Here is a 54,395-nt window from a genome sequence, read left to right as displayed (position 1 = left end):
GTATCAGGAATGTGGTTGATGGGGCAGTGAGAGGGCAAAGAAGATTCCTTAAATTTTCTTTTAGTAAAATTGGTGTTAATAGAATTGGTGCATGTATAAGGATTTTATTATGTTAATAAGTAAGTACAAGATAATGTACTTATGTAATGAAATAAGAATGTAATGAGTTTTAGTAAGCATGAATGAGGAATGAATGCAGTTTGAGTTCTGAGATAAAACAGTGAGAAAAACAATTACTGCTTCAAGGACCAGAGGGAGAGAAGAAGCATTTGTTTAAAGAACTTTACAACCCAGATGGCCAGATCAAGAGAACCCCTGGAAAACAGGGGAATTAACACTCAAAGACAGGAACAGCCGAAGTGTGAGACAGTAATGAAGAAATGATGAGAAAGCTGTCACACTTACAACTTCAAACGTAATTGATGATTACATCAAACAAGGAGACTATCTGACATGACAGGATCCATAGATTTGAATGGGGATGGATTAATATAAAAATGGGAAGAAGAAACCTGGACTTTGGGCTCGTTCTGCATACCCCAAGGAGCATCATGTCACGACCGACAAGGGCCTGGCTCCAATCTCGTGCCTGAATTACCTGGCCAGTGATTCAGCATGAGCAACAAGGGACTGGTAATTATATCTCTCCTGCAGAACTCTGTGTATGTCTGTGTGTGTGTGAATGAGAGAGTGTTTTATGTTAGGCAACTGGTTTTTTTTTAAATGTTTCTCTTTTCTGTATTCATAATAAACACGGCATACTGCTTTATCCCCTGAATAAGATCCTGCTGTTTATTTTATAAGTATAACACTAGGATGCTCTCATTTTACTGCTTTTAATGGTTATTCTGTATGTCAAGGCCAGGCTTGTACATAAAGTTTCTTTAGTCTCTCTTGTTTTGTTTTCATATTGCCTGACTCTGAATCCAAGCAGGAAGATTCCCCATTCTCTGCAGAAAATGTGGTTGTCTCATCTGTTATTTTCAAGATATAGTAAGATATAGTCTTAATACACTCCCCTTTCTTCAAGACAGTAGCTGAGAGTTTTCAAAGCTAACTCCTATTAGTTTTAATACATTGTGCATCTAAATCCTTTAGCCGGCTTTGAAAAACCTCAATCTGTACTCCCAAATTAACAATCTTTAGGGAAGCAGTTTGAACCTTCCATCTCAATTAGACTGGGTTGAAATTTGTCCCTGCCCTCTTGTGAATTGTCTTTTCTCTAAGCATGGTTTTTAACAAGTTTTCATGCCGGTCATAAATCACTGGGTGATCCAGTTTCTTGGCGCTAATAGCTCAAAACTGCACTTCACCTTGTTTAGTCTTCTTCAAATGATCTTGAGTGTTTACCTTCTACAGCCAAGAAAAATGGCTTTTCGTTGACCTGACTGAAGGGAAAACATTTGGTGCATTTCTCCTATTTTTCAAAGCAAAGCCGACCTTTTCTTCCACCTCTCCGTCTCATGTTTATCTTGGAAAAAATCAACCTCCTCCTCTCTGTGATGGGATGTTTTTCTTACTTTGCTCATGTTTGAAAAGCTTTTGCCTCTAGCCCGCAGCCAACCAGTCAGAACAAGGTTTCTATAAAAGATTAATACATCTCTTTCACAGTCTCCTATATCCTACTTCGTCCATTTCCTTTAATGTTATCCCACTCTTCAGGCTGTGTCTCCCTGAAAACACAATATCCTGCTTGTGGCTTTTAGCCTTCTGAACATATGCTTTTCAAACAGCTCTCTGGACGTTCTCTAGGAATCTATGCCCTACTGCTCAAAGCTGGATAAATATGCATAGCCTCTTGATACCCACTTTTTGGAAGCAATGATAAATCACAACATGAACGTATCCTCAGCCTCGCTCATTTGGGCCTGACCCACTGCCCTGTCAAATCAATGGAAAAACGCCCATTGACTTTAGTGGATTTTGGTTTAAGCCCATAGTAAGTGGGTTCAGGTGCATAACCTACAGTGAATGTTGAAAATCCCAACTTTTCCATAGTCTGCCCTCTCTTTCAGGGATTACTCATTGGCCTAATGTATTAGCACAAACTATCAAACCTTTTTGATACTTCTGTAGATGCCGTAGGAACCTCATTTCACCATGATGCAATTCAGCTGTGGATTAAGTTATGTGATCCCCAGATGTAACTTGCATTTTGGTTTACAAAGCATTTTTGAGTGGAAGGTGCTGTATAAATGCAATAGGCCTGATCCTCCACTGCACTGCACCTTGTGTTATTACACCAGGGCAGTACAGGTATACAACTACCATCATCATGTGGTAGCATTTTACACTCATGTTGCACTGGTGTCAATGACTGTACAAGGTGTAGAGCAGTGGAGAATAAGATCTAGAATAGCACAAGCCATGTAGTTTCTACCTTCCTTAGATCCTGATCAAGATCCCTTTGAAGCCAATGGGAATTTTGCAATTGACTTCAATAAAACCATTTGGCAAACTGATAAGTAAGTTTCAATATCTCACATAGATAGGTTAGCGATCTCAACCTTCTAATGGCTACAGGTAAAGCTCTTGAGTGATCTGTGCTCTAGAGAATAATAAAACCTCCAAGCTGTGTCCAGCAGTGTAGTGTAGCAATGAAGTTAGGATGTTCAAGAGTGCTTGAGTGATTTAGCACAAGTCCCATTGATTTTCAATAGGACTTGGGTGCCTAAGTCACTTGGACACTTTTAAAACTCCCATAGAAAGTGTCTTACAGGGAACTGGAGAAAGGATCTGATCCCTTCACTAGTAGAATGGATTAAAGACATTAATGCTTGTCAATGGGGAAAATAAACATGTGTCCAATAAAGACTTCTTAGAAAGTTTGAAGTCCTTGTTAGTGAACTTGGTCTGGTTTTGGGACTTAGTAGTGGAACCATCCTTTTACCCTTGCTTTTCTTTCAACTATATTGTAAATACGGTGATGGATCTTCTGCTTTCTTGTTTGTAATTCAATTCCCACTGTCCTCATCTCAAGATTCTGGTTTAGCTGAAGTCATCTGTTTCTTTCTCCAAGAGGTATCCCATAATGTTCCCCTATCAACCTTAAGTTTGTGACCCTGGGCATTGCAATTTCCCCCCTTTATTATATTGGTGTGTGTAATCTACTGGATACATCAATAATTGTCTCCATAGAAAGACCCAGACCAAACATGGGTGGGTTTATAATCAACTCCTATCCCATAGTTTTGCTAAAGTATTTTCTCGTTCTGGGGCACCAGTACCCATTGCTAGGCTATTGCCACATTCATAGGTGCCAGAATTGCTGCAGTATGAGCGTACTCGCTTTACTCTTCTCTCTCAAAAACAACTATCCCCTGCCCTGATCTCTCACTGCTGGGAATGAGCAGACAGCAAATCATGCTCAAGGGATGCTAAGAGTTCTCTTCCTTGCACCTCTTGTTTTCCATATGTTTGGCCAGCAGATTCTCCCAGCCTCTCCTGTACCCACTTGTGTCACAGAGTCCATCTCCTCACCCCCCAGGGGGTTTATACTGCTGGATTCTTATTCTTTTCCTAACCCCAGGCTGTTTCTTTAGCTGGTTTATTAGAGGATGTTGGTTTTTGCTTCTCCTTCCTCCCACCCAGATACACTAACACTAGTCCTGCCCTGAATAGCTTTCATTTTCCAGTGTGCGGGAAGGGCTGGGAAAAACAGAATAAGAACAACAGGGAAATTTACAAGCAGTTGCTAGTACTTTTATTTTCTTGGTTTTCTTCATTTTCTTTTGTGTCCGATTCCTAAATCTCCTTTTTTAACGCCAACAGAAAATATGAAGCTGAGCTTAGTTTCCCTTCAGCTTTCAGAGGTTTCATGGTCAGCTAATGTAGCCTTGATTTTTTTAGCTATTTAATTCATTAAGGGGACGGATTCTCAACAGGTGTAAATTGGCCTCGTTTCATTGACGTCAGTGGAGCTGTCCACTGATACCAGTGAAGGATCTGACCCTGACACCATACAGAGCCTCAGATTATTAGAGGGCAATTAAACTACTCCTGTGATGGGGGACTGTATATTTTAGGGGATTGGTAAGGGTATAGGGAATCTTTTATTCTCGGTTGTTAGTTTAAAAACAACTCCCAGATTGCAGCAACAGCTGTTCAGTGGCTTATACATCTGACAATTAGCCTGTGACTCCAGTCTTAATAGACAACAGATGTTCACAGCACAAAACCATCACTCTTATACAATGTGTCAGGGTCACACAATTGTATGATCCAAAAATGAGCAAGTTACTTTATACCACAAGGCAGAGAGCATGTACTTCTAGGGTCTACGTCACTGCAACAGTAAATTTTCCCTAGAGCATGAACATTCATGAAGGTGAACCCCCCAAGTCACTGGCACCTCTGACAGGCTTAGGGGACAAGTCAGGGATTGAATGGGCCATAGAGACTGAACAGCCCTCTTACCCTTATAAGTGGTTCCTCTGGGTCAGAGTGTGTGTTGGCGGAGCTATGTGATGGATGCTTGCATTTCTGCTGCACACCTCTCTGGTGACAGGTGCTGTCAGTCCGTCATCTTTATCTGACACAAAACCTGCTTTAAAAAAAAAAAAAGAATACAAAGAATGCTGTGAGCCCACAACAATAATATACATATGTTATTCCTAACCAGCACACGTTCATTTATACATACCCATAACAACAAACAGAGGCAAACACAGTAGCAGGTTAGACGTTCAGGTACTGCTACCTAATCCTATCTTCTGACCACTGGACCAGCTTTCCCCAAATGCCACTGTTTTGAAAGGTACAACTCGAAGTATGCAGCTTGACACCGTGGTGTCTTTTGTATTCAGTGTCCTTGACTAAGTTTCTCAGAACTCTTCCTCTCTCCAGTGACAGCAGCCATTTTGTTCTTAACATGAGGATTTGCTGAAGCCTTTTACAGAGGAGACATACACATTATGCTCTCCAATGGATGTTACTTTTGTTCTTTCTTGCTGCTGTTGCCTTTCTTAATCTAACTTGTTTAACGTATAGGATTGTTCTTTCTGTATGGAAACAGCCATTCTGCCATCAAAACACACAGGGAGAGACTGCCATCTCAGGAATCAGCCATGCAGCATACTTAAAATTTCACTTGTAGTTACAATTGAGCATTCTGGAGGTGATTGCCACTGGCAACCATCCTGCTTATGAGAGACCTACTTTGTGATGCTAACATTATGGGAGTTAGTACTAGAGATTAAGTAAAATGTCTCCATCCTGCTTTTATTAAAAACAAAAAACAAAAAACAAAACAAAACAAACAAACAAACAAAAAATCCAAAAACCAAAATAAAAAACCCTTAGGGCCAGCTCATGTACATCAGCAGAGCGCCACTGAAGTGAGTAGAGCGCTGTCAATTTATACCAGCTGAGGATCTGACCCTATATGTTTAATTTGATGAAGTTCTGAATAATTGTATGACAGTCCAGCATATTTGAAGCAAGCGTACAGTTGCTGTCATTAATCTCCCAGACTGTTGGTGGTGGTATCATGTGATGTCTTCCTTCGCAAGCTGGCATCAGCAAGAGGCTCTGAAAAGCCCAAGTATAATCAACTTTATTTCCCAATATATTCACAGCTTATTAGCATTCCCCCTTACCCTCATGCTTGTGACCTTTCAAACTCCTGGGCTGAGCAAAAAGAAGCCAGTTCTCCCTTAGTAACGCTTGAAGCTAGTGATATATAAGCATACAGCAGCACATATGCAATTGTTAGATAGAGCCACTTTAAATAGCTTGGAACTGCTGGTTCATAAAAAACTACACCGCATATGCTATCGAGATTGATCCCTGTTGGGTTTTAAAAGCTCATTTGAGATTTATGGGTACTTGATGATCATTTCCGAGTTGAAAGCTGCCCTTTTGCTGTCTCCAAACATTTGCAAGGTTAGTGTTCTCAGCATCAATGCCTCAGCTGAAGATGCAGCACCAAGACGGAGATGGGAGGAGAAAGGAAATGGGGGTTCACAGGTGCCCTGGAATGAAGCCTAGGCCTAGTAATGATGAATCTGAAGGATGGTAGGAATAACTTAATTTATACTAATGTCCCTCTCCTTTCAGAGAGAGGGAGCTTGCTGATGTGTTGCATTTCAGCTATTTTAAATACCTCCTGTATGGTGACTCACTTGGAATAAAGCAAAAGAACAAGACGTCCCTGCGCTTCATCAATTTCTACCAGAAATAAATAAATGGAAATCAAGCACCAGAGTCTTAGTGGTTCTCAAAGTTAAATTCAATCCAAGGATTAAATGCTTACAGTACAGAGAAATAAAAGTAGAACCTTCAGCTGCACTCAACAGGATAAAGTTATTCCTCCTACTGCAGGGCATCTCCTGACCGTGAGTTGAGATCAGGAAGCAATGTCCTCTCCTCCGTAGTACAGTACTGCACTACTGGCTTCCAGCAGTGTCTGGGAGAGGGTTCCTCTTTTGTCTGAAGCAACCAGAATGAAGTTACCCTGCTCTTGAAAAATCCCCTGGGTATTTTAAGATCAAGGGACGGGGACCCTTCTGAAGGCTGAACTGTGTGGTCTCTGCACAGGGGCTAGGAAAGTCTGCCCCATCTCCATCTTTTAGTAAAGGTGAGGGGGAAAAGGGACAAAATTCTTCTCTGGGCAAATCACTGCAGAATAAACTGTAGGGAGCAATCCTGCTTTGGTCCTGAGCAGGATGAAACAGATGATGAAACAGTTTGTCTCTAACTTCTATGAGTTTCTATCCTGCAAAATAAATTAGTTATGTGGAATTAAAGGTGCAAGGAAGCCAGTCATACTCAGAAATGTTGTGGCTAGCTTGCTATCACATCTCAAAGTTGGACCACATATACCACTGGGCACCCAATTTCATAGGTGGAAAGTGGCCCTGGACTTCAGAAGACACCAGGGTAGCTCAGCAATTATTTATAACAACTATGAAACAAACAGCAGAATTCACAGTAAAAAATCGAATGATAATATAAATAGTAATGGCATTTTAAATCACTGCCCGCTGCTGTGGAATAGTCTATATCATTTTATCATCATATGCTACTGGTTCAGATACTCAACATTTTACTGGAGAGCAATTCATAGATTCTAAGGCCAGAAGGAACCATCAAGACCATCTAGTCTGAATTTCTCTATAACACAGGCCATAGAACTTCCCCAAAATGATTCCTAGAGCTGATCTTTTAGAAAAACAATCTTGATTTAAAAGTGGTCACTGACAGAAAACGCACCATGATCCTTGGTAAATTGTTCCAATGATTAATTACTCTCACCATTAAAAATTTACACCTTATTTCCAGTCTGAAATTGTCTAGCTTCATCTTCCAGCCATTGGATTGTGTCATAGCATTATTAAATATTTGTCCACCATGTAGATACTTTTATAATCAAGTCAACCTTTAACCTTCTCTTTGTTAGGCTCAAGGAGCTCAATCTATTTAGTTTATCACTAAGATTTTTAATCCTTTATACATTCTTGTAGCTCTTCTCTGAACCCCTCCAATTTATCAATATCCTCCTTGAATTGCGGACACCAGAAATAGACACAGTATTCCAGCAGTGGTCACACCACTGCCAAATTCAGAAGTAAAATAACCTCTCTACTCCTATTTGAGATTCCCTTTATGCATCCCAGATCATATTAGCTGTTTTGGCCACAGCATTACACTGGGAGTTGATCAGCTGAATATGAACCATCACAACCCCGTATTCTTTTGCAGAGTCACTGCCTCCCAAAATAGAATTCCCCATTCTGTAAGTATGTCCTACATTCTTTGTTCCTAGATATATACATTTAGCTGTATTAAAATGCATATTGTTGACTTGTACCCAGTTTGGTAAGTGATCATTCTGAATTAGCATTCTGTCCTCTTTACCACTCTTCCAATTTGTGTGTCATCTGCAACTTTTATCAGGGATGATTTTATGTTTTCTTCCAGGTCATTGATAAAAATATTAAATAGAGTAGGGCCAAAAATTGATCCTTATGGGACCCCACTGGAAACAGACCTGCTCAGTGAGGCTTTCCCATTTACAGTTACATTTTTAATCCTACCAGTTAGCCAGTTTTAATCCATTGAACACATGCTATGTTAATTTTATATTGTTCTAGCTTTTTCATCAAAATATTGTGCAGTACTAAGTCAAATGCCTACAAAAGTCTACGTATATTACATCAGCACTATTATTTTTATCAGCCAAACTTGTAATCTCATCAACAAAAAGATATTAAGTTAGTTTGACATGATTGATGTTCCATTAACCCATGTTGATTTGCATTAATTACATTACTCTCCTTCAGTTCTTTATCTTGCTCAGGATCGATATCAGGCTGAGTGGCCTATAGTTACCTGAGTCATTCCATTTACCCTTTTCAAAAATTGGCACAACATTAACTTTCTCCCAGTCTTCCGGAATGTGCCCACTGCTCCAAGACTTATTGAAAAATCAACATTGTTTGCTTTATTCAAAAAACATCTTTGCCACCAAAAGACATGAGATTGCAGCAAATTGAAACAACTCCAGGCTAAGAAAGACATGAGAGAATTGTTCCCCCAGAGCTATCCATGGAGTGCTAGAATATATGCTCCAAAGCTACTGATGTGCAAGACATAAGTTCTGACGCTACCCAGGTGAGCAGGTCATTAACAGCCTTTCAAATGGGGACGGAGAGAAGGAAACCGGAAAGAATTGCAGAAGACTGCTTTTTTATGGCTTTATATAACAGATTGGGGTCGAGCCTTGGTGTCAGCCTAGGAGGGAGGCCGTGCCTCTTCACCACACACAATAAGGAGAGTCCCAGAGACAAAGGCAGGATTTGGCTCATGTCAGTCTAGGTGTCCGGCCCTTCCAGCAGGGTGGGACAACCAACAATTAGGGGGCTGGTCGGTAAGCAGACATCCCTTCTGGAATCTATGAGCCTAGGCCCTTGGGTAGAGCTGGACAGTAAACTGAGAGGGGCTGGCCTATAGCCAAGCAATCCATCCAGGAGGTTGAGCCCAGGCCCCCAGCCCTCAGATGTGGTGGGGCAGGCAAACCGTCTCTAGCCCCCAGCACTCAGGTGCGGTGGGGCAGGCCAAGGGATCAAGCACCAGCACAGCTAGGATTTGTAGGCAAAAGGGTCGAGTACCAGCAAGGCTTCACAGGCTGAAGTGAGGCTACCAATCCAGGGTTGGGGTGACAAGGAGACGGGGACATGGGCCCTCCCAACTCCACCACGTCCCAGCCCATGGCCCTAAGAATGGTGGAGCGTTCCACCACTGGGTCGGCAGGGCTCCAGTCACAACGCGCCGACTGGTGCTCCGGCAGGAGCACAGCCCGACTGTGAGCGACTATCCCTGGGCTCCTTCCTCCACCCACTTCACAATGTAGCTGCCTTCAAGGGTTGTCATCAGCCTGGTCAGGGTACATCACCCATGACAATCCCAGTAGCTCCTCAGCACCGGGGTATCGAGAGATCCGGTGGGGCAGACAAGTCCTTGCTGCAGCCAGAGTTTTCACTGGGTTCCCACTCCAGCAGGGGGCCGGAGACATCTTTCTCCCCCAGCTGCTCTCCCTTGACTGAGCTTAGCTATGAGGCTTTGCTTTTATCCTTCCTCTTCCTGTCCCTCCCCTGTGCTTCTGGCAGGCAGGTTGTGCTGTATGTGGGCCTGCCCACAAGGTGGCGTGGATTGGCCCCTTGGCATCAACCTCAGAGGGAGGCCATGCCACTTCATGACACCTTACTTTGTCAGCTTTCTCTCCTCCACTGGGAATAGTAATCTTGGAGATAACCAAACCAACTAGTGTTCAGTACTAGAGTTTTGCATCTTTTGCAAAATTTACTTTTTCTATATGTTCTATATTTTCTTAAAACTGTTCTCCCCAGGAATATTCCTTCCAATAAACTTTTTTGCTACAATACCTGCAAGAAAGCAAATATCAAAGGGGTACATCAGAGTTGAAAGTAATTCATTTACACATTTAGAATAATCATCCACAGAACATTTTATGCAGTACCTGTCTAGCTCTAGTAGATAGCATCTGAGCCTAGGACAAATTCAGAAATCTGAAGGATACAAGGGAAAGGTACAGTGACTGAACTTTGATACACAGTTGATCTTTTCTTTACCTTCTTAGGAAATGCAAGGGACAGAAAGGGTCAAGGAGAGATTAGAGTAGTTAATAAATATTCCCTTGACAACTGTGTCACTCTGTCTAGAGCGGCTCACAACCAAGTGCCAACCTCAGGGCAGACTGTCAAAAACAGGGCAGACACCCCAAACTGGTGGTGTAACCTATAATGAGATTTCACCAAATCAGTAACGAATGTGAACTCCTGGATAACTATTGCAGTCTTATTATGGAGTCACAGACAGTCCCCTTGAGCTCTCTAGTCTATCCACCCAGGCAAGCTGGACTTAGTGATATATGGTCACTTACACCAAAAATCACAAAATATTCAGGTTGCTCCAAATCCCAAAAGACCAGTCACTTACCCCAGATCAATTTTCATCTTAACTCTCACACCAAAGACAACACCTGTAGCCAATTCTGTAATAAGCTTAACTAAAGGTTTATTTCTTTTTCCTTGTTAATAAGAGTTATTTACAGGTTAAAGCAAGCAAACATATGCACACAAATGAGTTATCATCTATGACTCCTAAAGATGACAGATGTGAATCCGTCAGTTCAGGATATCTTTCAGGGTAGATCCAGGTGTAACCCCCTGCAGCTTCAGGAAATCTGAATCATCCAGCAAAGAGCGGAGAAAGAAATGGGGGAAAGAGTCACAGCAACTGTACTGTGTTCCCTGAACTTTCTGATCAAGACTGCAAGACAGTCGCCTCCCTACTACAAAGGGATACCGCATTGTGTTTGGGAGAAAGGTGGGGTTCTGCTCCAGTGGCTGCACAATTTGTGAGACACCAGGGACGCCTGAAAACATTTGTACTGTGACAGAAGACCGCTGTCACATTCCTCAGAGAAGCAAAGGTTCTCTTTCCCCTTCCTGTACATAATTAGCCCTGATACTAAAGCCACCCACCTCTTCTGCATGGTTCCTGTCTGCAAAGGGCAGGGGAAGGAGGTTAGGTTACTGTGGAGTGAAAGTTTGTGATCTTGAAAGGATCAGAAAACAGCTGTAACTTTGGAGAACCAAAAGTTTCCCCCTTCCCCCTCAACCTGGCTTTTCACCCCCTCCCTCGGTGTCAGCCTGCTGGCTGACAAACTCCACAGGTGTGACTCATCTGAGCATAGGGTAGCCCAACTGAAAATACCCAAGGTCAGGGCAGGCTGCAAAATGAGAGGAAATGCTGGTTCCTGCTGAGTCTCAGGGTTCTCCTCTGGCTCGTCAGAAGGGGCTTGTGGAGCTGGCTCCTCCAGGTAACAGGGGAAAGATAATGGTGCGCCTCTTCCTCTGGGTCTTCCGGGGCCTCCTCCTCCATAGTCTCTGCTGCCTCCTCAGCACTCTGTTGGGTCATGAGGCCAGGGGTCATGGGTTAGGATCAGTACGGAAAGCCTGGGGAGAATCTGGTCCAGCTCCCTGAAGAGGAGAAGGCATGTTGCAGGACCCCTTCTGGAGCAACTGCTGGAATGTTTTACCTTCTGGTACCAGAGCCTGCGAGGTTTTACCTGTCCACAGCACTGGGCTGGAGTCCAGTGAATGCCTGCTTGTGCCAGCCTCCCCAAAACATCTTGGTACAGATGGATGTTTCAGGTGCTGTGGGAGAAGTAAGAGGATGGAGTGCTCTGGCCACACATGGATGAGCATCCAGCTGTGCTTGGCTGATCAGGAACCCTGTCTCAGAGCAGGTTCCATGTTTGCATGTACTGCTGAAAAGAGTGCAGTGAGAAACTGTTCCTAAGTCATCAGTGCAGCTCCCTACTACTGGTGAGACTGGGGGGACGGGGACCTTTGTAGATTGGGTAACAGTCAGTCAGGAAAGGGTCAGTGCATTGTGGGGACAGGGCTGGAGGACTACTGAACCCAGGACCTGTCCATGCTCCTTAGCGCCATCCACACTACAAACTGGCTTATGTACGAGGCCTTGCCACAGCCCAAGGCATGTTCAAACCCACACCCCTCAGGCTTGCTAACAGCCTTGCCCCATACATGCCTTGAAACCCGTACTTCTGGGGTTTAGATGTGGATTGTAGGGGGGGCTCTGATACAACGATGTCTAGTTGCCAGTGTAGACATAACCAGAGAGATGCTTTCTACTCCAGTGTCTCAAGTATGAGGAAATGCAAAAAAGATAGAGAGAGAGAGATTGCCTCAAACTATCAGGAATAAAAGACATCTCCTCAGAAAGCAATAAGGAGAAACTGTGCCTGGACCTGGGGAGAAAGCGGAGAGAGCAGGGGGCATCGGTCTACATAGCAGGTGCCATTGGTGATCAGGAATGGACCATAATGACAAATGGATAAAGTGGAGCAAACCCCAACCCTGTCCAGTGTGGGCTGTATCTTTTTCCTACACTTTGGCACCACTGGTCTAGCTTGTCACATCAAGAGAGCCTCTGGCTAGGTCTACACTGCAATAAAACACCTGTGACTGGTCTGGGTCAGCTGACTGGGTTCACGGGGCTCGGGATGCAGGGCTAAAAATTTCTAGGTAGATGTTCTGACTTGGGCTGGAGCCCAGGCTATGAGACTCTTCCCACTCAGAGTCTCAAAGTCAGGGCTCCAGTCCAAGCTAGGGCTGCCGTTCTCAGACCTGTGTCCAGGGAAGATGGCTATCCATAGCTCCAAGTCCATGGCCATGAGACTATCTGGAGTGGCGGGGAGAGGATTACAGACATCTTTATGGTTAGAACCCCCCATGACCCCATTAGCCCCCCCATGGAAATCCTGCTCATAGTAGCCCCATCCACAGAGAGACCGCCTACCCAAGAGTGTCTCCTCTTAGCTTTTCTCCTCTTCCTTCCCCCCAAATCAGGCTGTTAGTTCAGGGGTTTTGGTCCACTGTACCATTTCAGAACTGAGGCCCCTGGCCTGGTGCCTGCCCCAGTCTCAAGCCGCTGTGCCAGCAGGAGCAGGGAAGCAGATGTGGCAGAGCTGGGAGCACAGTTTGGAGTGAGACACCAGCTGACAGCCAGGCCAGGGGAGAGCAATGGAGACAGGCTGTTTAACCCCACTGGGAGAGAGATGGCCACTTAGTGTGATGGGGAGAGGGGTTAAAACATGTTGCTGCAATGCAGCAAATGCCCCCCCTAAAGAGAGAATTGGCATATCAGATTCAAACCAGCTCAGCAACAGACCAGCACATCCTACCATCACTTTCTGGGGCATAGAGGTTTATGAATCTGTTCCTGATCTTTTAGCTGAAGCAGCAGAAGTTCATGCTTTGAGATCCTAGGTTCAGTCCCCCCCAGTCAACCTAACCAGGGCCATTGTTATACGAACATCCCACAGTGTCAGCACATCCTGATGCCACTCCAGAGGCTGGCTCATACTCCAGAGGTCCATTACTGAAGAATGGGGAACAGGGAAGAGCCTGACAGCTTGCTACGTGGGGAACTGTCTGTCCTCCAAAAGCAATGCAAGCTTCTACACGTTTTGCCCTATAGCCCAAGCACAGGTACATCTAGGAAGATTCAGTGAGGGTATTTCAGTTGATAGGCTAATTTAAGTATTGGTCTCTCTGCTGAGGCTTCCAGTACAGACACATACACACACAGGAAGGAGAGTGCTCTGAACATCACCAGGAAGTTCATTGCATACAGAACCAGTGTGTGTCCCTTTTGGGTAGTAGACCTAGTCTAGCCCTTTCCTTTACAATGTTTGCCAAGTACCATCTTGACCCTTCACTAACAACCCATTATGTAAGAATTACCCAGCTGAAAATCTTTTGTTTGTGCCAACATACTCCTTGGCAAGCTGGCCAGAGGAGCAAGAGAGGCCCAGCTCTCCAGCTCCACAACAACACGCACACACGTCTAGACACTTTTTAACGTGAGTTTTACCACCAGGCAGATGCGGACAGGAACTGGACCCAGTTTATTTTTAAAAGGATAGTGCCTGACTTTGTGCGATTCAAATGGGTTACCTAACCTATTACATTTCACTATGGAGACAATTCCAGCCAGGGCACAAGCACAGGAGCCTTCCGGCTTTCCTTCCTATGCTATTTATAAACTCCTGTTACAAGACACTAAAAGTTTTATTGTTATCAGCCGTTTTAATACCCTGCCTGCAGCAATGTAATATTAGCTGCATAACCAAAAAGGAATTTTGTGTTTGTCAGTCATGTCCACCCTTCCCGCTAGCCACAAACATAACCCCACATTTATCATTAGCTGTGCTATTTGTGAAAGCTGAGCACGGGGCAGTCCACTTAAGGTGGACAAATCAAGCACAGTTCAAGTGGCCCCAATTTACCCAACAGTAAAATAAACAGAGGTTGTGGTTTAGCTCGTTATGAATCTCACCAGAGGCAGGAACTTGGGCTTGTTTCTCAGCGGGTATAAATCAGTGTAGCTCCACTGAAGGCAGTGCTATGCCTATTTACACTAGCTGAGGAACTGGTCCCTTATTGTGCTAAAACAAGATTTGTTTATTCCATGTGGTTACAGTGGAACAGCAAATCTCTTCTGTTCAGTGTCCTGTGATCCTCCGCAGAGCTTTCTGGTCAACATATCTATCTTGAATGTGTGTTACTATGTGAATGAGAGGCACTCTCATGGAAGGCCCTTCTGCCATCACAAATCTAGGACTGGACCTATAAATTAGTGGTCTTTAATTAGCCTCTTTGTCAGTGCTTAAATCTAGGTATCTATTCTGAGTTGTTCCTGCTAAAAATAGCACGAGCTTACCCTCTCTCTCTCTCAAAGAACTTGGTGTAGGCTTTAGCTAGTTTAGTAAATCCATATTTCTCCAGAAAAAAAGCAGCATTGTATGGACAACTTTGTTTTAATATATTGGAAGGTGGATTTTTTTTTTTTGGTCTTCCCAAACTATGGTCATCCAACTTCTGTCTCCCTACACACTATCCCTTCCCTCAAAGGTAGGATCAATATATCCATCTAGCCTCCCTTTGCTCCCCCAACAGTGTTGTCTTCTACAACATTCTAGACCATGTGCCAAAGCTTATGTAAAAATTTCACACGCATGAACTTCCTTTGATTAGGAACATTATCTGGAGGTTTCCAAATGGACAGCTGGAGACATTAAATCACTGAAGTCTATCATTCAAACTCGCCTGTATCTATATCTTTTACAATCAAATGAGCTATAAAAATGAAGTGGGAATCACTTGAATGGGAATTAGAGAACCCACTAAACGGCCGGAACTCTGCAGGAACAGCTGCGTAGCAGATACTACTAATCCAGGTCCATCAGGTGACAGCAGCCGGAGGGGCCCTTTGGTGTAATGTAATCTCCAGGCAGCTGTTTAGAGGAGTTGCTCTATGGGATCAGCTGCAGGGGCAGCAGTACTGTGGATCCAGAGCTTGGCACTTAATGTTCATCTTTTAAAAGTCCCCGCATCCCTAAGAGGAGAGATTGCATCCCACGCAAGAGATGGATGAATCGGATGGTCCATGAGACCGGTTCCATCACTAGCTTCTATGATTTCTCATGGAAGGGAGCAAGCATAAAAATGGCCATATTGGGTCAGACCAATGGTCCATCTAGCCCATTATCTGGTCTTCTGACAGTGGCCAATGCTAGGTGCTCAGAGGGAATGAATAAAACAGTTAATTGAGTGATCCATCCTGTCGGCCATTCCCAGTCCCTGGCAAACAGCAATCCCTGCCTATCCTGGCTGATAGCTATTGATAGGCCTAGCCTCCATTACCTTATCTAGTTTTTTTTTAACCCTGTTATAGTCTTGGTCTTCACAACATCCTCTGGCAAGGAGTTTCACAGGTTGACTATGCATTATGTGAAGAAATACTTCCTTTTGTTTGTTTTAAACCTGCTGCTTATTAATTTCATTTGGTGAGTCCTAGTTTGTGTGTTATGAGAAGGAGTAAATAACACTTCCTAATTTACTTTCTCCACATCAGTCATGATTTTATAGACCTCTATCAGATCCCCCCTTACTCATCTCTTTCCCAAGCTGAAAAGTCCCAGTCTGATTCATCTCTTTTCATTAGGCATTTTGGTTATGTTCAAGGGCGGTGACATACACTGGCCACAGCTGTCAGACTATACCCTACACATGCAGCATCAAGAATGGATCCCACAACTTTCTTCTGTTGATTGGATGGGAGGGTAGTGTTTTAGATGTGTCAATAGCAAACTGATTGAACCAGGCTGATCTGAGTTCCACCCAACAGAGGGCAGTGGTGCCTGCGTGCAGACACCACACACCATCCTCCCACTCTTCTGATGCATCACATTCTGAACTTATTCATGCAGCTCATAGCAAAACCTGTCTCAATTATCCCTCATTACAAGGTACATCACTCACATCAGACTTCAAATTTAGCTGCCTCCCACAATGCCACACTATTCGTAACTTATTATTGGCAAATGCTAACTTCCCAAAACTGAGGCCTAATGATTAGTACCTTGTCCCTCATTGTGAGGGTGTCAGGGTCCATGTTGCACACTTGAGGCTGGCTGGGTTGAGTCACCAAAGGATGATCCAATCAGCACCCTGGCTGCATTAGTAACCTTATTGCCATTTAGCCAAATTAGCTCTTCTGCTGCCATTTCAGTCCTGCTGCTACTAGTGGGGATTTACATCTACCAGGAGGAACAAGGTGCTCTGGATCACTTGCACTGGGTTAGATAGGCCACATTCACTGCTAGCATAAATGGGTAAAACTCCACTGGAGGCAATAGAGCTACATCCCTTTATACCAGCAGTGAACCTGAGCCAGTGACTCTGATCCTGAGGCCTGGCCAGGAGTGGAATGAAAAGCAGCACAATCCCTACAGGTCTTCTTGAATGAGGATGCACAGGCATCTACAGCTAGACAAAGGAATCTGCAGCTACTCAATGACTGATTGACATGATGCTGACCTTTATTTTGGAGACTCCACAGGATTCAGAAGGTTGGAACACGCATTTTTCTCGCTTTTCAGACTATGGCTCTTCCCATCTCACTGAACATTCTGCAGCCGCTTTGCACAAACAGAAATAACGCCTCCACTGGCCTGCAGTGCACAGCGACTAGCTTGTGGCCAACAGCCTTAAACCCATGGTGAAAAAGCTTCCAGGACTGACTTTAAAATGAGGATTAATTTGACAAAATGCTTTGCAAAAGCAAGACAAAGGGAAAGTGGTACCAGACTAGACCTTTCAGTGCCCTGTATTATCAAGCAATAACACAGGCAGACTGTGCTATTGGACCTTGTACAACAACATTATAAACATACACTGTTCCTTCTATGTATGGATGCTTCACTGGCACAAATAAGTGACAGCTTTGAAATGTACAGTAAAATTGCCTCCAATTTCATTGGTTTTTCTTCCTGTGTGTTTCAGCAAATATGTTTACAGTGAACATTCAGGTAGACATTATCTGCCATATTCACTTGCTGATAAACCTCAGGGGTGAAATCCTGGTGCCACAGATTTCAGTAAGGGCAGGATTTCACCCCATGTCTAATCAGTACTAAGCAGTGGTGGAAATGGCCAGGAAAGGAAGTCAGACCCAATGTCATTATCAAAACTCTGGGTCCCTGTGGTCTGGTATTTTTTCTCATTAATATCTGCATATTGATAGGGGAGATTTTCACTCTACCTGTGACTGCTGCACTGGGAAACATTATTATCCCACTCTTTCTTACTCCCCAAAAATGTATCAACACATGCCAATGACAGAAGACCATTAGAGTGGAATGACTTGTATGACTTTCACTGGGAGTTGACCCTAGATGCTAGCAAACTGGTAGAAAATACAGCTGACCACATGGCAAAAAATTCCAGGCTCTCAAGGATCCATTGCTTGTATAAAGGATCAGACACTTCATTGCCTTTCTTAAAGATCCAGCTAGTTTGCACAGCACTCATTTGCATCATATTTGTCTCCCTCATTGGAGAACCCTCGATCCACTGTTGGGGAACCTCTTTGGGATTTTCTTCTCTTCCCAGAAGAAGGGGAGAAGGCAACCAAAGGTTTCCACTTTCTTATCTTCCTGAATCTTCTGCACACATTTATGCTCAAGTAGTAGACAAGAGGGCTGTGAGGCTACAATAGAGGCCATAGCCTTGTTATTGACACTTACCTTCTTTCAAAAAAGTGCTTTGAGGTCTTCAGATGGAAAGTGCTATAGAAGTGCTAGGTATTATCAGCATGACTCCTTCCTCCTGTTTTAGAGATAAGGCAAGCTCCTATCATAAGACCCCAGAGTAACCCTTGCCCTGTGCAGTAGCAGAATAATTCAAGGGGGTGGGAATTAGAGAAACTGGAAATGAATAGGGGAGGGAGACCTTTTGAAATAGCATCTCATTCTCCATTAGTTCTCACTTTTATAACTATTTGTATGCAGCAGCTCGCCTCCCAGGCAGAAAAGCTAGAGGTTACTTGCAATGTAAGGCTTTGCCTGAATCTGCCAGTCTCTTAACCTCCTGGGTTAACATCACCACCTACTGGATCACAGTAATTAGACATTTCTCCAAACTCTTTTCTAAATGAGACTTCCCACGAGGATTATAGTCACATTGAGACAGTGGCAGGGCAGGACCACCACTTTGCCCTTCCCCATTATTGGAACCATGGGGTCTGATTTTGTAAATTGTTGCCCTTTTTTAAAAAGGGTTCATACTACAAAAAAAACAAAAAAAACCCCAACCTTTTCATTTTAAAGCTTACAGACATTATGTAAAGTTCTAAAGCCTTAGATCATGGCTTACAGCCCCAATTTTGCCTGCTGCCCAATTCTGAGGATTTCTGTAAGATATTTTCTAGAGGAGAGAGAAGGCCTGCAGAATGGAAACTCAAGTTCATTGCTGGTGTAACTTCAAGTAAATTAATGGAATTACGTCCTAGATTAAGTAGGGCCTGCATGGCTATTAGGTTTCTCTCTTACACCACTGGAGATGGGGACACACAATAGCAATCTCTCATGGACAACATTCTGCAACAGTCCCCTTACACAGACACAGTGCAGTAGCAGCCCAGGCAGAGTTCTTTGCTTTTCCTCTCTCTATTTTTGGAATACCTCTTGGAAGGGCTACTAGCCTGCCTCTCCAGCCCAGGAAGGACTAACACTACCCGCAATTCTTTTCAAGCCTTTCCCTCAGGCAACAATATATTAATGCAAAACAAAGCTATTCCCTAGACTGACAAGCTACAGGAGCCTTTTGCTTTGCACAGGTCTCATCTCCACAACCAGTCACAAAAACTAACTTCCCTCCTGGAACTCCCCTCCAGCTGTAGTGTCTCTCACACCTTTACAGGCATCACTGAACCCATCCCAGCTGGGTCCGATAATAGAACAGGACTGGCTGGCCCCTAGCCCAGCCCCTCACTCCTTAAAGAAGCAGGCCACCATGTTATACCATGGTTAGATATGAGTGGTTGCTGAACCCTGAGCAGTGGGAGATTGAACCTTTCTGTAATCTTAGCCTGCTTCATCTAAGGGCAAGTAGTAAAAATGTGCTTTCCTCACCTCACTGTTTTGTAGACTGCATAAGGTACTGATGCTGAATTTTTCAACGGGGAAAACTTCTGGAATACACAAGGTATGGGTTGAGTTGTCAAGTGATCAGAGACCATTCAGCAATCCAGAGCAAAAACCTGACAGAGTCAAAAGAGAGAGCAATTAGCCCCTTGTTTACTGTGGCCCTACAATTTATGGAAGGGGGTGGTCCAAAGCCATATTCTAATTGGTTGGTTGGCCCTTTCATGATGTAGCTATGTGTTAGCTCTCACTGATTCTGAGAAATGGCCAAGGGTGCAAAAGATCGCCACTTGATTAATAAGTGAATGCACTCTACAGATCTCACAATGTAACTTTACAGTAAGATGATTCTCCACTTATTACATAAAGGCAACCCTTCCTCTGATTTTAATCACTGCCTGATTCAGTCACATTTTAAAATCACACTCTTTGAAAAGAACTTTTTAAAATGTGTTTGTTGGTATCTGTTTTATTCCCACTCTTAAATGTTAAGAGCACTGGTACTGCCTCTCTCCACCTTGCTACATTCAGCATAATAGGTGTAGGGATTTTCTGTGAGTTTCCTGTGGAGGTACCAGATGCAGACAGCTGGGAGTTAGCACACAGCTGCGTCATCAAAGGCCCGATCAGAATGTGGCATTGGAGAGTCGGTGCCCCAGCCAGCCTTTAATGATGCACAGTACTTAACATTTCCTACTATGTGTATGTGCTCAGCTGCCCTCTATTGGATGGACTATGTCAGACAAATTCTTAAGCAATTATCTGACACTGGCCACAGGATCTAACCCCTAGCATCTTATGGAAATGTATGTTTAGCTCGAGTTATACAGGTGTCATTTGTGCAGCAGGGAGTCCTATGTCCTGCTTTATCCAATGGCCATTAAGTTTGCATATATGCAGCCTGTTTCGCTCATTCCTTGCCCATTATTTCCACTTGCATATGACTCCCTGCAGCCTGTGGATCCCTCCCTGCTCTCTGTCCCTGCATATTCAGTCCCATCTTAGTCTTGTTTAAAGCAAGGACATTTTGATTGTGTCTCTACAGCTAATCCAGCACTGCAGCAGTAAGCATTTAGCATAAAGAACAGAGGGTGCCATGTTATGTGACTGTGTGTAACCCTTTGAGGTTAGGGACTTCTCTAAAGTCTTTCCTCTCTACAGAGAATAAAACAATAGTCTCCTTACTGGAAAACTTCTGCCTTTATTACACAGCCAGGAGGAGATTGTGCCTAGTGCCACCTGCTGCCAGATGGCAGATATTAAAGAAAAAAAGAATGTGCAAAATATCACTAAGTCTCAGTGGGATAAAAGAGAAAACAAGCTTTTGGGTTGGTTTAAACCAGTTCTGTGAGCTTAAAGCCAAACTGCTCTGAGCATTTAAGCAGAAGAGCCAGACCCATAAAGGCTCAGAATGCTAATAATGGAAGAGATTCTGCCAAGTCTCACTCATTAGGGATTAATTGGAAGGCAGTTTTAAAAGCCTCTGGCTCTTTTGATTAAAGGGTTTGCAAAGTGTTTCAATGAGACCTTTAAAACTGCATGCCTAATTTTTTCATAGCTCCCTCATTTTCATTGATTCAGAGCCTCAAAGCAATAAATCCTTCTTTTGGGGATGGGTGTATCTCAGGGAACATTGCTGTGGGAAAGTAAAGCTGTTCATACGCACCTGAATTTGTGTGTGCCTGAGTCCAGGGCTGGCCTTCGAAATTCGGGGTGGGACTTTGCAATGTTTTTCATCACCCACTTTTCACCTCAATTCTACCCAAATTCCTGTCCACCATTATCAAATCATTATGCACTGGGGGAGAGGGTGGGAGAAGAAATAAGGTTAATGATACACTGCTCATACTTAACTGGCTCACTTTATAGGAGTGAGAGATCAATAGCACCCCACTACTCTCTTGCTGCAGAATTGAAACCCAACTGCATGGCTTTTTCAACCCTAGAGGCTAGTTTACATCTCTAAAAGTTTTAGAGTTTTAAAGACACTTTATGTGGAAAAGTGCTAGGAATTTACACCTTTAAAAAGAAAAAAGTTGGAGGTTCTCCCTCACTTTTCTAGTCCCCCCCCCAAAATAAGCAGGATGGGGCCTTGGGACCTCAGAGACTTTAAGGCTGGTATCATCATCTAGTCTGACCTTCTGTCTAATACAAGCCATAGAGTCTCACCCCATTTGAGCCCAATCATATGTTTCACTAAAGCAGAGAGGCCAGATGGGTGAGGCAATACCTTTTATTGGACCATGGTGAAAGAGCTTTCAAGCTACTTCAGGTCTGGAAAAGGTACTCAAAGCTAAATACAAGGAAGAATAAATTGTTTAGCATAAATAGTTAACACAATTTGGGTCCAGTAAAGATATTACCTCACCCACCTTGTCCCTCTAATATCGTGTGACTGATATGGCTACAACTGCATGGCAAACCTTTAACATCCCTGCAGGCATAGGACAAAAAGGGGGGGGGGGGGGCGGGTTTAGTGGATTACAGATTGTTGTAATAAGCCATAAATCCAGTGTCTTTATTAAGACCACGATTTTTAGTGTCTAGCAAAGTTATGAATTTAAGCTCCCAGGTGCATCTTTTGAAAGCATTGCACAGGTTTCCTTAGAGGATGAGGACTGATAGGTCAGATATAGAGAGTGATTGCTTTTGGGGGAAAAATAAAAAGAAAGAAAACTTGCACAACACTTTCATAAAGAAGGCCTGGGAGCTTAAATTCATAACTTTGCTAGACACCAAATATCATAGTCTGAATAGAGATCCTGGATTTACAGTTTATTACAACAATTTATAACCCACTTCCAACCTACTTCCAGCGGTTTCTTCCCCTCCCCCTTATTACTGGAGGGGTGTTAACAAGCCACTTCACCTTGAATGGTCCCTTGAAATATGTGAAATGCTAAACAACCTGTTCCATCCTCTGAGTACCTTTCCCAGAGCTGAAGAAGAGCTCTGTGTAAACTCAAAAGCTTGTCTCTCACCAACAGAAGTTGGTTCAATAAAAGATATTACCTACCCCACCTTGTCTCTCTAAAGACTCAGATAAATAGATTATACAGCTATGTAGACAGGAGGAACATCCTATGACTGTTCAAATGCTTCATCACACCACAACTCTGAATGCCTGATCATGCTCTTTGACACATGAAACTCAAAGGAGCCATTTGAATGAATAGGAGCTTTTATTTTAATTGGCTGGTATTTTTTTATCTCTGAAATCTTGATGAAAAATCTCTAGAGCAGACATTACGATAATTGTCAGTTAGCCTTCGAGCTACAGAAAGGTTTTATTATAAACACTGTGAAAACCAAATCTCAATGAATTCCCCTCCTGCAAAGCCCATCCCTGACAGAGCCACATTTGGCTCGTGTTTAACCATTCTGCTTCTACGTTATGGTAGGTTTTCTTCTGTTATTTTGTTTGTAGGAACGTGTTGTCTCTGGGTGACCAGATGTCCTGATTTTATAGGGATAGTCCCGATATTTGGGGCATTGTCTTATGTATGTGCCTATTACCCTCCAACCCTTGGCCAGATTTTTCACACTTGTTATCCGGTCACCTTAGTCCCTTAACAGTTCCCCAGCTTCTGCTGACTCTTCCCATCTGAAAGCAGATTCAGCCATTTCTGCACATCTTGCATTTGCAGGCTGCCTGGGAGCTTCCCAGCCCTCAGTGTGAATTACAGCAGAGAGCTATCCTTAATTATTTTCTGACAGTAGTAGCCTCTAAGCCACCCTCCATCCTTCCATCTCCTGAGATGCCCCATATCAGCAAGCAAAGAGGAGGTCTATGTAGCACTGTTAGGGTAACTCCACACCAGCCCCAGAACCTATGCTGGAGGTATTCCCCAGGGCCATTTCTGCCTGGTTTTATGCCACAGCAGCATAAACAACATGCAGGACAACCCAGAACTGGTGTTTGGCATGGTCAGTCTCCAGACCGTTGTTCTGTTCTGATCTGACAGTCATCCCCTAACAGCCAGCTGCAACATCAAGGAGACTATAATGCTAAATGGGGATGATGCAGCCACAACAGAGCGACCCGTAAGGAACTCAGATGCCATTCTCATGGAAGCATCCCCAGGACTAAGAACAGGCAGAAGGAACTCAGAATATGTACTGCATAAACAAAGGTGCCTCCAAAGAAAATACATTGCAAAGATTTCCAGCTGTACCCTGACCCTCTTCCCTGGACAGGAAGGGGACTTTGAACCCAAGACTCAAATTATTAAGCTCTAGTTTTGGATTGAGGGTTGTTTGAATTTTTTTTTAAATATCCGATGTTCGGTAACAGTATGAAGAAAATGTATTTACTCTTTAATCAGCAATCTGCATCCAATTACTTAAGCCAACAACATAAACCGCAAAGCCACAGCTGGGTGCCAGGGATTTGCCAACTGTAAAGTTATCAGTACCTGCAGCATCCTGAGGTTTTACTTTCAAAAACATGCCAAGATGTACAGGATTTCTAACAAGTATTGGCGTATTCTTGCAAGGAAGAGACAGAGTTTGCTGACAAGATGATCTGTCTACTCAGCAGGTTACTCTGGGAGGAACACAGAGTTCTCTTGGCTCAAACGAACTTCACATAAAACTAAGAAGCACTTGTCCCCAGGAGTCCTGTGTTTCCAGCAAGCAGCAGAAGAGATTCTGAGCTATTTCTCGATGACAAGCTTCAGCTGATCTACCACACGTGGAGGTAGAAACCCACAAACAACCTCATTATAAAGGAAAGCTGAGGCTCAATCAACTTTTGTGGAATGAACAGTCAGGTAGCTGGTGTGACATGCATGCCATAAGGGGCAGAATGAAACTAATGGTTACTTACCTTTAGAAAATACCCTTCTTTCAAAATGGGAAATGATTGCCTAGGAAGGAGTACTGCGGAAAGGGATCTGGGGGGTCATAGTGGATCACAAGATAAATATGAGCCAAAATGTAACACTGTTGCTAAAAAAGCAAACATTATTCTGGGGTGTTTTAGCAGGGGTATTGTAAGCAAGACACAAGAAGTGATTCTTCTGCTCTACTTCATGATGATTAGGCCTCAGCTGGAGTATTGTGTCCGGTTCTGGGTGCTACATTTCAGGAAAGGTGGACAAATTGGAGGAAGTCCAGAGAAGAGCAATAAAAATGATTAACGGTCTAGAAAACATGAATTATGAAGAAAGATTGAAAAAATTTGGTTTAGTCTGGAAAAAAGAAGATTGAGAAGAAACATGATAACAGTTTTCAAGTACATAAAAGGTTACCAGGAGGAGAGAGAAAAATTGTTCTCCTTAACCTCTGATGATAGGACAAGAAGCAATGGGCTTAAATTGCAGCAAGGGTGGTTTAGATTGGACATTAGGAAAAACTTCCTAACTGTCAGGGTAATTAAGCACTGGAATAAATTACCTAGGGAGGTTGTGGAATTTCCATCATTGGAGATTTTTAAGAGCAGATTAGACAAACACCTGTCAAGGATAGTCTAGATAATGCTTGACCCTGCCTTGAGTGCAAGGGACTGGACTAGAAAACCCCTCGAGGTCTCTTCCAATCCTACGATTCTATAATGCTATGATTCAGGAGGATCCTGATTGGCTTGCACATTTATTCATCCTAATTGACAAACTTTATAGGGATCCCTTCCCTCACTAGTGGGGAAATGCAGCTACCTCTGGGGTGACAGGAGGCAAATACTGAACAGTGCACAACAGAACAACATAATAGTTTAGGGCAGGAGTTGAAAAATACCCACATTTTACAAACGCAGCATGACCACTAGGCAAAGCAGTGGAGGAAGAGGGTGGGAGAGCTGGAAATGAGCAATGTTATACAAATTCTTCTGCACAATTTGGTGTTTGTGGAGATTGGAATAACAGGGGCACCACAGATAAGGATGGAGGTGCACAGGCAGAGCTGAAGAAGCGGTTGCAGCTGTACAATAGTAGGGGTGCTGCAGGTCAGGAATGAAGTGCCCTGGCAGAGCTGTGGAAGAAGCGTATGTTTATCTCCTGCTGGCATGATGCCTGCCTTAAGCCAATGTTGCTGGTGCATGTTCTGTGTCCTTTCATGTGCACTGAGGGCATGATCCATTGGTGTCATTATAAAGACTCCCACTGACTTTAATGGGCTTTGACTCAGCCCCTACGTGCGGGCTTCTCTTTTAAATGCCAAAACAGAGTGGGCTGATTATTTAATGTCACCATGTTCAGACCCTTCCATGTGCCTGCACAGAGCCAGTACAAAGCAGATGGAAGCAGAGAGCTTGTGACCAAAGAGTGCCATCCCTTCCTCTTCGGGGTTAGAACTCTACATTGTAGCAGATGTTGGGCCTACTATGTTCTAAAATGTCGGCGTGAAATCCAGGACACGTCACTAATGAAAATATCAGCTGGAAGGATCCCGATCACAGCAGTCACATCACTGTAAAATGCAGGACTTGGGACCATTACTGCAGACTACTTGGCTTTTTTTTCTTTCAAGGGATGACATACAGGACACTCAACCCCCACCCCAAGCTTTTGATCAAGCCCCTGCTGTCCAGCCCTTAGCAGGCCAAACGAACTCCCCCTAGCAAAGTGCCTCTGAAGGGCTGGAATAATTTGAGTGTGACAGAAATACAGTTTCTTTCTAATTATAGCACATGAGTAAAACAAACAGCCCCGCTGACCTTTGGGAAGTGGCTGGCGGTTTAAATAACGGCAGCAGATATTCCAGGCTTCTGGCTAAAAACCATTTCTGAATTCCTTTTGAGGTGAAAAAATGCAGGGGTCAATTCAGGACAAAGACCCTCCAGGACCGAGGGCTGTTTTCTTCCCGCTGGTGAAGAAGGATCGAGAACATCTGCACATTCTGCCTCAAGAGCCCAGCCTTTGCCTAGCTCTCGGCTTCCAAACAGAAGCAAACCGCCTCTTAGTCATTAGTTTTATTCATTCCTCATGTCCTGGCAGCTGGGGCTCCAGTCTCATCTTGGGCCTCTGTTGTGCTAGGTGCTGTACAGACACAGAGTAAGAGACAGTCCTTTCCTGAAAGAGCTCATCATCTAAATAGACCAAAGGACACATTATCCCCATTTGAGAGGCAGGGATCCGAAGCACAGAAATGCTAAGTGACTTGCCCAAAGTCACACCAGCAGTGCTGGGAATTGCACCCAAATCTCGATTCCCACGCTAGTGCCCTAACCCTAAACTGTCCTTTGTTACCGTCTAACCTTTAAAACCTCATGTTATAGCTACCAGCGATAGCCCTTCCTGGTTCCATTCGCCCAAAAGCTATCTTCAAAGCATTTAAATCCTGTGGCTTGAATGGGTCATAAGGAGCTGCTGTTGAGCAATGGGAGGTGCTTCCCTGCTTTTGGAGCTAGGCAAGCTGCCTCTGTTGGACACCCCCAGATCTTCCCAGGCCTAGAGTGAGAGCAATGCCAGGTATGGAACTGTCACCCCTGCCTGGCCGTGCTGGGCACTAACCCCTTCTTGCCCTGTGTGAACGCTGGTGAGGGAGGTGTGTTTCTAGGAGATGGGCTGGCGTTGCTTGAGGGACTACTTCAGCAGTGGCAGCACCAACATCCTCCCTTTCCCCACTACAATCCCTCGCCTGTAAAGGAGGAAGTGTAAGAGACACGCTGAACTCTTGTTTGATCACGACCCCCGACATCCCAGCTCAATGCGGGCAAGTCATCTTGTGTGTCAGATCACACAGCAGAGGCCTCCATTTCATCCAGTGCAAATGCCGGAGCCTAAATACTACATTGTTATTTTAAATTAGGCTGGGTGACGTGAAATGTTTGAACTCCCTTAGCCAGGAGAAATGTTTGAACTCCATTAGCCGCCAAAGTTTTCTTGGGCTATGGAATGCTGTGGCAGCCAGGGGCAGCAAGAGGGGGAAAGTACCACCCCACAGGACTGGCAGGTGTGAGGAGAAAGGAGGCCAAACGTGGGGGAAGACGATGTTAGAAGAGACTGGACAATGGTCAATCTAATTTAGATGATTAGGACTCTAATTATAGCAGAAAGCCACAAAAGCACTTAAAGTAGGGGAATGGAATGCCCGGGGCTCTTGAACTTTTATTCCCAGAGTTTTTTGACTTGGGCCCATGTATCTTTTTGGTGGGACTTTCCGTACAGGACAAAGTTGTCTAATGACCTGCTTTTACTATCCACTTGCTGCTTGCGTTAGCTGCGTGTATCTCCTCTGGCTCCCTTAGCAGAGACTGAAGTCCAGCTTGCACCAGCCTGACAAGGGGCACCAGTGCTAGAAGGGGACACAAGCAAGGACAATGAAATGATCAGCATGGCAACATCTGAGGTGTAAGTGGCTCTTTTCTAGACAGCCTGCAAGACACAATAGTCCTACACAAGAGGGCAATAATCATCTGGTTTGGTTGCCAGACCACAAAACACAGTGCATGTCTCACAAGAGTTCAAAGTGGATTTCTGCCCATGAAAGCTTATGCCCAAATAAATTTGTTGGTCTTTAAGGTGCCACAGAACTCTCGCTGTTTTGCTAAAAACAGACTAACACAGCTTTCCCTCTGGAACTCATAAAACATCCTCTCCCCTTTATAATCTGGGGTTGGGTCTAGGTCAGGTCACTGAGCTCAGCTGAGCCATCACACACACTCTCCTCCCTCCTGACTGGGTTCCTTGGCAGGCCCAGCTGTGAGGCCAGGACAGCAGCTGCTGCTCCTTCTCCCAGGGGCTTGCATTTTCCTTGACTGTAGAAGGTTTCTGGGGAATTGAGTGCTGGGGAAAGGGGCCAGGTTAACAGCCCTGAAGACTCATATCGCCTGTTTGCTCACCAAGTAGGTATAGCAAAGGCAGCACCAGTACAAACTTCCCCCCTGCTGCCCTGTTAATGTGCTCAACCCTGAGTTGTCTGGCTCACCTCTAGGGAAGAAATCCATCTCCATGCTCTTCTAGTTCTTGGCTTCTTTACCCAGATGGGGACATGTGTGGGAGGGGGACAACCCTTTTTAACCCCATCTCTGCCAGCCAAGGGGCAGCCTTTTTACACACAGTGATATTTCCAAAAGTGCATGATGTCCAGAGCAGCCATTTAACCCCTTCACTCCGTGGAGGTGGCTTGATGGGGCACAGCAGTGGAGGCCTGTCACAGAGAGTATTCACTAGCACACAGGGCATCAGATGGAAGAAAACTGGGGAAGAGAGCCACACCCTCTCCTCTGCTGGGGGACCCTGGGGTGGCCTAGCAAAGCAGATGTAACTAGCAACACTGGGAGGCAGGGGCTGACTCAGCACATTCCAGCTGCAATCTAAAACTGCCTGGCTCCCATCCTGGTGGAAGCCCCGGGAGCTGAGCAGTGCAAACTGGAATCCCCTTAAGGGGCTGCGCTGCCCCATGTGGAACAGGGGTGAATTAAGCTTTGACCCTCTCTCTCTGGGTGCCCCTGAAGAGTGCTCTGACGGGTAGAGTGTCTGTGGCTGTGTTCCTAGATTCAGCGGGAGCTGGGTCTCAGAAGATGCCCCGGGGAAGGCTAGGTTTGCAAGAGAGCCTTTTCACCAAGCTCTGTAGCAGAAAGGCGAGGGAAGGGGGTAACGGGACACTAAACATCCCCCGAGGCCCATTCCTGTCCCTAAAAAGTTGGAAAAGAAGCGTCACTGTTTCCAAAGCAGCATGTCCATAAAATCCCAAACTGCTGCTGGGCGGAGCAATGGAAAATCTCAGCACCATCCAACTCCCCCACTCTTCGGAGCCCGAAGGGGACTGCAGAAAGATTAATTGATGACAGGCTAACGAGAGCTGCTGCAAGGCTGGCCTAGCAACCCACTGGCCTGCAAGGGTTGTTCCCAGGAGCAGCCAGACTACAGAGGGAGGTGGGGCAGGGGCCAGCGCCCATAGCTACTGACCCAGCCTCAGACTGAGGCTTGTCATCAAACATCAAGTAAGCCCCTCTCCCTCCCTTCCAGGGAAGGATCGTCTCATACAGGAACGACGCAGAACTAAGTAGCTGGTCCCCAGGGGACTGGACAGGGCGAGATGACTAGGCCCTGGAGCTGGAAGCAGGCAGTCTGTGTCACCAGCACCTCGCTGGCAGCTTCCTGGAATGATGCTCTTGCCCAGCTTTAAGAAAAGTTGACTTTTGCCCAGCTTTTGTCCCAGATTCCCCCTTCCTCCCCCCAGAGGCACTTTAAAGCACGGAGCGGCTTTTCAGCGGTCGGCTGAGCATTGGCTGGTTTCCAGGGCTTGAGGCTGAACCGGCAACGGCTGGAAAGATTTCTGCCGGCTGGGAGGTGGAGCCCAGAGGGGACTCTTGGGGGGAGGAATTCCAAAATCCCCCCGTTTCCTTTAGCCTGAACCCACAACATGATTCATCTTCACCCGCTACCACTTCCCTGCATGGGGAAAGATGGGTCACATTAAGAGGGCTTATATAGGGGGTGTATATAAGCATCCCCAGCTGTCAGGAGGTGGAACTACTGGGTATGAGCAGCAGGCAGGAAATGTAAGGCTTGGGTGATGGGAGGAGGGACATTTTCAGGCACTTGGTGGATGCGGGCTGTTGTGTTGGGGGGAGATCGTTGTTGTGGCAGGAGAGAGAGGTGGAAGAGCCTGGCTTTCCAGGGCCAGAGTTCTGGAGCTCTGCTTCAGTACCCTAAGGATTAACATTGCCAAATTAGTCTCACACAGGCTGACAGCTTGGTAGGGTAGAACAGCTCCCTGAGACTGGCATGGTGAAAAGTGGGCGCGATCAGAGCCTCCTTTGCCTGCATTACTGTGCACTGATTTAACTGTGGTGTTGTTCCAGGGATGTAATATGGTCTCCACGGTGTGTTAAATCAGAGGTTTGTTCCTTTGCAAGGTTCAGGCAGGAATGACTCCCTCGTGTCTGGGTATCACTCTGTCTTTTGTAGGATCTCGCCTCCCAGTGGAGCCTCTGGAAAGGCCTTCTAATCTAAAGCCCTAGAGCCGTCGCAGCAGTGAAAATGAGCGAAGCGTGGCTTTCCACTTCACATGTACACACATCAAGAATGACTTGGTGGATCCTTTCACACCTCTGACTGTTCGAGCGTAATGGAAGTTGCCCAGAATCTCACTGTATATCTACTTCCCTTGCAATAATAATCAGAAGTGTGGGGTAATAATTGTAGCTCCCCCTATCAGCTGGAACAGAGAATTTGCTATACTAGATCAGATTCCTAATCAAATTTGGTATCACCCTTGGATTAGATAGTCAAATGGTCTGATCTAGGAGAGATATGTATCTAATTCTGTAGGGTACTTTGTCTGGGGGATGTACCCATTTCTCACCATTTTCCTGTGTGCCTCCCGCTCAAAGTTTTAGAAAGACAGAGGCCCAAAGGTCTTTCCTCCCACCCTATATGGTAGCAGAAACTCCCACTGAAGCCAGCAGGAATTACAAACATGTCATGAGAGAAGAACAAAGCCCTATGTGAATTACCACATTACTGGGTCTTCTGGTCTGCTGAAAACCCCATGCAAGTAAAAGCAGCAGAAATTAAGGCTTCTTTTGTCTGTGCTGCCGAATAGTCTGCTCCAGGGACTCTGGACAATTTTCACCTTCTTCTGAAGCACAGAAACAGGGTCACACATTAAAACCCAGTAGACATTATTCCAAAATAATTGATTTCCTGTGTGTGGGGACGACACTGGTGAATTTCACACCTGCCCATTTCTGGGTTAGAGGAGTGAGAACAGAGACATCTGCTTAGGCTCTATAATAATTGAGCTGTGTATTATACTATTACATACCCTTGGAGAGCAACCGCTATCACACCATCCCTGGGTAAGGACAGCAAAGTATATTGCATGCATGCTTCTGAGACAAAGTAAAGCCCTTTCCTTAAAGAGGATAGAACCCAGGCCGTCGATGGCCAAAGTTTTATCCAGCAAACCAGACGTTGTTCAAGCTGAGTTTTATTGTAACGGAATGCAGCTAGTGTACAGTTCAACAGTCGACTAGGGTTATTTCTTTGAGAGAAATGAAAGTCATGTTATTTACATCACAGATCTTTAGCAAATCCATCACACATAGCAAAGCTATATTTGGAAGGAACAGCCCTATACTAGCATGGGGGATAGAGAGAAGGGAACTCAAGAGGAAGTTTCCATCCCTAATTTTTATGATTTAGAAAGCCAGGAATATTTGTTGGAAAGCCCCCATGTGTGAAGACACTGCAAGAGATATTGCTAGCTGCAAGCTGAACATGTGTCGATCGATGGCTGTCTGCTCCCTAATGAGGCATTTGTTCTTGAAGATAAGAGTTTGTCAGTAGGATACAAAAATTCTATATCTCATGGCAGTGACCTTAGAGAACTCCCCCACCCAGCCTGCAACAGCAGATTTTGCTCCCCAGCAAGCATGTCTGAACTGATACCTTTTACAAAGACAGGACAATTAATTACTTGACAAAAGAATCAGTTCTTCTATGTATCATCAGAGTCCTATCTCTGCTCCATTTTATCCACATTTAGAATTACCAGCCCAGCCGTTTGGTTTTCCTCATATACACTGAAACCTCTTCTACTGGACTTCTAGTGTTCTGGTCATTATTCAACCACACTATAAAGCAATACCATTAAAATGGAGCAATCCCACCGAGATTAATATTTCACTGGCTCCTAGGACAGATGAGTGTGGTTGCCGGGTGACTGTTAGCACAGGTTTCAGTATGCATCTCACTGGAAATGCAGTCTCCTTGATTTGTGATGCATGTAACTCAAATCCATTCTACAGAGATTGGCAGTAGAGGAGAGTACACACATACTGGCTGCTAAGAAAATTCAGCAGGGAACTTTAAATGAAAAATCCTCTTGGATTGACACAGAGTCTCTTAACGGGCCTAGGTCTGGAGTCATTAGCTGCAGATCCTATAAAAATATTCTGTTCATTTGAAGTGATACGGAAATTTAAACCAATGCTAGATTCATTAGGAATGTGAAAGAAGCCTGTACGCCCTTCACATGGGAGATGAAAGACCCAAAGTGAAACAGACAGCAGCAAAGAACCCAAGATGCACAGAGTCAGCTAAGAGTGCAGCACACACACCACTAAAATGTGCCTGGTGCTTTTAGGCTGAAGTGGGACAGCAAAATCTTGCCTTCCCTGGCCTAAGATGTTATTAACTATGCTATATAAAGGTGACTCTGTCGAGTGGTTTAAACCAAAATAAGGTTTTACAAAACCTGGGATTAATAGGCATATTTAAAAGAAAATGCCGCTGTAAATGGTTTTCTTTTTTTACATTTAAACATTTCCCTGTAGTGCAAGCCCCACAGTCAGTGCCTGACAGACAGGATGGGAGACCTACTATAGTTTAAATGCAGAAAAATAAAGCAGAAAACATTTGCTTTCAATAGTCTAAGGTGTCACTAGTAATTAGTGGCTAATGTTGGGATGGCACCAGCCAAAATAGGCCACTGAACAGCCAGCACATCTATTTTATTTATCCAGTCTATGTATACAGCTCCCATTACTGGGGCATATGAGCACTTCACAATCTCTAACATCCTCACATCATCCAGGTGAGGTAGGGAAGTACTATTATTCCCATTTCACAGGTGGGACACTGAGGCACAGAGAGATTAAGTTTTTTGCTTAAAGTCACACAGACTGTAATAGAGCAGGGAATCGAACCTAGGTCTGCTAGGCAAGCACCCTAACCACTACACCATCCTTCCTCTCATAATCAAATGGAAACTTTTGGTTACTACCCATCTCAGCTAGGGGTGGGAGGAGGTCACACCAATGGCCTAGAAGCAAAGGCCTCCCTTCCCCTGAGCCATCCAGTCCCCTTTTGTCTGTGTCTTTGTAGCACACACACCTCCCAGCCTTGTGGGGAGCGACTGCTGGATTCCTGTCATGCAACTCTCAAAGGGCTACTGCCAACTTGAAAATCGTATTTCTGTCTTAGAGTTGTCCTGTATTATTGTTACAAGTGATATCTAAGATCGCTCCCTGTGAAAGAGATTCCAGGAAAGTCTTGGTCTTCTCAGTTTATTTCACTTTGTGCATAGTCAGTTTCACTGAGTTCCTGTTTAGCTAGTCAGTTTTCTGTTTTGGTGAACCTTTCACACAGCCATAAGAGAGACAAAAATTGTAAGCAGAGAAATAGGGTTGTAAAACCACACAGACCAGCAGGGAGAGCTCAGGACAGGTAGGGGTAGGGCCCCAAACTGCTTTTAACTCCTATTTTGAAATCAACTCGATTTTAAACTGACAGCACCCCTTTACATTCTGAATCCACTTTGCGGGCTGGCATTTTTCACACAGACTTCCTTCTTCTCTTTTCACTAAATTTATTTTTCTCAGGGTAAAAAAAGATAAATAAAAGGTCTAGAGAGCTGTAAGAGGGAAAACAAGATCCTGGGATAGTTACTTCATCATCTGCGCTAGAGACAATCAACTAAGAACATTTAGGACTGTCAGAAATAAGGCTCTTTCCCCTAGATGGCCACATGAGCTCTGGGTCTGGGGGCTCCCCATGCCCACCAAAGCAGTCACACACAGGAATTGCGTGGCACTCTGAAGGGGGCAGGCTGCAGGTGGAGTAAAACATTCAGTGCTGAGTGTGTGTATGCAAGTCTCCGAGTCAAACTGAGCTGTTGGGGTTACAGTGGTGTGACTTCCAAAGCACTAAGGGCTTCATTCTGCACCACTGAAGTCAGTGAGAGCTTTGCCATTGACTTTGATGGGTGCAGAATTAGGTCCTAAGAAAGTGTGGGAAATGGTGTGGAGGGGTGGGAGCAGGGAATGCAGTAAATGCTTTATGTAAATTTGCTGAAGTGGAATCTAGCTACTTTCCTGGCTAGTGGCATCTATACACCCACACTGTATGCAACCAAAGCATCCAGTATTGGCCAGCAGTGGAGACAGCAGACACCGCTGGCCAGACCCTTGGTCTGACCTGCTTTGATAAATCCAATGTACCTTATTTGGTTTAAGTTGTGGATGCTGTGCTCATGGAATGGAGGGGATCAAAGGCCAGGCAGAATGAGAGCATGTGCTGTGCACGCTTCCTGCAAATTCTACCAATGCATCTCAATTTTGCCCTACAGTAGACCCTGGTAACCACTGCCTGGGCATCCACAGCAGCTTTGCATCTCAATTCTAGCCTGCAGCACCCCCTACCACTCCAGTCCCACGCCACTCCTGAGCAGAGCCTGCCAATTGTGTTAAATTCGGTGGCAGTTTGTGATGTGCACAGAATGTGGAGGAGGAGACCCTCCCAAACGAGCTTGCACTGCTTACCCTAAGCAAGGAAGTAAACCTCCGGGTGAAGGGCTGATGCACCAACCCCAGTGAGCCACGCACCTCTTGCTAATTCCCTGGAGGAAGCCAGCACAGATCTGCACTGTGACCTTCCTGGAATCCAGATGTCTGGAAGGATCCACCCTTGCTATGGACAGCACTCTCTAGACTAGGAAGGTGAGCCTCCTGCAGCCCACCCTTTGCTAATCCAGGCTGCTCCTGTGCACTGTTCTCTCCCACACCTGTCTGGGTTGGTGGCTCACTCCGGTATGTAGTCCCTGAAGGAGTTGAAGCTCAGGCTCCGGCCACCCGAATTCAGGGTGGAGTTGGCATGCATCTTTGGAATCTTTTCCATCACCTTAGACACAGTCCTCCTCTTGAAGGAGCCTGGGGAGAAGTGCCCCTGTCTCATCAGCTCATTATACAGGGTGTTGAACACCATCACGGTCTCTTCGTAGCTGTCCCTGGTGGAGATCTCGTAAAAAGGATGCTTCAGGGCTTTGGAGAGGTTCTCCCCATCCTCAGAAGACACCATCCGGTCAAACTGCAGGTCCTTCTTGTTGCCAATGATCACCACAGGCGGCTGGTCACTCCCGCTGCTCCGCTTGGGGCTTGAGTGGATGTGGTTGATGAGGAAGCACAGCCTCATGACCTCATCGAAGCTGCACCGGTCGGTCACAGAGTACACCACAGCAAAGCCATCGCCCCACTTGATCTTCTCCTCAATCTGCAAGGAGTCTTCCTCCTAGGGTGGGGAGAACAGAAATCACAGCATCACCACGCTAGGCACCTCGGGTGGAGCTTTTTAATGCAAGGAGCTCAAAACGTTTTACCAACATTGGACCAGATCCTGGTCTAGAACCTGCTCTTGCTCCCACTGGAGTCATTGGTAAAACGCCCAACAGTGCAGGATCAAGCCTCTGGAGCAGATTGGCCTTGCTCCTTTACAACACCAGTTTGCACCAGCTGAGGATCTGGCCTATCAACGTCAAGGGACAGAGAGAGATCAAGGGGTTGTTTCACACACCGCTGAAAGGAACTTGCCTCTAGGGTGGAACACAGCAGCTGCTGACCAACACAGCAACACCTCAGGGCAGGAATTGGCAGCTACATCCAGTTGAAACTGCAGGTGTAATGTAGGGATGCAGAAATGCAATTATCCAAGTTGGGAGCTGGGCCAGCCACTCAGGGTGGCACCCCCGGTTTCGCAAAAAATGCCACGAGATCTTTAATGACCACAGCCAGTAAGGACCACAGACATTCCTCCCTTCAAGCAGAGATCCTTTACAGCATGGTATCATGTAATACTATCCTGGGATATCAGTACTGATTCAAGGCTGAGGGGTCACCAACATCACCTCCTGCAGCATCTTCATTGGAGGCTGAGCATCTAAGCACTGACTCAGTGTGACCCGGCTTAGCCTGTGACATCTGACGGCTGCAGGACATTGTGCAGTAATAACTGATTTACAGGCACCCATGCCAGAAAACCACTGGGCATCTTAACAGCAAAGAGTTAAACACGATCACAGTGCAAGATGCCTCGTGCAAACAAACCTCCATTGCTGTGAGCAATTTAAAGAGCTGCTGCGTGTTCCTGGCAAGGTGCCTGCGCTTACTCTGGCTCTGTAGCCATGTGGTCCTTCAAGCTCTAGGCACGGCTTGTGTTTTCATCCCCTCTAGTCTAGTCAAAATACTATTGCTACAGGGCTTGAGCCAAAACCCATTGAGGTCACTGGAAAGACTCCCTTTGATGTCAGGTGACTTTGGGTCAGGCCCCAAGCCTCCTTCCCCACCCACTGCTCTGACCACATCGCCTTCCTCCCCCCCTGCAGCCTCTGCATGGGCTTTCTATCTTTTATAACACTGAGTGCAAGGTCCTTGGCCTCCCCTTCTGGGCCTCACATAATCTCACTCCCGCCTACAACTCAGCTGCTCTTTCTTCATCCTTTCTGCACTATTCATAATTGCCTTGTGTTGCTGCCTCCTAGTCTCCGCTTCCCGCCTTTCTGCATGCTTTGCTCCATACTCAGAGCAGCCTTCCACCACTGGCCATCCACAGGGCTCCCTCTCTGTCCTTTCCACTCCACCTCCGCCAGGAACGTTCCCTGAGCTGATCTTCTCACCCTGCTGCAGCTGAGGACGGGACCTTCTTGTGTGTTCTGTAAAGCGCAATGCACATTTACAGTGCGCTGTTAAAAACAGCAGCAATGCCCAGTTAGCTCAGGAGGTTTGATTAAAGTGGCCCCTTTTGCTTTAATTTAATGGGGACAGGTCAGTCTTAGGTACTCTGGCTCTGGCTACCCAAAGTGGGTTGTGTGTCCCTGAGCATAGTGGATTACTCCTCTCTTGATCTGTGGGTCTTGGATATTCCCAAACACTATAGATAAAATGGGGCTGTGTTGTATACAGCAAAGGGAAAGAGAGAGAGAATCAATGGGCAACTATGAATTATGTGGCTGAAATCCCATCAAAGTGGGTCTGGTGAGGTCAGAAAGCATAAAAGCAAAGCTGGACTCCCCCAGAACATCCCTCTTTCAGGCCCCAAGATAGTGTCACAGCCCCATCCTTCAGTATTTCACACTTGGTGGAGTCCTGGATCTCTGTCTAACACAAACGCTGCTTTCAACCTTCTTCTTTCACTGGTGCTGGCTTCCCAGACTATTCCACCACAGTTTCCCTCCCCTCCTTACCGCCTGGTTCGCTGCTGCCAGATGGCCTTTGCTCAGACCGCTCAAGTAACTGTCCAGCAAGTGCCAACACTAACTGGTTAAGCCTCATAATATAGAGATGTGCAACGACTATGTCTCAGGGTAGCTACAGCACATTCCACGCTGCAATCCACGTGTCCTAACGCATGCACGGGCCAATAACACCACCACAGACTGAAAAGACAATGCTCCGCCCTTGGGACCATTTTCTGACATCATTTCCCCATGAAGTGGTGACCGTACCTGTCCTGCTGTGTCGAGAATCTCAAAGTGCACCATCTCCCCATCAATAACAGCCGTGTGTCTGTAAATCATTTCTGTGGGAAACAAAGAGGCATGAGAAACTCCCCTGATCTTTGCACAGAGCACGGGTAGATTCCATTCTCCACGGTTAGGCGAAGAGCATGCTAAAGGGGAAGGCACTGATAACTCAGCAGGGGGACTCAGGCATTCCCTGCTCACTGAAGAGAGTCAGTCCCCAGCCTGCCCACGACACAGTAACAGCACCAAACTGAACAGGCAGTCTCCGAGCCCATTCTTGGTGCCTTCGAAGCTAATGGAGACTTTACCAGTGACTTCAAAAGGGAACAGGGTCAGGACTTTTCTTAAAGGTGTGACAGGGCCAGACCTGATGGCTACAGGAGAGTAGTGGAGGGTATCTATATTAACCCCAGGATCAACAAATCCCTGTTCCCTGGGTGATCCAGCTGGGGCTACTCCAGGGCAATTAGGCCAGCTGAGGACAATCAAGGAGCTTGCCCCAGCAGTCAAAAGCCTCCCTGTCAGGAAGATGGGAGCAGCTGACAGGGAGTTAAGAGAAGGAACAGCACAGCACAGCTAAGCTAAGCTAAGCTATGAGGCTTGGAGCAAACGCTGTTGCTACCACAACCCAAAAGGTACCAGAGGCAAGGGGGGCACCCCGTCTGGGCACGGCCAGGGATCCTAGGCACACAGGTCTGAGGAGAACCCCTTCCTGGAACTGGGGGGCAAGTGGACCATGAGCAGTGGGGCTGAGGACAGGCGACCCAGGGAAGGGAGTAGCTCACAGACTGAGCAGTTTGGAGACTACTCCACACAGGGTCCCTGGATCGGGGACCGGGGCAGAGGGTGGGACCGGGCCCCCCCACTCCCACCCAGGCATATTGCCAGCTTAGCCGAAGAGGGCGCAGGACCCACAAAAGGGCAGAACAGGCTGCCCTCGCCACACAGGAGACACTTTCAGAATGCAAACTTCCCATCTACAGAAAGCGACGCACACACAAGTTCACGGTGAACAGTGCAAAAAGCTGCCATCTTTCCTTGCACACATTGTTCAGATGTCAAATGCCCAAACCTCCTCTGAGTTTGGTGCAAGCAGGTTCTGACAAGTCTTATTAGCTCATCTTCACTCAAGGGCATCCCTCTGTGGTCTGAGATCTAGAAAGTGGTAACAGAGCGTTCTGGGTCAGAGGAAGGGACTTGCATATCCTGTACTCTCTTTTTATACATAGACCTGTTTGAGTTGCACCACTTTGGCAACACTTTCCTAGCGCCTTTTTCTATTTGTCAAAGAAATCTGTGTTTTAAAGACTGTTTTCTCCCTTCCAACCCATCTTTCCCCCAAATCCCTTGCCCCACCCTGCGGGGAAGTCCAATGGCTAGGCTTCTGTTGTCACAGTTAATTCTGCGACAACCAACTATAATGCCACACAAACAGGACAGTGACGTCACTACAGGATCAAGTGGCCCTGGCGCTAGAGGAAGAAAAGCTCTTATACAGCAAATACAGGTGTCTTCAGTAACAGCCATAGGCGCACACGAACATCTCATTCCCTATGCCCACCTGTCTACGGTCGCCCACCCCTCAAGCCCTGACTACGTTAGAGAGTAATATCCATGTGTGTCTATAATCCAACTGATCTAAGTCCGAGTGAGCTTGTCTATACTGTGAGTGCAGCACTGTTGGAAGGTTTTGCCTTACATCTACAATGGCACTGTTTTGTATTGGTTGTGGCACGCTGCCTTCTGGTTATAGGTCCCAGAGTTCCTGGCACTGCTGCCTGGTGTGCTGTATTCAGGATAATTTTTCTGAACTGACTGGTGCAGCTTGGGAATGGCAGTGGGAGAGTTATCTACCCTGATTTCCCCCTAACCCCTCCATTTTTAGCAAATGGAAAGTTGAAACCTCCACGTGAGAGTCCTGTGGTGCTTTTAAGTCTTCTGGAGACGGATCCCATCTGCCCCAAACTAGCCCCCACATGTAGCTCTGACCTCACGTGCAAGGCCATCGAGCCAGGGACATAGACAAGGAAATAAAGAAAAAAACAAAATCCAAACCAGGTCGGCCTTTGTTCCATTAGCAACACAAGGGTGGGAGAGACAGCAGTGATCAGTGATAGCAGAATGCTAGAAACAAAAGGGACAGAAAGAGAATGAAGGCGATTTCATTGCCTACAAAGAAGGACTTAAAAGCAACACGTCCTTTCAAGCTATTTTAAAAATAATTTATTTTAATACTGCTTGTCAGCCCCCTGGCGCTGCTAATCTACACCCTTTAGCTTGGCTCATATTACAAATGGAATAGGAGGAGATCTTGCTTTTTTAAACAAAAGATAAAAGTTGCACTGATGATTATAGCTGTACTTTTCTTTCAACATAAAATATGAAGTGAATTGCTGAAAGCCTCACTAATATCTCCAGGAAATAAATCCCACAATGACATTCTGCTTAGCAACAATTCTGCAGCAAGAGAGAGAGAGATCTCCAGGATTTCTTTTCCCCTTCTTTATTATTAGAAACGTGTATGAAAACAGGATCTTTTCCCCTCAAGAGTCTATTTGTTCTTGCTTCTGATTCCAAGAAGCAGTATGGTCTAATGGATGGATCACAGGGTGGAGTCAGGAACACAAGAGTCATGGGAGGCAATGAAAGCTGCTGGGTACTTGGCACTTTTGAAAAATCAGACTTTTATTTAGAAGACTACATATTTCGGTGCCTACCTTTAGGCACCTAGTTTTGAAAATCTTGACTTTGAATACTATTCCTGCTTCTGTCATTGAGCATGGGGAGAACACTTGCCTACATACCTTGTGACAGGGTGTTGTGGGCATTAATTAATGTCTGTCAAGTGCTAGCAAGGCTGAGTATTATTTCTCGCTTCTTGGTGTGGTTTTCTGGTTTGTGACATCACAGATGTTGAGTCTTTGTCCCTGCTCCCAATGACTACAAACTTTTCCTCTGACCGCCCAAGTCTGTTCACACAGCTGCTAAAGCCATCCCCCCTCTCCCAGACCACCTGCTCCCATCCTTAAATCCCTCCATTGGCTTACGCATACAGCTCGACCTCATCCTGACCTTTAAGCTCTGTCTAATGTCACCCCCATTTATATCTCTGCCCTTATTCCCCCATGGCACCTGTGCTCTTCCCAATCCATTTTTCCCTTTGTACTCTATTCCTATCACTAAGCCTCAGATTTTCTGTCACACTGACCTGTCATGCTCTGTCTTCAACTACCAAACCCCCCCTCTTCTCCCCCAATCCCACCTCTGCAGGAAATCCTCTCTTCCCATTTGCTGAGCACTGGCAGACTCCTTCTCCTGCCTCATTTGGATTGTAAGCACTTTGGGGAAAGGAACCAGCCACTTTCTGAAGCATCAGATATATTTATGGCATGGTATAAATATTTGGTAACGTTATAGAGAACAGCTCTAAGTGAAGGAATAAGCAGCAGGCACGGAGGAACTCCCAAAAGAAAGCAAATTTGCTTTTGTGCTAAACATCTCTAGTCATAACAAATGAGGGAAGCAAACAAGAAAATACAGGACAGACAGGGAATTAGAGTTGTTTTTACACTGAACATTTATCTGAGTTTTCCACTAAGCAGCAGCCATTTCTTCAATGAAATACAGCAAAGCTGAGGAATTTCCAGCACCTGCCCCCAACTCCACCAAAAACCTTGCGCTTGCACATGAAAACACTGTAACCATGGATTAGACAGTGACCTATGTTTTCAGTGACTAGTGATTTTGGGTGCCCAACCTGAGACACCGTTAAAGGGGCCTGATTTTCAGAAGGAGGGTGCTCAGCTTGGACACACCCAAAAGCGAGGACACTGGAAATCACTAGGCCCTTTTGGCTCTGTGCGCAGAAAGCCTCTGTCCCCCAAAAACAACCCAGATGCCAAATAGCTTCTGGATTATTAAGCATATATTTAACAGAGGAGTTATCATACTTTGTACAGCACTTAGCCCAATGGGGTCCTCCAGCACCACCATTATACAAATAAATAGTAATAAATAATAACAACTTGCTTACCTAGAGTAGGGTCATAATCCCCAATGAATCTCTTGGTGATGAACCTCACCGTTAGCGCTGCATTGGAGAAAAACAAAACCGCCCTGAAAGTCAGTTGTAATCAGCGAAGCAAACTTAGTCAAACATTGATTAACTGAGACAGGAGGGCTCTGATGAGTTTGCTCCCTTCTACATGCATTTCCCCATAGTGAGGACATCCTCCAGTCCTGAGCACTGACTAATGGCGTGCCTTACTAGACTCAGCAAAGGCAATGGAAGGAGGTTTTTGACTCCACCCAGGTATTCTAGTAACTCGGTTGTGACCCAATCAGGATCTCTGAAGAAGCTATTCCAAAGCTTAACCATGAGCATCAGTAAACACTGTGTAACAAACAAACAGAGAACAAAGTCTCTCCCCCACATTAGGCAATGCTGTCACCTGAAAAGCTATGGGGCAAGGAAGGGCATATCAAAATGGCAGATTGGCCAAGCCCTATTTCCAGTACCCTGAGACTATGAAGGCTGAACATCCAAAAACTGTAAGGCTTACTGGTAGTAGACAAATTGAACAGGATCTGATGGTAACTTTTCACTGACTAGCAGGCAGTTCTCTGCCCAAATCCAAAGTCGTGACCTGCCACTATGTGAATAGAAGAGCAGAGACTCACTGGGCTTCTTTGCACTCTGGTACCAGAATAACTAACTAGAACTAAGGTTTAGCCTAGCTGCTTCCAACAGATGAGTCCAGAATGTAGCCAACAGTCTGTTCTTCTGATTGGTGGATGGGAAACTGGGGCAGCATGGCCCAAAGCTGTTTTCATACAGGAGCCACTTTACAAACACATACTCCCAGAGCAGAGGTTGGATGTCTTTCTAAAAGTTACGCCCTAGTTGAATCACAAATTGCTGGGCTGCATGCAGGAGTCCCTGGGTAGAATTCCATGGCTCGTAGCGGAGGTCAGATTAGATGATCATAATGGTCCTTTTTTGGCCTTAAAATATATTGAGAGTGTCTAACCACAGTTATATAGATGGACTAAATTCTAGCCCCGACTTACACCTTGGGCAATCCTATTGATTTCAGTCAGAAATGTATTTTAGGGGTGGATCTGGCTCATCTTGCCTCATAGTGCTTTTCTTAACCCTAGCATTTGTGCAAAAATACGTCACCCACATCCAGGTGCAAAATCAACAGAAAATGAAACTGAGTCAATATATAGCAGGACAGTGGCATTTGACAAGTTCCCCAAGAGCAGATACACTACTGAGAACCATAGCTTTTGTTTCATCAGCAATTTCAAACGTTTCCTATTTCTACACCCCATCCGTTATGATTAGCGCACAGTACATTTTAAAATAACATTTCATAGCTAACCCAGAGGAATAGCATTGACTTCAGTGGAGACAGGATTTCACCCATGGATTTTTAAGACCAGAACAGACCATTATGATCAATCTAGTTTGACCTCTTGCATGAGGCAGAATTTCACACAAGAACTCCTGCACTGAATTTTGTACTTTGCAATGGAACAAGAGCATATAATGTAGAAACAGTCAGATACTATTCTGGTGAGCACTCTAAAATACAGGTTATCATAATTAAATATGCTTTTCTGTATGTGATATTGGCAAATAATGCATGCTGTCTGGCCCCAACCCTGCATGTGCTTAACTTTATGCATGGTCAGCATTCCAAGTGACTTCAGTTGGGCTACTTATTGGGCATGAAGTTCAGCATGTGCGTATACTTTGCCAGGACAGAGGGATCTTGATTTCTCCCATCACGCTATGTGGCAAAACAGTGCAGATACTCTGCACTTTCTGGAGGAATCTGATGAATTTCCAATACTGTTTATTGAACCTTTTATTCTCAAGGTAAATATATTAAACACAAATTGTATAACCTTCTATATTCACATTAAATATGGCAAAGGCTCAGTTTAAAATGAGACAGCACCACCAATATTTGTATTTATTAAAAATTATAGGGGCTTGGGAAACAAACAGGAGATGATAGTTCAAAGCTAGATCCTACTTACACTCGGCAATGTCCCTTTAAAACAAGACGTACAACAAAATGAGTATTAATGCATATTGAATTTTAAGAACATGGAAAGTAGAGGGTGGGCAAAAGTAAGACAGAAGGGCTAATACAAGAAACAGCTTGAAACGTAGCCCAGAGCCTTTCTCCTGTTTGCTGTCACTTACATCTCACATGCCACACATAGGCTGTGTTTATGCCTGGGAATGTCTATTCCCAGCACAGGGAAGGGATGATGTGTTAGCTTGATCCTTCCCTAGGCTTCAGGGGGTAAGCTCCAGCCCGAGCGCTGTCTACACAGCTATTTTTAGAGCACTAACCCAAGCCCTGCTAGCCCGAGTCTGGACACAGACTGGGAGGCTTGCTCCTGCCTGCCCCAAAATGAGGGTGACCAGATAGCATGTGTGAAAAATTGGGATGAGGGTGGGCGGTAATAGGTGCCTATATAAGAAAAAGCTCCAAATATCAGGATGGTCCCTATAAAATCGGGACATCTGGTCACCCTACCCAAAATGCTACGTAGGCATACCTGGGCATGGGTCCCCAGTGGCACTTTGCTTTAGCCCTTCACAAACACCTGGATGGGGGTTGTGAGAATGTCTTTTTTCCTTTTTGTACTTCCCACCCAAGCAGGCACAGATGCAGTAACAGATCAAATTGCTCAGTCGAGAGTGGTGGGTGGGAACAGCCACAAAAGAGGAATGTACGCAATTAAACCGTCCTCATCCAAATATTCAATCTCCCTGGGATAGATACAGGAGGCCCCAGTCCAGCGTGTCCAATTTAATGCTCAGCACAACCAGGGCAAAGCCTGCTGCTGGAGTGCTGAGCCGTTAGCTCCATTCAAAGCCTGCATATGCCCCGTTCTCCCTTCCCCAGCCATGGAAAAGTACTGGTTTAGGTCGTATCTTCCATATTTGCTCTGAACCAGATTTAGCCCCAGAGCAACCTCTGAAAGGAACAATCCACAAGGGAAGCTACCTAACTGAAATGGCAGGCTTGATAAAGGTGAAGTACAGTGGGCTTGGAACGAAATAAATCCCTCTTCAGAGTTTGCTGCAATGGGTTACTAGGTGACAAAGCTAGTCACCGGGCAAGGCAGATGTCATATGGAGAATCCTAGACAATGCCCTCTCCAGGTTAGCAAGGATCTGGTTTTCCCCACCGCTGGAGTGTCGAGGCTCAGCTGGCTACAGCCCAGGAGCGTTCAGGAAGGAGCAGAGGCTCTTTATAGAAAGAGTGATTGCACGGCTGAAGGCCTAGAAATTCAAACTCTGCCTTTTGCCACAGACCAGGGGTGGGGGCTGCAGCTGAGCAAACTTCTCCACCCACCCCCTATGTTCCTCCTCCCTGACTTGGAAGGATAAGCTGTAGAGGTGAGAGCGCAGTTTACTACAGAGTTCAAAGGCTGAGTGGACATGGAGACTCAAGAGATGTCTCTCGTCTCAGTGTTTCTATTGCAATGTTGATTCCTGTCTACTAGGAACTTGACTGAGTGCCTCAATTAGCCATCAAATGGCAATCACTCTTCCATGTGATGTGCAGTGGACATCTATGCCTAGAGTAAAAAGGAGCTAGACTAGAAGTCATTAAGGGCATAATAGGAAAAAATTCCCATTTAGGGTGGGATTTTCAAAAGCACTCAGCACTGGTCCAGCATCGCTCCCATTAACTCCAATGGAGATCTAGCTAGACAGCTTTCACATTCAGTCTGGATCTTATTAGTCCCAGGGTGCCTGATAAATGCAGTGAAGAGTAAAGAGGAACCAGCCACATTCCCAAACAACTCCCAGCGATCACAGAGGACAAGAGAGGAGGTTCATAGGGACTGGTGTGCAGATGGGAGGGAAGGGGCGTGTTGTCATGAATTCAAATGCAAGAGTCTTCCGGAGCAGGACATCACATCGCAGGGAAGGACGCTCTGATGAGGGAAGCGAAGGTGCCAGCTAAGCACAGATTATATTTAAACTAACGGCTGTGTCCCAGGTTACCAGAAACATTAAAAGTTAATACACTGAGACTGAGTATCAAGGTAAAGAACTAGCAGCTTTACTGAACATCCCCAGCTTGACTGAAGGTCTACACAAAGCCAACAAAGTCCCATATGGCCCTGTCCCAGCATGCACTGGGGCTGGACTCTTGGGGCTGGCTCTGTTTCAGCCGCTCCGGAGCCCTGTCCTGGAATACAGAGGAGCTCCTCCTTTGACAGCCCATCCATGGTAACAGAGAGGTTGAGGTAGGGGGACCATATGTCCCGTTTTGGCCGGGACAGTCCCTTTTTCAAGCCCTGTCCTGGCCATCCCAATTTTTTGGCACAAGTGGGCAACTTGGCAAGAGCAAACGGGACAAATGGCTACTTTTGTTAAAAAAGTGGGGTGTGGAGGAACGTGTGGAGGGGGGCGCCCGTGCAAGGCTCTGGTGGAGGGCAGGTAAGGTTCGTGCGAGTGGCTCAGGCCCACCCCATGCTGGAGGGGAAAGGGGGAAGGGCAGGGCTTGGGTCAGTCCCATGTGGAAAGAGGGAGTCTGGGCTTGGGCAAGCAACTTGGGCCAGCCCGCGTGGGGAGAGAGTGGCTTGGGTCAGCCCCACACGGTGTCCCCTTTTCCCTTTAGGAAATATGGTCACCTTAGGTTGAGGACAAGTTCAAAGCCCTAGGGAGGAGGCATTTTAGAGATCCAGCTAGTTGTTATTTATTGTGGTGTCCCAGAAACGCCTTACTAAAGATGCAACAAGATGAGGTCAAGGTTCATGTCAGCAGGGGAAAGCTGTTAGCAGTGGGTAAAGCTAAAGAAATCAGTTGAGTACTGCACAGGGGAGGCTAAGAACAGAAAGGGGAAGAGATGACATGATACGGGATGGAGGGCTTCCCTTTTGCCAGATTTGAACTGGAAATCACTGAGGGGGCAGGAGAGAAGGAATCCACATGCCATGTTACACACAAGAACTTAGCAAAGCACATACTCATGTGGAAGAAATTATCTTGATTGTATGCTTTATGGGTAATGGGGAGTCAGCACAAAGCGGAGGGTCAGAAAGTATTGACTTATTACTAGATGTACAAATACAGGGAGTTCAGTACAGAAACAGCCAGCCAGAGGCAGAAGGTACAGAAAGTGAAGTGGGACATTACAGACAGACAATCTCCATTGGGGAAGGGATAATTACCAGGGCACTAAGGTCAAGACCGTAGGTGGCGTGGTGGAGACAGGCAGTCATGCAGAGGTTGGTGGTTAAGGCCTGGATGGAGCAGAAACTCTGGATGCTGCAGCCATTAGGGAATATGGTTAGACAGATTTCCCACAGTGGAAGACCCACAGGAATCAGGTTATGTGTCACTGAACCAGAAAGAACAATGCAGCCAGGAAGTGACTGAGCAAACACAAAAAAGGATTTTTAAAGAGCCCTGATTTGGCCTCGTCTGGGCTCAGAGAGCAGTAAGGGTCTGCTCCTGCCCCCACACAATTCTATGGCAAACCTCCAACTGGCTTCAATGGAACAGGAGGGAGCACTACAGCTGGATACATCATACCAAGCTCAGAATAGCAACAACACTCCAGCTGATGAGGAAGGAGCTGTGCTGGAGCTCTGGGTGGGAAAAGGGTTTCACTTTGTCCAGGGATGGGAAATTAACTCCAGCTTTGTAACAGTAATGTGCACCAGGGAACTTTTAGTGTGTGACAGCAGGGTCCGCATGGACACTTAATGCATGGCCAGTTAGTGTGAGGTAGATTTGCACACCAGGTTGCCATGAACTAAGCGTTCATTTAGACAAGCCCTTATTCTGTCAGTCCATTTTACTCTGAATATTCTATGCAGACACCTGCATTAAAGGCTGTTCAGTTTGCATTGTATGGACCTATTATTTTTCCAGGATTCTGTAGGAGGCTGCTTCTAAAGATCTTAAGTTTGGTGTTTTTGCTTATCACACTGGACTTCCATACTGTATGGAGTTTTTGAATATAGTACTTGCTTTACCTATTCTGGACTTTATATCAAACACAATCACCAATATCATGTATGATGCTACCCCAATAAGTAAATTTATTAACAGTTTTCCAAGTTTCACTTCCCAAGAAGATAGTATAATTGGTAGGCAAATTAATTTTCATAACTTCTGTCTTTGATTTGTTGATAAGACCCATTTTCTTGGCAGAATTTGCAAGAACATAAAAATGGGACATCCAAACCATTTCATCCAGGACAATTACCTTAAAAATGAGGGACAATCCTGGAAAAAACAGGACAAGAGACAACCCTACTGACAGATTTCCTGGTACAGCTACCTCAAAAAAGGGACAATCCTGGGAAAGCCTGAACAGGTGGTAACCCTATTTGCTGCGTATCTTCAATTATTTTATTTATAAGATGTAGACTTGGCAGATTGTATCTATCTCAAATCTCACCACCTATCCATGCAATGCCCGTTTCCATACTGAGAGTCTATCACATAACAAAAATCGATAGTGACTCCAAACTAGATGCAACTTTGCCTTACACCAGTGTGAACTTTAAATCAGCCCATTAGCTCCTGGTTTATCTTTACTATGTAATAAGCATTCTGAAACACATTTTTAACAATTTGAATAATTTTTCTGGGGACTCCATAACCTTGTGTTATCTGCCAGAGCGACTCTATGATTTATTAAACAATAAAGGGAAAATATCCAAGGAGCCTTACAGGTCTCTAGTTTCATTTTCCCTGTGTTGTAATTATTGATGAGAGAACACAATATACAGAAATATACTGTAGCTTAATAAAACTGCCCAACAGGGAACCCTAAGAGCTGGATCCTGCAGCAGATATTTATCTTCATCTTTAAGGACATTATTGATTGGTCAGGGAAAGGGTGAGACAGTGGAACAAATCAATCCTGATTTCTAGGAAGCACCTGATACTGTAGCAAGCTCTAGGCAATCTCCCAAAGCTGGAACCTATGGTACTTTATTAAGGAGGAGAACCAATTAAATTGATTAAAAATTGGCTTGGGTACAAGAACACAACAGAAGTTGCCAATACAAGAAGGTGGATGAGGGCAGAGAGGCGTGACAAGTTGGGGAATCAACATTAAGATCTTTTTTGTTCATCTTGTACATAAGTGACCTTTCAGAGAGGAGGATTTAAAAAACGGACATGGTCATACTTTATATGAAGGTTCCATTGTAATACATTATTAATAGATATTTTAATAAATGGTTAACTGATTGTTGTAGAGACCAATACGTTGCTTGTAATGATAGTTTACAACCATCTATAATACTGCCTACCAACATGCAGAGAGTCCTTTACATCACATGCTACTCATATCTGTTGCAAGTGTTTATGACATCTCTTAATCACTTATTAATCCTTTATAAACAACACCTTCATGTGAAATATGACAGTGGTTACACTGGCTATGTCAAAATTAGACAGCAGAAGATACGCAGCAGGGTGGGAGGGGGGAAGCAAACACACATTAAAGGATTTGGATATTCTGGATTTATGAGCTTTTACAGGTAAGTTACCTAGTTGCTCAACTTTGATGATATTCAGATCCAGACACAGCTGGTCCCATTCACACTTCCTGAAATGGCTTTGAACACGATTTTGTCCTGGTCACAATGTTTCACTGCTAGCACTGACAACAGTTGAGAATTTCCAGTCAGCCACATCATACAGTTAGCAGTTAACCCACTTCTTGAAAATAATTTATTTTCCTTCTTTAAATGCACTGTTAGCCATTTCTCAAGATTTTAATTGCTACTGCATGTGGAAGGGGTTCACAGTGAGCATTCCTGATAGCTCTCTGAACCTGACTTCAAATTTAAGGGACACTGCTGTCAAGTTACAAAGCAGACTGGGGGAGAAGGGACGTGGGGAGGAGCTGTTAGTAGTAGCACTTCAGATGATTGAAACCAAGGGGATTTTAAAAATCTAATTCATTTTTCATTTGCTGTGTTGTAACCGGGTTGACCCCAGGATATTAGAGAAACAAGCTGGGTGAGGTAATATTTTTTACTGGACCCACTTCTGTTGGTGAACATTAGATAAGCTTTTGAGCTACATAGGGAGGTCAAAGAGCTCTGTGCAGCTTGAAAGCTCGTCTCTTTCACCAACAGAAGTTGGTCCAGTAAAAGATATCTCACCTACATCGTCTCTCTAGTTCATTATTCCTTATTTGCAGTGCTTGTTTATCCAAGCTGAAAAAGATGTAAAGGCTAATGACAACTATTCACTCTCTTGGTTTTCATGCACTAACACAATGCTCCAATGAGTGGGTTACAAACGATCCAGGGGAATGTTTAAATCAAAACAAGACAGGAAGGATGGTCTTGTGGTTAAGGCACAGGAATCAACCGCCCTGGGTTCAAATCCTAGCACTGCTATAGACTTCCTCTGTGGCCTAGGGCAAGTTACTGAGTCTGTGCCTCAGTTCCTCACCTGGAAAATGGGGATAATATTTCTTTGGTCTGTTTGGTCCTTTTTTAGATTATAAAATGGTCAGGGCACGGACTCTCTCAGTATAGCATCTGGTACAATGAGGCCTACATCTCAGCTGGGGCCTCAAAATGTTTCTATAATGCAAAAACAAATAATAATAAATAGTCTGTGGGAGTTGTCATCAAACATTTCTATGTCTTAACACCCAAACACAAGGCAGAAGGTGATCTTATTTGTCAGTGAACTCTGGGATATGAATTTAACTGTGGAGCTCTGTTAATACCTAAAATTGTGAAAGCTGAGAGTTAATGAACAATGGCACAGTCCGAAGTGTGAATCAAGCACCAGAATTCACCTTCTAATAAGTAAAGAACTCTGTGAGACTTCTGAGATTTGGCTTTGTCCAAGAAATGTTTCAAAATAACTATTCAAAGGCAAGCAATTGGGAGACACCACCTCCACCCTTGCCTACGATCTCTAGGGATGCTACCCAACTAATTACTCACTCTCATGCCCTGTACTTTAAAACTAAAAAGCAAGCCAGATTTTAGTGACATTGTGGAGATTGACTTATTTTAACATGCTATGACAATAGCACAGTGTATGGAAAAAAGCCTTAGGAGTGAGGTCTAGACTTCAGAGGGGATTTCAGCCACTGATGTAGTTGAACTGACGCTGAGCCATAATGCAGACATGCAAAGAAACTAGAAGCCATAATTAGCACCAATGCAGTTCACCCCCTATTTGAAACTGGGCTAAGATGCACCATTGCAAATTGTGGCTTATAGGCACAGCTTTGTCTGCCTGCACTGGAAAGGTATGGCTACCCTGCAGCTGCGAGGAAGCCTCCTAGCCTGGGCAGACAGACTTGTGTTAGTGGGCCTCATGCTAGCATGCTAGAAAAAGCAGTGTGGACACTGCAGCACCAGCTGAGGCCTGAGCTGGTTGAGCTTCGACCCAAGAACAGGGTGAGTCCAAGCTCAGGTGACTAGCCCAAGCCTCCACCAGTGCCACAACGTCCACACAGCTATTTTTACCATGTTTGTGCGAGCCTCAAGCCTGTATACCCAGGCTGGGAGGCTCGCTCTCTGCTGTTATGCAGGTGGCTGGCCAGTGATGGCTGTAACCAGGGCAAATTCCCAGTGCGAACAAGGCCAGCAGCTATTAACCTTTGAAGTGCATCAGTCCACTTTGATCTTTTAAAGCAAAGAAGAAAAAAAACCCAGTCATTTTATAGAGGGAAATAATTCTTTTCAGGATCAATTTAAACGGAAAACAGGAACCACCACCTTTAATTCTAATGAAAGGCGGCCTGAAATTCCCTGGCATCTAGTTAAACTTGTTCCCTCTGCAACACTTTTCTCGTGCGCTGTGGCTATGAGTTATTAAATTGCATGAGAGAAGCATAAATGTTCAGCTTCAAGGTCATGAGATTGACTAGTTGCTGGTTTGCGTGGTTTTCTTACCAACATTCTGCTGCATGAAACACAGTTCATGTGACTGTATCATTTACTGTTCCATCTGCTCTTCCCACTTCCAATTACTCAGTCCTGGCCTGAATACCACAGGGAGGCCCCAATCCTACAAGCAGCTGGGCGCGGGAGGATCACTGCACCTACCTGCAGTCCCAGCAGGCTCTGCCCACATGAAACTTATGAGATCAGGGCTTTTGACACTTAACACACCCATGTGAGAGCCACATTCAGGTACCGTCTTTGTTGCAACTATGGCCCATAGTAGGAGCTGCTGGCAGGATGTTTCCCTGTGAGGTTCCCTCCAATTTGATATTCATTTCTCTTCTTGGTCGGAAATAGCCTAAACGTGGTGCTGACTTTTGAAACCTGCTGCAAAGCCTGTCTATTCAGGCAGGTGCATGGGGTGTGAGTATTTATTTGGTGGGAGAGGTTAAGGTTTTATAAGAGCTGAAATGGAGGTGTTGTGGTTTGCCTTCTTTTCCATGTGGAGAAAGACTGCTGCTTTGCTAGTGCTGGATTTTTTGGGTTTTTTTTGGTCTTAGTTGGATTGCATTTTTAATTCTCTTTCTATAGCCTCTAGAGCTTGGGCTTTGCAATCTTTTCATGTTTATACGCTGAAATCAAAATACCATTTTAATTTACATTTATGATTTTTTAAAATTCAATTCCAAGAGACAATTTCACTTTCCTCTTAAATAATGAAAAACTGATTTTTCACTGACATGAAGAAAAGGAAATCACCAATTTACAAAAATAAAATAAAATAAATTCAGTGGAAATGAACAACTAATAGAGTATCTGCAGCCAAAGCAAAGTCTCCATATTGGCTATGTACCAGACAGGAGTACCATATCTGTAGTGGGCACATAAATGGTGGAGAAGTGTTCTTTGAAATTTGCCATCTCTCTCCCCCAACCCAAGATGACGACAATATTTTCCTGGATTTTAATGCGGAAATTTGCATTTTAACTGCCAACATCACAAACCCCCAGTAACAGAGATAAGGTATGCCTGTACCAGAGTAAACCTGTATATCCCATTAGTAGTAGTATTACAAAAAGACCTATAGGCTCTCACCCCATTGTGCTAGGTGCTGTACAAACACATAGCAGGAGGTGGTATTTGCCCCAAATGGTTTACACTTAAATAGACAAGACAGACAAATGGGGGCAGGGGAGAAGGAGTGATTGTTTAAAGTCACAGCAGGTCAATAGCAGAACAAGGACTAAAACGCAGGTCCCTGACTTCCAGTCTAGTGCTCTTTCTACTACAGCACGCTGCCTTTCAGTCCACAAACCTGCCCAAACTTCAGCTTAAAAGAAAGTCACTTAACAGTGCAGTGAAAAATCATTCAGCTTAAAACAAAACAAAGCACCCCAAAACTTAGAACTAAAGGATGGCTTGCTTGCTTTAGTTTACTAAATACAGGCAGAAAATTCAGAGTAACTGATGGAGATTAAATCAGGCATTTAGAATTTTTTTTTGTAAGACATCTTTCACATGGTTAGAAGATGTGACATTCATCCACAAGTCTGTACTTTTTTCTTAAACCCAGCCAATCTATGGCAGTGGTGACATGGGCCAAAACCCCTCTGGGTATGATTCTCAAAAGCGCTGAGCAACCCTAACTCCAACTGGAATCAGTGGAAGCTCAGCACCTCCAAAAATGAGAACTCTTGGGTTTATTGCCGCCAGTCCAGCAACCTCCAGTCCACTGACCTTTACACAGACTTATTTTAGAAGCCATGACTGCCTGACTACCCCGTTACCGAAAATATCCCCCCCCCGGTTTGGAACTACAATGGAAAACGGCTGATCGACAGCAAAATTCCCATCTTGGGGAAAGCGGTCTAGTCACACACCCAAACCCACGTGTCTGTACGGGAAGCCCATGAAACACCTGCTGGGCTGACGGCTTTGGAGGGAAGGAAGGCGCTGTGGCAAATGCGAAAGAGGGCTGGCTGGAGGGAGGTGGGTTACAAACAAATACATCCACGGGGTGGAAAAGTCCCTGCCGGGGCGCCAGGGCGAGCCTGACTGCTCAGGGCACGGGGGGGCACCGACCTAAAGCCCCTGGCCAGGATCCAGTCCCTGCAGCCTCTCGGCAGGGCAGGCGGGGCGCTCGGGGCTAGGCACAGCCTGCCCACTTTGGAAACGTGCCGGCGGGGCCGCTCCCCCCGCCTGGATTCGCGGCTCAGCCGCCCGGCAAACCCGGGATAAAGCGGGGAAGTTGCTTGCCGAGCTAGCGCTGCCCTGCAAATGGGGGGCGGGGGGGGTGGGTCGGGTCAGCCCGCTTGGCGCAAGACGGGCAGGGGCCCTACCTGTTTTGCCCACGGCGCCCTGTCCCAGCACCACCAGCCGCAGGGTCCGGGCCGGGCTCAGGCTCACCGAGCGCCGCAGGGGCCGCGGGAAGCTCATGCTGCCGCCTGCAGCCGGGGAGCGGGCTCAGGTCGCTGCAAGCTTAGTGCTCCGCGGCCACCGCCGCGCTCCGGCTCCCGGGCGCGCAGGCTGCAGCTGGTGGTGGGGCGGGACTGGGAGCTCCGCCCAGAGAGGACGGGCCCGCCCGGAATCGCAGCCCCTCGGCTCTAGAGCGGGACTGGGTGCTGCTCCCCCACCCCCAGGGGGCCGGGATCTCCCCTCTCCCCCCAGCCGCTCCCCCATCCCAATGGTGAGTCATTTGGGAGAGTTTCATTCACATACACATGGCAGTTGGGGGCGGGGA

The 54,395-nt window shown here is 45.4% G+C and overlaps 1 protein-coding gene and 2 long non-coding RNA genes across 3 annotated transcripts; all 3 read right to left on the bottom strand.

The window, feature by feature from the left end:
- Window positions 1–1,006: 1,006 nt before the first annotated feature.
- Window positions 1,007–4,539, bottom strand: LOC137147960 (uncharacterized). Its single transcript, XR_010918397.1, has 2 exons — window positions 4,417–4,539; window positions 1,007–1,581 (listed from the first exon to the last, which is right to left on the bottom strand). It is a non-coding gene; the product is annotated as an uncharacterized lncRNA (long non-coding RNA).
- Window positions 4,540–19,587: 15,048 nt separating this feature from the next.
- LOC137147959 (uncharacterized) lies at window positions 19,588–24,141 on the bottom strand. Its single transcript, XR_010918396.1, has 3 exons — window positions 23,956–24,141; window positions 21,207–21,338; window positions 19,588–19,656 (listed from the first exon to the last, which is right to left on the bottom strand). It is a non-coding gene; the product is annotated as an uncharacterized lncRNA (long non-coding RNA).
- A 7,107-nt stretch (window positions 24,142–31,248) lies between these two features.
- On the bottom strand, window positions 31,249–54,151 carry LOC137148031 (ras-related and estrogen-regulated growth inhibitor-like). The gene is made up of 4 exons (XM_067540460.1): window positions 53,995–54,151; window positions 41,760–41,816; window positions 37,709–37,782; window positions 31,249–35,499 (listed from the first exon to the last, which is right to left on the bottom strand). Exons 1-4 carry the CDS (start codon window positions 54,089–54,091, stop codon window positions 35,014–35,016), a joined length of 714 nt encoding a protein of 237 aa, XP_067396561.1. The 5' UTR covers window positions 54,092–54,151; the 3' UTR covers window positions 31,249–35,013.
- Window positions 54,152–54,395: the final 244 nt, after the last annotated feature.

Source organism: Emydura macquarii, unplaced genomic scaffold, assembly GCF_026122565.2.
Source record: "Emydura macquarii macquarii isolate MOO-44397 ecotype Brisbane River unplaced genomic scaffold, CSIRO-AGI_Emac_v2 contig_587, whole genome shotgun sequence".
Lineage (NCBI taxonomy): Eukaryota > Metazoa > Chordata > Testudines > Chelidae > Emydura > Emydura macquarii.
The sequence above is the reverse complement of the archived record's forward strand: the minus strand, read 5'-3'. Positions and strand labels throughout refer to the sequence as shown.

What these genes read in the sequence shown, in the direction of transcription:
- LOC137148031 (XM_067540460.1), bottom strand. Translation starts at nt 54,091, where the DNA reads ATGAGCTTCCCGCGGCCCCTGCGGCGCTCGGTGAGCCTGAGCCCGGCC. An exon ending in GGATTATGACCCTACTCTAG is followed by an intron (nt 37,783 to 41,759) that starts GTAAGCAAGTTG and finishes TGTTTCCCACAG; the next exon opens with AAATGATTTACAGACACACG. An exon ending in TTCTCGACACAGCAGGACAG is followed by an intron (nt 35,500 to 37,708) that starts GTACGGTCACCA and finishes TCCCCACCCTAG; the next exon opens with GAGGAAGACTCCTTGCAGAT.